At 36.4% G+C, this 66937-nt stretch overlaps 3 protein-coding genes across 6 annotated transcripts; all 3 read left to right on the forward strand.

Moving 5' to 3' along the window:
• The first annotated feature begins 10076 nt into the window (after positions 1-10076).
• On the forward strand, positions 10077-18396 carry LOC102389452 (natural killer cells antigen CD94). 3 transcript variants are annotated; one of them, XM_025283221.3, is made up of 6 exons: positions 10077-10295; positions 11709-11801; positions 12146-12196; positions 15267-15418; positions 17459-17562; positions 17661-18396. In XM_025283221.3, the coding sequence occupies exons 1-6, from the start codon at positions 10289-10291 to the stop codon at positions 17779-17781; spliced, it is 528 nt and encodes a 175-aa protein (XP_025139006.2). In that variant the 5' UTR covers positions 10077-10288; the 3' UTR covers positions 17782-18396. The 3 variants fall into 3 exon arrangements, with proteins under 3 accessions (XP_025139006.2, XP_044797048.2, XP_044797049.2); XM_044941113.2 differs by having other exon boundaries at positions 11709-11773; XM_044941114.2 differs by lacking the exon at positions 11709-11801.
• A 12553-nt stretch (positions 18397-30949) lies between these two features.
• LOC102411392 (natural killer cells antigen CD94) lies at positions 30950-37086 on the forward strand. Of its 2 annotated transcripts, XM_006059803.4 has the most exons (7): positions 30952-31184; positions 32063-32155; positions 32303-32353; positions 33830-33874; positions 34028-34179; positions 34934-35037; positions 35818-37086. In XM_006059803.4, the coding sequence occupies exons 1-7, from the start codon at positions 31178-31180 to the stop codon at positions 35936-35938; spliced, it is 573 nt and encodes a 190-aa protein (XP_006059865.2). In that variant the 5' UTR covers positions 30952-31177; the 3' UTR covers positions 35939-37086. The 2 variants fall into 2 exon arrangements, with proteins under 2 accessions (XP_025139009.2, XP_006059865.2); XM_025283224.3 differs by lacking the exon at positions 32063-32155 and having other exon boundaries at positions 30950-31184.
• A 14897-nt stretch (positions 37087-51983) lies between these two features.
• LOC102411732 (natural killer cells antigen CD94) lies at positions 51984-59267 on the forward strand. Its single transcript, XM_045165511.1, has 7 exons — positions 51984-52250; positions 53847-53942; positions 55078-55119; positions 56520-56618; positions 57410-57481; positions 58080-58231; positions 59136-59267. The coding sequence occupies exons 2-7, from the start codon at positions 53849-53851 to the stop codon at positions 59265-59267; spliced, it is 591 nt and encodes a 196-aa protein (XP_045021446.1). The 5' UTR covers positions 51984-52250; positions 53847-53848.
• The last annotated feature ends 7670 nt before the right edge of the window (positions 59268-66937 follow it).

Below are 66937 nucleotides of genomic sequence, written 5' to 3' on the forward strand. Positions count from 1 at the left end.
TGCTGTCATCCAGGCTTTGCTGTCCCACTTATAAAGCACAGGCAGAGTAGAATCAGCATAATTCTAAAGGGCCTTAGAAATTTCAGAATGATAGATTAGCACTGGCTTCTACTTCAAGTCATCAGCTTGCATTAGCCCCTAACAAGAGAGTTAGCCTATCCTTTGAAACTTTGAAACCAGGCATTGACTTCTCTCCAGCTATAAATGACACCTTTCCCAATATAAGTTTGCTTCATCTAGTTTGAAAATCTGGTTTTTAATGTAGTCACCTTATTAATCATCTTAGCTAGATCTTCTGAAAAACTTGCCTCGTTTCTACATCAGCACTTGTTGCTTCACTTGGCTGTGAAGAAAGGGAAAGTGAAAGTTGCTCGGTCAGTGTCCGATTCTTTGCAACCCCATGGTCTGTAGCCTGCCAGACTCTTCTGGCCATGGAAATCTCCAGGCAAGAATCCTGGAGTGGATTGCCATTCTCTTCTCCAGGGGATCTTCCCAACCTAGGAACTGAACCAGGTCTCCCTCATTGCAGATGGATTTTTTACTGTCTGAGCCACTAGGGAAGCCCTGCTTCACTTGGCACTCATGTGTTATAGAGAGAGCTTCTTTCCTTAAACCTCAATTAATCCTCTATAAGTGGGACAACAAAGCCTGGATGACAGCATATCTGTTTACAACATGGTTTCTTTTAAGCCCACTTTTGAGACTACTGCTCAAACCTCAACCTAAATTAATCTCTACTAGTTTAAAATTTTTTTCTGCAACTTCCTCATCCCTTTCAGCTTTCTTGGAATTGAAAGATTTAGAGCCTTGCTCTGGACTAGGCTTTGACTTAAGGGAATATTGTGGTTGGTCTGTAACAAAACAAAACAAAGCAAAAAACCAAAAATCCCACAATATCTGTGAAGTGCAATGAAGCAAAATGAAACTATAGGAGGTATATGTGTAAATAGAACACAGGCCATTTCTGTTCCTTTTTTTTTTAGTTTTCAATTCTCTGAAGGAGTCTATAACCAAGAAAAAATCATATTAAATAAGTACATTATAGAACTTTATATATTTGATATGAATTTTTTGACTATCCTAAGGGAACAGGATACAAATTCCTTAATATAATAAAGTTTTTCTCAATGAAGTCATAAGTCATATTTTCTACTTTATGTCATGAAGCAGACTTATAGTACTTAATTCTTATATTTACCTTTCTGATGTTGTTGATAAAATGTGCTATAATTCTCTAACCTTTCTAGTAAACAAAGATCTTAAAATATATATTCACATCATTCTACCCCTAGTGCCTGTTGAAATGCTGTAAACATGACATCCACATGTAGTGAACAGGAAATACTCTGTAACTGCTACAGTCAAATTATAAAGCTTACTTCTATCTTTGCATTTACACCATTTTGGTCAAAGATTTTTCACCTCTCTTACAACATATACACCCACACCCATGCTCATATATAAACACACAAACACACAAATAGTAGAAGGAGGGAACAAGGTAAAATCTCTCTTCCCCCCATGAAATCTAACTTCAAAGAAATACAGATAAATTCTAAAAAGGACCATCCATCTTGGTGCCAATATCCTCTTCAAGTGAATTTATTTTATGTATGAAATTATCATGAAATTCACATATATAGACGGATATTTCTAAAAATTGAATTGTGTTTCCTAAAAGGCAGAAGGCATGAAAATAGAGAAACCAGGAGACAAAGCATATAACTAAAAGCTTCCTGAGACTTTAAAAACTACTCTTAGGTTGTACAAAAATTATGGTAATAGCCTGGTTTAATTATTTGTCCAAATCTGGGTTTTACCTCCATGAGAACAATCAGATATTTCATAGTCAAGGATGCATGTAGTGTATATACTGTATAAGTATGCAAATATAGAATTACAGTGTAATTACTATGTAATATTAATTACTATGTAAGTATTTACATGCTTGCATATGTAGTAGTATCCAAAACATCTGTGGTTATTTATGTATCTAAAATCAAATAAAGACTCAAAATTACCAGGGTAACTGAAGCAAAATAGCATATATTCTCCTATTAGTATGCAAAGTGACTCTCCACATTTTATCTATTATAGATCGACAGAACTTAATGAGACTCAGCTTAGCCATTACTAATTAGTTGACTTGGAGCTTATTTCTTTGATAATACTATGTCTTCAGCTATGAAATTTAAGAAATAATGCTAATAATAACAGGGTAAATGAAGATTATAAAGGTAAATTATGCAAAATACCTCACATGAAGCTGGCATAAATACCAAAATAGCTTACTATTTTACAGATAATTATTAAGTATGTTAACTATAATAAATTATAGACCACCTGTCAACTAAAGAATTAAAGAATAAATTATAAAATTTTAACAATAATCTTTTATGTGAATCTTTTTTTCCCAAGATTCATTTCAGGCTAGTGGAACTTGGTAATGTGTAAATTGATAATCACTGCTGGTTGAGTGCTTTGCATAAAAGTTAAAAGTTGAATTCTTGAAACTGACAGATTTTTATTGATGAATCATCTCATGTTTGGGTACTGATACATCTTATTATTCTTAGAGAATCCTTTTATTTCCCCTTTCTTTTTCTTTATGCCCATTTCATCAACAGATTCTGACTGTAGAGCTTTTCAGTGTAGAAAAGCTTGGCCTAAAGGCCAAGAAAGAGGTTCAATGCCATTTTCATGATACTTAGTAAAAAATACTTGAGCTTTCCATCTCAAAAAGTGACCAGTTTGTTTAGTGAAAACCCAAAGGCTCTCCAACAGCTCACCACAGAGGCACTGTTTCCAGCTGCGTGGGGGGCAACAAGCCACAGCTGCAGCCAAAAAGCAAGCTCTCTGCAGCCCTTTTGTGAAGCTTTTACACTTTGCTTAAGTCTCAGGTGATGGAATTTATCAATTAGAAGAGATAAACATCAAGACGGAGGTCCCCAATCTTTTTGGCACCAGTTACTGGTTTCATGGAAGACAACTTTTCCACGGACTGAGTTGGGGGAGATGGTTTGGGGATGATTCAAGCACATTGCATTCATTGTGCACTTTATCTCTATTATTATTAAATCAGCGCTACCAGGCACTAGATCCTAGAGGCTGGGGATCCCTGCTTTAAGGGCTGATGTTAAATTTTGAAACAAATTGTATGTTCTCATCACTATGGTTTTATAAACCTCTCCTAACTCCACACAATCAGAGAGTGCCAGAGTTTTATCCAAAATATATGTTAGCTGTTAGATCATTATTATTTGAATGCTTTTTTTCTCTGTCGACATCTCACTTTATAAAATGGCTGTCAGGCAGAGTCAAGTGCTGAGAAAGATCTAGATATGTCCAAAATTTTCACATTGTTTTATTTCTTTTTTGAGTCTAAGTTATACCTGAACCAGACGCAGAATTGGCTGCTGCTGTGGTTTTCTTGCTCGTTTGTCTTTTTTATGTCTTTTGATGGGAAGCAGTACTCTTGGTAGGGCTTCCCTGGTGGTGCAGTGGTAAAGAAGCCACCTGTTAATGCAGAAGATGCAAGGGACGTGGGTTCGATCCTTGGGTTGCAAAGGTCACCTGGAGGAGGAAACGGCAGCTCACTGCAGTATTCTTCACGGAAAATTCCATGGACAGAGGAGTGTGGCGGGACACAGTCTATGGAGTCTCAAAGAACTGAACAGGGCTGAGCACCACCAGCACCCCTGCTACTTTTAACTTCATGCAAAAAGGGACATTTGCTTGTGTAATATGTCTGGTCAATATCTATGATTGTATTTGTAACTGTCAGGTAAAATTGCAAATGTAAAATGATACCATACTTGTAAAAACAACTATGCAGTATCCAAAACCAATAATATAAAGATAGTGGGTAACATGTCAGAGATCAAATTAAAATAATATGTTGAATAAAATCTGAAAATCATGTTCTCACCAATACCAAATATTTCTCACTTGATTGAAGCCCCGAGGTGATCATCTCTACTTCTTAGAGAAAGCCAGAGTAAGACCTGTTAAAGAACAACCCCAATTAATTCTTACAAAACTTTCTTCAGTGGAACTGAATGACCAGTAAGAGGCCAGCTACTCAACTTTAAATGATGTCAGGATCTTTAACTGTAATGAAGTCACTCAGTTGTGTCTGACTCTTTGCAACCCCCTGGACTGTAGCCTATCAGACTCTTCCATCCATGGGATTTCTCCAGGCAAGAGTACTGGAGTGGGTTGTCATTTCCTTCTCCAGAGGATCTTCCTGACCCAGGGATTGAACCAGGTCTCCTGCATTGCAGGCAGATGCTTTACCCTCTGAGCCACCAGGGAAGCCCTATTCAGAGGTGCTGCTGCTAAGTTGCTTCAGTCATGTCCGACTCTGTGCGACCCCAGAGACGGCAGCCCACCAGGCTCCCCCGTCCCTGGGATTCTCCAGGCAAGAACACTGGAGTGGGTGGCCATTTCCTTCTCCAATGCATGAAAGTGAAAAGTGAAAGTGAAGTCGCTCAGTTGTATCTGACTCCTAGCGACCCCATGGACTGCAACCCACCAGGCTCCAATGCCCATGGGATTTTCCAGGCAAGAGTACTGGAGTGGGGTGCCATTGCCTTCTCCGATTCAGAGGTGGGAGAAGTTTAAATGATTTTCTATTGCTAGGTATACTTGTGTGATCTTCACCCTAAAGAAGGTATTTCATACAGAATTTCTAGTGTATTAATACATTTCTGCATCAGTAAACTTGTGAAATACCAAAATACTTCCCTAGGATTAAATATAATCTATCTACTTAAGCTATATAAAACATACATACTCAATACTACAGTAAGTATGTTATGTGTGCTCAGTAAGTGTTAACATTCTCCCCTACTAAACCAGTTCATTAAAATGAAAATTGATAAACAAGGTTTCAGTTATTTATCTTGCCTTTAATAATATCACTTCAGAGTAATAAAATAATTGGTGAAAATTATTTTATAGAATACAAAAACAGATTATGTGATGGTGCTTACATGAATTTACATATGTGATAAAATCATATAAAACTATATACACATATGGGGCTTCCCAGGTGGCTCAGTGGTAAAGAATCTGCCTACTGGAGATGCAGGAGATGTGTGTTTGATCCCTGGATGGGAAGATCTCCTGGAGAAGGAAATGGCAACCCACTCCAGTACTCTTGCCAGAAAAATCCCGTGGACAGAGGATCCTGGCGGGCTACAATCCATAGGGTTACAAAGAGTTGGACATGACTTAGTGGCTGAGCACTCACATATATTTGTATATATATGGATATATATATGGATATATATATATACACACACACACACACACATATGCATGTGAAACCTAAATAAGAGCTATCGATTGAACTAATGTTAGTATCTTGGTTTTGATGTTGTTCTCTAGTTATGTAAGTTATTACAAGGGAGATCCCGGTACTGTGTATTTTTCCTGTCAATTTATGTTAATTTCAAAATAATAAGTGAAAACAAAGAGAGTTAACAGAAGTCAGTATGCTTATTCTCTTTGTGTTAACACTAACTATTCTCACTTTCCTGTCCTCCTTATATCTCAGCTACACTACTATTAATAACTCTTTCACTAAAGCAAATTCTGCTATATTCTTAACAAGAGGTTCATTCTACATCAGAAACAGTAAATTCAGAGATGGTGGATGCGCTCAATGTTTAGATCAAAGCTCAGGGAACTCATTGTGCCTCTATTATAAACATTCTTTCTTGCTGAATTTAGACTTGAAGATTTCTAAACACAACCCCCCCTAAATATGTACTTTAGTTGATTACAATAGGTACACAAAAAGATTATTCTCATCTTTTCATTGTGCTTCAAAGTAAACTTGTACATGTAGATCAGTGGAAGATTCATTCAGAAAAAGTAAACTTGAGAAAATAGCAAAACAAAGCGAAGACAAACATGAAACATTATTGATAGGCATCACTACTTTCCTAAAGTTCATTCTAGAAGTTCAGCATTTTAAAATTTCCTATAGATCATCATTGCTAGCCATTTTGTTTTGGGTAGAGTTGACTCCACCTCAGCATCCAAGTGGAGATACAGTATCACATCTGGGCCATCATGGATTTCAGTCAATCCATGTGTCTTATCTGTGGGCCACAGTAGTAATTTGCATCTAGCTTGCAAGCATGAATGCTTAGTAACTTCAGCTGTGTCTGACTCTTAGCGACCCTATGGACTGTAGCTGGCCGGGCTCCTCTGTCCATGGGATTCTCCAAAGAATATGGGAGTGTGTTACCATTCCCTTCTCCAGGGGATCTTCCCTACCCAGGGAGCAAATCTGTGTCTCTTAAGTCTCCTGCATTGGCACACAGGTTCTTTACCACAAGCATCACTTGGGAAGCCCTCACTAACATTGAAGGTGGGAGGAGAAGGGGATGACAGAGGATGAGATAGTTGGATGGCATCACTGACTCAATGGACATGAGTTTGAGTAAACTCTGGGAGTTGGTGATGGACAGGAAGGCCTGGCGTGCTACAGTCCATGGGATTGCAAAGAGTTGGACACGACTGAGTGGCTGAACTGAACTGAACCGAAACATCTAGCTTGTGCTGTGCTATGTTTAATCACTCAGTCATGTCTAACTCTTTGTGACCCCATGGGCTGTAGCCCACCAGGCTCCCCTGTCCATGGGGAGTCTCTAGGCAAGCATACTGGAGTGGGTTGCCATGCCCTCCTCCAAGGGATCTTCCCAACCCAGGAATCAAAACCAGGTCTCCTGCATGCAAGCAGATTCTTCACCCTCTGAGCCACCAGGGAAGTCCGAGAATACTGAAGTGGGTAGCCTATCCCTTCTCCAGAGGATCTTCCCGACCCAGGAATCAAATTGGGGTCTCCTGCATTGCAGGCAGATTCTTTACCAGCATAGCTACCAGAGAAGCCCTGCTGCTGCTGCTGCTAAGTCGCTTCAGTCGTGTCTGACTCTGTGCGACCCCGTAGATGGCAGTCCACCAGGCTCCCCCATCCCTGGGATTCTCCAGGCAAGAATACTGGAGTGGGTTGCCATTTCCTCCTCCAATCCAGAGAAGCCCAAGCATCTAGTTTAGTTAGGGTCAATAAGACAGAGAGGAATTCTTGGATCACTCTCACAAGGATGTGACCAAAATAAACTAGACACCAAAATTTTTATATTATTCTGGTTATACACATTTTAAAAACAAGAAAAACTAAACCACAGTGTTAGAGGTCAAGGTGGTAGAGATATTTGGAAGGAGAAAGGGGGTAGGAATTAGCTAAATGAGCAAAACATTGAACATCCTGGAAATGTTCTATTTCTTGACTGATGTGGTAGTTACAAGGGTGTTACCTCTAATAAGTAATAAACATTATGATTTTATTACTTTTCAGTATGAATATCATCTTTTATTTTAAAAAGATGAGAAAATATGTTGAAATCTTTTCTGTCTTATTGATATGAGGCAGTTCTATTAACTATTTCTCACTTTATAGTAACCACACTTCCACATTTCCAAGTCTATTCTATTTATCCTACAAGACTATACTCAAATTTTAATCTTATTATGATTTCTTTCTTCATTTCCTTCTGACGTTGTCAATTCCTCCTCTGTGAAATAGTTCTGTTCCAGAGTGGATTGGGAAGATTCAGGTGTTATCTTATATGCAGATAGTCAGAATTCCCATGTATTTCAGTTATAAAGTAGATATGAATCAATATTTTCTCAAGGCAGGTATCACATCACTTTCTTTGATAGACATTGAGATATTCTACACAATTAAGTTGAACACTTAATCTGATTGTTAGACATTGAATGGAATTTTAAGCAAATTATCTGGTTATTGCTTATACTCTCAAATATTCATTATAGGAATTTCCCTGGTGGTCCAGTGAGTAAGACTCCAAGTTCCAACACAGAGTGCGCAGGTTCAATACTTGATCAGGGAACTAGATCACATATGCACCAATGAAGATGGAAGACCCCACATACTACAATCTCACAAACTACAACTAAGATCAGTTGCAGCCAAATTAATAGATAAATATTTAAATAACTAAAATGCTCATCATAAAACTGAAATAAGGTGACTTAAAAAACTATACAAATAACATAAAAGCTAAGTTTTCAGAAAAAGTGTATAAAACTCTTAGGACAACATTGTAAAGCAATTATTCTGCAAACAAAAAGAAAAAAGCTCTTAGGAAAATTTACAATGAATAAAACTATCTCACTATGAAACGTTAAAATAAAGACACCCATATATCTGTGAAAATGAAATGATCATAATCATGACTAAAATGTATGTATTTAATATTTTTACCTGGTGATATGTCAAAAACAGATTAGGTTCATGTTTTGCACTTTAGGTGATTAAAGATAAAAGAGGCAATCATACAGATAAAAAAGGCAATCATAATTCTAATGTCTATACAGTCCATGGAATTCTCTAGGCCAGAATACTGGAGTGGGTAGCCTTTCTCTTCCCCAGGGGATCTTCCCAACCCCAGGATTGAACTCAGGTCTCCCACATTGCAGGCAGATTCTTTATCAGTTGAGCCACAAGGGAAGCCCATATCTAGCTTTAATATAGGGTAAAATTTCAATCTTGTTCATTGCTGATTTAACAACTTAAGCTGAATTGTAATAATTTTAACTCTTTTCTATTGTACATTTAAAAATGATATAGTTATTTTCACATCTCTGAAATAACATATAGAATTATCTTAGAGTCAATAATTTTAAGAGCAAAGATCTTTCTATGGGTACATTCAAAACCTGTACTGACTCTTCACTATTGGACTTAGTGCTTTATCCACAAAGTTTCATTGAATTCAGACATCTTGAGATGATACTGATAGTAATTTGAGAAGGAAATGTTGCCTTAAGCATTTATGTTCTGACAGCTCAAGCTCTATGATGAATGCAGTTTGATGGTAATTCAAACTCTATACATGAATAGGCAAAAAACCAGAAAGAGGAGTCATGTGATTATTCTCTTACCATAAAATAAAATTCTTTTGGAGCATGAGGTTGAATGCTGACTCTGACATCATGTATTCAAAATGCAAGGTGCCCAAAGTTGCATAAACAAAAATAAATATATGAATTTTTGTGTCATGGGGCTGCAGGGACTGGGATTCATTTTATGTAATATAGTAATATTATAATGCTTAAAAATAAACTACATAAATTACAAAAAAATTTGAGAATTTATTTTGTATGTGGATGAACAGTCGATTATATTACCAGACACTTAACCGTAGATCAAGGTCTCTGTTATTGGCTCTTAATCTTCCTATCTGCCCCCATCTGAAATTCCTACTATTAAGGTTATGCTTCTGAGCACAAAAATATGGGACTTGAATTATCAGTCTCTTATCTGAATTAGATACACAATAAATGATTATAATAATTAACATATTAGTAAAAATAAAGAGTCCATTATTAAAAGAAATTTTCAAGGCTAGTATCAAGGGAAGTCTTCTGATTCTACCTTTTATATCTTTGCCTTTCATACTTGGGTTAAAGTGGCAGAGATCAAAAACACAGAATGAGAGATGAGAAGTTCTAATCACTCTGTATTAAAAATAATAAATGAAAATCAACACAACTTATAGACCCAGAGAGATAGGCTTGATTTAAAATACAGGTCATGCGTGCTGTAGAGAAAGACTACCAGGGTTTCAAACATAAGTAAACTTGGTTTAGTACTTTAGCTTTACTGTACCTTACTTTTCTCATTGGTAAAACAAGCATATTTATTTATCTTTATTATTAAGTCATATCCAGGGATAAAAATAAGCCAATATATCCCTCTTTATTTAATCTATATTTGACACAAAGCAAATAATAAATATTTCTCCTTATTAAAAAAGGAAAATTCAGTGTCAGTTTTTTTACACTAAGTAAATTTACCTTTGATTTGCCCATATATTCCATTTTCCAAGTAATTTTTTAGATGACTTTGATGTTCAAACATTAGACAAATTTTTTTCCTCTCACTTAATTTGTGATAGTCAAAGGGTCTGCATTATGCAAATTCAGTGAGAATTTCCTGTATTGTGGTTCCTGAAGCATTTTAGAAGACAATGATTTTACTGCCTCTTTTCATACTACACATCCATGTCTCATCGGCAGAAGATGTGAACACACTTTGATACACAGTTGTTGTTTTTTTTTTTTTATTTTAAAGGATTTCTTCATAACTTTCGGGTTCCTTAGCCTCCAGCTTAGCTTCTGGATCTAATCTCATTTCTCGGAATCAGCATCCATTGTGTCTTACCTTCATTGACATTGGACAACATCTCACATGGCAGGTATGTGCATCCCAAGACATAACATGAAAAAAATGAAAACAGCCAGGAAAGATATCTCATGAGCATGGCTGATTTCAGGGAAGGCTTTAATAAAAAGGATGCAGTTTTAGGCTTCCCATGTTTCAGCACTTTTTACTTCAATTTCACTTTTCTGATTCTTCATTCTGTAACTTAGCAATGACTTTGTGAAGTTTTGTCAACAGATTTAAAGAGTCGATTCTGACAAGGATAGCTCTAAATTCTGATTGCGCTCCGAATTTACAAGGAAAAAATGTAAACAGTATAATTCTAGCTTGGACTTAAATAGAAAATGCTAAATGTTAACAACTCAATGCTTGAAAGTGCTTTTTAAAATTTGCCATTTGTGTTATGACACCCCAGAATCATCCAGATTAACATTTTGACACGTTGCACTGTTATTCAAGACACCGCACTTTGGGGTGCACTCATGTTAATACACAACCTCCTGATGCTAGATTATTTTAGGGGGAAGGTCTTGTAAGCAAGCAATTTTTGGCATGAGAAAATGTAGTATATGTGAAAAATGGTTCCTGTAAAAATGAATGCTATGTGTCATAAATTAACGTATTGTGGAAATAAAGTCAAGCGCTCAAGGTATTACCTGTACGTTGATTGTGGAGCCTCTCACCACACCAGGTCCAGAGTACTCCCATATCTTCTCTTCCTAGTACAGCCTCTACAAGGCTATCAGCAGCTTGACATTTCTTAGAGCAGTGAATATGTTGAGATTAGCAGAAGGGCATGCTCCCAAGGGAAGCCTGGCATGCTGCAATCTATGGGGTCTCAAAGACTCAGACACAACCGAGCGACTGAACTGAACTGAACTGAACACTCCCAACTATTGTAATAGTTTTGTGACAATGATAGAATATATTAAATGAGAGACTCTAGGTCAAGAAAAGCTTTTATCTGAATTCTGACTTGGGTACTTAATAGCTTTGAACCTTGAGAAAAATAACCTTGTTAACGGACAGTACGTTTTCTGATCTACTTAATGGGAGTCATACATTCTATCTTGTGATTTTGTTGCTGTTGTTTCTGTGAAAATAAATTCATTATATCAGCCCATTAACCAGAACTTGGTGCCTGTTGATCTCTTGTTACTACAGATCTCTAAGCTTCTTTGCCAAATTAAAAAATTAAAGGTAAATACTGAGATAGGATAAAGAGGAAAATGTATGGATAATCTCACTGAGGAATAAAGTACATTATATAAAAATGTTGGTAACAAGTGGAGTTCTGAATGGAATATCTTCATTTTCCAGCATTTTTTCTGGCAAAATGATTGGGTTATCAAGCCAAAGCACTTTTTGGATCCTCTCACTGGTTTCTGCTTTTAAGAATTCCCGTGTTTGTTCTTTAAATCATTACCCTATCTTTCTTTCTTTACAGGTTTTCGGACCACTCCATGGAGGTTGATTTCTGGGGTTTTAGGAGTAATATGCCTTTTGTTGATGGTAACTTTGGGAGTTTTGTTGAAAAATTGTAAGTTTTTATAGTCAAGGCTATATAAAAAAATCAAAATTGTGATGAAGCTATCTTATAAGAAAAGTTTCATTTTGATAACATGTAAATGATTCTGATGCTGGAAAAGACTGAAGGCAAAAGGACAAGGGGGTTGCAGAGGATGAGACGGTTAGAGAGCATCACTGAATCAGTGAACATGAATTTGAGCAGACTCCCAGAGAGAGTGGAGGACAGAGGAGCCTGGTGTGCTGTAGTCCATGGGGTCGCAAAGAGTCAGACAGGGACTTAGTGACTGAACAACAATATTTTGTTATTTCATAAATGTTTATCTGACAAAGTAAATTTCTTATCATTTCTTACAGCACTTACTAAACAAAGCGTTCAGCTTGGACCCTCCACAGATCTCAGTGAAGGTTGGTTTCACACTTTGGAAAATTTTTGTGTTGGTAGAGAAGGAAATGGAGAAGGCAATGGCACCCCACTCCAGTACTCTTGCCTGGAAAATCCCACGGGCAGAGGAGCCTGGTAGGCTGCAGTCCATGGGGTCGCTAAGAGTCGGACACGACTGAGCGACCTCACTTTCACTTTTCACTTTCATGCATTGGAGAAGGAAATGGCAACCTACTCCAGTGTTCTTGCCTGGAGAACCCCAGGGACGGGGGAGCCTGGTGGGCTGCCGTCTATGGGGTCACACAGAGTCAGACACGACTGAAGTGGCTTAGCAGCAGAGAAGGAAATAAACGGTTTCTTGGTTTTCTCACACAGAAGCTTGATGGAATATTACACAGTCATATTGATTGATATAGTAATTGTAGGATAGTCCCATTTCATTGTTCATTTAAGAATGTATTAAATACATGTATTAAATTTATTTAATAAAAATGTATTATCTACATTATATACTATTTATGTAAGTAAATAATAGGAAAATTATTACACAGTCATACCGATTGATGTGGTATTTGTAGGATAGTCCCATTTCATTGTTCATTTAAGAATGTATTAAATACATGTATTAAATGTATTTAATAAGAATGTATTAAATACATTATATACTATTTATGTAATTAAATAATTACATAAGAAAATTATTATATTGAAATGACATATTTTCCAGTGTGAGTGATCATGTAAAAATAAACACAAAAATTACAGTATATACTATAACAAAAATAAATTGCAAATAAAAAATGGCAAAAAATAAGTTGCAGTAAATATTCTAGCTAATTCTAATTACCTGCTTGTGTTTGTTGATAACCTATACTTCTGTATCTCTTTACCTTTACCTCTGCTTCTTCCATAATTTAGAAAGTAACATGGAGATTAATGCAATTCTAAACCCTACTTAACCAGTGAAAGTCAGCTTAAAGTCCTAGTTTTTTTTTTTTTTTTGGAACTAGAAGATCTTTTATTTACTCTTCAACACATTGTACTCTGGTTTCTCACCCTATCACCCAACAAAAGTCCTAGTTTCTAAATGTAATTTTATACTCAAATGCTCTCCAAGTTGTCTTCTGTGTTCATATATCTCTTCACTTGTATCATTTTTTCCCCTGAGCATTTTTCCAACTTTATTGAGATACAATTGATAAAGGACATTGCATAAATTTAATGTCCCATGGCTCAGCGGTAAAGAATTCCCCCTGCAATGTTGGAGACATGGGTTCAATCCCTGGGTGGGGAAGATGTCCTGGAGAAGGAAATGGCAACCCACTCCAGTATTCTTGCCTGGGAAATCCAGTGGTCAGAGGAACCTGGTCACTACACTCCATGGGGTCACAAAAGAGTCAGACACAACTTAGCAATACGTTTTGTGTACAATGTGCTGATTTGGTACACTTATTATTACAATATTATTATCCCAAAGCATTCACTAACAGCACCATTATGTCACACAACTATCATTGCTATTCATGGTGAGAACATTCAAGAACTGCTTCTGTGGCAACTCGCAAGTAAGTAATACGGTATTGTTAACCTTAGTTACAATGGTGCATAGCAGATTTCCAGAACTTATTAATTTTCTAACTGGAGAAGTATATACCTTTTTTCTTTTTTTTGGTATTGGCCACAAAAGGTGGCTTGTGGGATCATAGTTTCTTGACCAGGAATTGAACCAGAGTCCAGACAGAGAAAGTTTGGAATCTTAACCACTGGATCACCAAGGAATTCCCATGAACCTTTCAACAAATCCATTTGTGCCACATCCCATCCCCTGGTAATCACCATTCTACTCTAAAATTTCAGCACCATTCATTTGACAAAGATTTGAGTGTTGTTGAAGACATTATCACTAGTAAACTGAATGGTCCAATATCAAGCTAATTATTCTTTTACTTTCATTTTGAAAATAAAGTATCCAGAATTCTTTTTTTTTTTTTTAAATCTTCTGACTGCATCATGTGGCATATGGCATCATAGTTTCCCATCCAGCCATCAGAAACTTTGCATTTAAAACACAAAGTCTTAAACACTATACCACCAAGGAAGTCCTCAGAATTCTTTTGTGACTCAGGAAATGTGCTAAAATTATTTCCTTCTTTACATATCTTTTTCATCTAATTTACTTTCTCTCTCTCTCTCTCTTTTTTTTTTTAACCAAAAATTTGCTTTCATTTTGCTGTGATTTATGTAAATGTTGCCTTTGATCAAAAGCAATACTCACCCCGAGGCATAAGAGCAGTCACAATTTTAGCAAAGATGCAAAAGACAAATGGACAAAGAAAATGACAAAACAGAATGCCAGCATAGTCTACTTTTAATTACACAGCAGAGATCAACTTTGGGTCGCTTTCTCTAAAAAGGTTCTTATCACTGCCCCCCATCCTACCACCTGCTACACTGTATTTGAACATACTGAATTTCTTTGTATACTTACCCAAATTATCACTATAGTTCATAAATGAAGGCAACTTATATAATTCTACCCCTATCTCTAGAATATAATTTCTATGAGGAAAAAGGGTCATGTCATGTCTGAGTTGTTCAAATTAATATTCCTTGAACTGTGGTGTATGCAGTAAATTCTCAAAGAATATTTATAGAAAAGATTAATAAGTAACAAATTATTTTTTTTGGTTGCTGATTTATTTTAAAATTTTTATTTATTTATATTTTTTGGCCACACCATAAGCGACATGTAGGAACCATTTTTAAAAAAAAAAAAATTTATTTTAATTGGAGGCTAATTACTTTACAATATTGTAGTGTTTTTTTGCCATACATTCACACAAATCAGTCATAAGTGTACATGTGTTCCCCACCCTGAACCCCCCTCCCACCTCCCTCCCCATCCCATCCTTCAGGGTCCTCCTAGTGCACCGGCCCTGAGGGCCCTGTCTCATGCATCCAACCTGGACTGGTGATCTATTTTACATATGGTAATATACATGAATAACAAATGATTTTTGAAAAAGTAAATAACACTGAAAAAAAAAATTGAACCTCCAATGTCATCCAGTCATGTTTTATCATTTCTTTTAGAATCTGGCTGCTATTCTTGCCAAGAAAAATGGATTGGCTACCAATGCAACTGTTATTTCATCTCTAATGCAGTAAAAACATGGAAAGACAGTAGGGATTTTTGTGTTTCTCATAATTCCAGTCTACTTCAGATACAAAACAGAAATGAACTGGCAAGTATTTAATTTTGATTTTCTACATTTTCTTCGATTTAGGAAATATATTATCTAAGTAAGCTGAATACTTTGATTCAAGTCTTTAATCAGATAACAAGTAGATAATTATATTTGAACTAATATCCTATACTTTGAAACCATTACAAAATGAACCCAAAATTTCTCAAAGATTTACATTATAGGAGTGTTGTCAGATAAAGTACAGATAAAGTTTTAAAGATAATTCAAAGTATAAATAAAAATAACCTAATTTAGCTAAAAATAACCTATTTTTAGCTCTTTAATTGAATTTCTAATTTATTTTGTAATTATATAGCTTTTGTTATCACTCTTGGGTGTAATGTGAAATGTATATGTAGAATATTATAAAACAATTAGTTCTTTAGTAAAAGTTCTCTAGCTCCCTGTAGAACCTGTGCTAAGATCTATCCCTCAATGTGCTATTGGGATGAGATTTGACTGATGGTCCCCTATGAAGGAAGTGTTCCATAAAAACTCTAACACCCATTATGACATTTTTCATTCCTTTAAGAAGTGAGACTTTGTGGTATTTTTTCCTCTAGAAATGGGCTTTATGAATGAGAAACAAGAGGCAAATGACTGACTACACTTCCTAAATTAGAAGTTAAAAATGATTTTAGTTTGTATTAGTTTGGTGCAAAAGTAATTGTGGTTTTGCTTGGTTGAAAATTGCTGTTGGATATTGGAAAACATTCTTAAATAAATGTGATTATGTTATATACCGTTTAATATGCATTTCTCACTTTATGTTTTTTTGCTAATGACATCACTTGCTGTTTATTTTATATTTATTTTAGGCTATAGAAACTATGTTAGACAAAAAGCAAATTTAAACAATTTTTAAATTCAAGTTCAAAATGGGTTATAAAGCAGTGGAGACAACTTGCAACGTCAACAATGCATTTGGCCCCGGAACTGTTAACAAAAGTACAGTGCAGTGGTGGTTCAAGAAGTTTTGCAAAGGAGATAAGCACCTTGAAGATGAGGAGTGCAGTGGCCGACCATCAGAAGTTGACAACGACCAATTGAGTGGGTCATCAAAGCTGATCCTCTTACAACCACACAAGGAGTTTTCCAAGAACTCAGCATTAACCATTCTGTGATCATTTGGCATTTGAAGCAAATTAGAAATGTGTAAAAGCTCTAAAAGTGGGTGTCTCATGAACTGACAGCAAATTAAAAAAAAATCATTATTTTGAAGTGTCTTCTTCTCTTATTCTATTCAACAGCAAATCATTTCTCAAGGGGATTGTGATGTGTGATGTAAAGTGGATTTTATACAACTGGCGATGACCAGCTCAGTGGCTGGACCAAGAAGAAGCTCCAAAGCATTTCCCAAAGCCAAACTTGGAACAAAAAAAGGTCATGGTCAGTGTGTGGTGGTTTGCTGCCACTCTGATCCACTACAGCTTTCTGAATCCCAGTGAAACCATTACATCTGAGAAGTCTGCTCAGCAAATCAATAAGATGTGCCAAAAACTGCAATGCCTGCAGCTGACATAGATCAACAGACAGAACCCAATTCTTCTCCATGAAAATGCCTGGCTGCAGGTTGCAAAACAAACACTTCAAAAGTTGAACAAATTGGGCTACAAAGTTTTGCCTCATCTGCCATATTCACTTGATTTCTTGCCAATCAACTACCACTTCTTCAAGCATCTCCATGAGTTTTTGTGGGGAAAATGCTTCCACAAACAACAGGAGGCAGAAAATGCTTTCCAAGAGTTTGTCAAATCCCAAAATATGGATTTTTATGCTACAGGGATAAAAAAAAACTTGATTATGGATGGCAAAAACGTGTTGATTGTCACGGTTCCTATTTTGGTTAAGAAAGATGTGTTTGAGCTTAGTTATAACAATTTAACATTTATGGTCTGAAACCACAATTACTTTTTTGTACCAACCTGATAGAATTGAAAAACTGAATCTGATACTGGAAACTGAGCTTCTTAAAAGTACATGTTTCCTAGAGTAGATTTGAAATAGGTTAATATGTTCGTCTCTGTTTCCAAGCAGGGTTTTATGAAGTTCAGTTCCAGTTTTTACTGGATTGGACTTTCTTACAGTGAAGAACATCATGCCTGGTTGTGGGAGGACAATTCTACTCTCTCCCAAGATCTGTAAGTTTCTGGCATCAAAACCTTTTCTGTTCTTTTTGTTTATCCTTGGATTTGATCATTCCTGTTCCCATATACTAACAATTTCTTCTTCATTACAGACTTCCTTTATTTCACACTGTAAATCCAAAGAACTGCGTAATATATAACCCAAGCAGCGGTGCATTGAATGAAGACTGTAAAAGTACAAATAGTTACATCTGTAAGCAACAGTTTATTTAGATGTTTCTTGGGGCAGAAGTATTCTGCAATGAAGATTTAGACTTACTTAGAATGCCAATGTATTATTACTATCTATTTCTGGGATCTGTAAAATGTTTCAAACTGTGTCTTATCAACCATGTAATTTTCATATATTTGAAACATATGCTTCAATTTTTTATCAATACATAATTGATATATAAATTATATTGGTTTTAGATATACAACATAGCAATAACTAGACAGTAAGTCTAATTAACATTCATCATTGTTATAGAAACATTTTTTTAGTTATAATTTTTATTTTGTGATGTTTTAAAATTGATGAAACTTGTATACCTACACTGAAATTATAGAGTCAAGATAAATAATTTCATGAATATTTAATGTATACGGTCAATAGTGAATTTCATAATTTATACATCTATTCTTAGAAATTCTCTCTGCTAAAATTTAAATAAAACCTAGTTCCTACCAAATAATATATATCAAAATCATATCTGTCCTTTGAATGGCATCAGTTCAATTCAGCTCTGTTGCTCAGTCATGTTCGACTCTTTGTGACCCGATGAATTGCAGCACACCAGGCCTCCCTGTCCATCACCAACTCCCGGAGTTCACTCAAACTCATATCCATCGAGCCAGTGATGCCATCCAGCCATCTCATCCTCTGTTATCCCCTTATCCTCCTGCCCCCAACCCCTCCCAGCATCAGAGTCTTTTCCAATGAGTCAACTCTTCGCATGAGGTGGCCAAAGTACTGGAGTTTCAGCTTTAGCATTAGTCCTTCCAATGAACATCCAGGACTGATCTACTTTAGGATGGACTGGTTGGTTCTCCTTGCAGTCCAAGGGACTCTCAAGAGTCTTCTCCAAAACCACAGTTCAAAAGCATCAATTCTTCGGCACTCAGCTTTCTTCACAGTCCAACTCTCACATCCATACATGACCACTGGAAAAACCATAGCCTTGACTAGACGTACCTTTGTTGGCAAAGTAATGTCTCTGCTTTTCAATATGCTACCTAAGTTGGTCATAACTTTCCTTCCAAGGAGTAAGCATCTTTTAATTTCATGGCTGCAGTCACCATCTGCAGTGATTTTGGAGCCCCCAAAAATAAAGTCTGACACTGTTTCCACTGTTTCCCCATCTATTTCCCATAAAGTGGTGGGACCAGATGCCATGATCTTCGTTTTCTGAATGTTGAGCTTTAAGTCAACTTTTTCACTCTCCACTTTCACTTTCATCAAGAGGCTTTTGAGTTCCTCTTCACTTTCTGCCATAAGGGCGGTGTCATCTGCATATCTGAGGTTACTGATATTTCTCCCGGCAATCTTGATTCCCGCTTGTGCTTCTTCCAGCCCAGCATTTCTCATGATGTACTCTGCATATAAGTTAAATAAGCACGGTGACAATATACAGCCTTGACATACTCCTTTTCCTATTTGGAACCAGTCTGATGTTCCATGTCCAGTTCTAACTGTTTCTTCCTGACCTGCATACAGATTTCTCAAGAGGCAGGTCAGCTGGTCTGGTATTCCCATCTCTTTCAGAACTTTCCACAGTTTATGATGATCCACACAGTCAAAGGCTTTGGCATAGTCAATAAAGCAGAAATCGATGTTTTTCTGGAACACTCTTGCTTTTTCAATGATTCAGCGGATGTTGGCAATTTGATCTCTGGTTCCTCTGCCTTTTCTAAAACCAGCTTGAACGTTTGGAAGTTCACGGTTCACGTATGCTGAAGCCTGGCTTGGAGAATTTTGAGCATTACTTTACTAGTATGTGAGATGAGTGCAATTGTGCAGTAGTTTGAGCATTCTTTGGCATTGCCTTTCTTTGGGATTGGAATGAAAATGGACCTTTTCCAGTCCTGTGGCCACTGCTGAGTTTTCCAAATGTGCTGGCATATTGAGTGCAGCACTTTCACAGCATCATCTTTTAGGATTTGAAATAGCTCAACTGGACTAGGTTGAAAATTCCCATCCTGATCTCTTTTTTCTGAAAGCAAAAATAGCTTTATTGCTGTTTATAAATTCTTTCTGGATACCTATGCATTATATCTTCTAATTTAGACCTGCAGGTGCCATATAATACTTCATGTTCATCACAGAATTCAGAGGGTTTCACATTTGTGTGTCTTCTCTGGATGCTACAGAGTTCTGCGTAAGAATTGCAAGTCTTTGCCCAAGTATGTAGTCTCACAGATTACTTTCATATTTTGGAAAAGGAAAGGTAATCTAAGCCCTGATTGCATAAATATACAGTCTTATTTTATTTTACTCCATAGATCTTTCTCGCCTCATGCTTATCTATCAGTTAAAAAAAACCCAAAAAAGCCATTCTTACATGTGCTTTGAAGTTTTTAATCTCTCATCAATCCCAAAAATCTTTTCCTAAAAATTACGTAATAAATACTGAACAATTACACTTTTGAGGGGTACAGGGAGCAGTTCGTTTTATTGAGGGGTGTTCGAATAGGTCAAAGAAGGATTGAGATCATAATGAGTTCTGATGCCTGTGACCTGAATGGGATTTTCCTAATCTCAGAGATATCAAAACCCAAGTCTCCCCCTTTTTTATAACTGTTGCATATAATTGACCCAGTTTCAAACCCTGGATTGGGAAGACCCCTTGGAAAAGGGAATGGCTACCCACTGCAGTACTCTTGCCTGGAGAATTTCATGGACATCAGGCTCTTGCCTGATGGACTACAGTCCATGGAGGGTCACAAAGAGTCAGATAGGACTGAGCAACTAACACTTTCACTTTTATACATCTTAAGAAATTTGTTTTGACATCTCTATTTGCTTTGTGATTTTATACTTTAATTAAGTGGTAATAATTAAGAACACAAAGTTGATTTTAAAATTACTGAGTCAAGATGAGGAAAAAACCTCTTATGTTTTATTTCTCAAAATGTAATAGTACTACAAGTTGAACTCTTCACATTTTTGTATGAAGGTTGACTTAGGAAAACTGCACTTGTTATATTATGAAAGATACAAGAGACACGTGTACCCAATGTTCATCGCAGCACTGTTTATAATAGCCAGGACATGGAAGCAACCTAGATGTCCATCAGCAGATGAATGGATAAGAAAGCTGTGGTACATATACACAATGGAGTATTACTCAGCCATTAAAAAGAATACATTTGAATCAGTTCTAATGAGGTGGATGAAACTGGAGCCTATTATACAGAGTGAAGTAAGCCAGAAAGAAAAACACCAATACAGTATACTAATGCATATATATGGAATTTAGAAAAATGGTAACAATATCCCTGTGTACGAGATAGCAAAAGAGACACTGATATATAGAACAGTCTTATGGACTCTGTGAGAGAGGGAGAGGGTGGGAAGATTTGGGAGAATGGCATTGAAACATGTAAAATATCATGTATGAAATGAGTTGCCAGTCCAGGTTTGATGCACAATACTGGATGCTTGGGGCTGGTGCACTGGGATGACCCAGAGGGATGGAATGGGGAGGGAGGAGGGAGGAGGGTTCAGGATGGGGAACACATGTATACCTGTGGTGGATTCATTTTGATATTTGGCAAAACTCATACAATTATGTAAAGTTTAAAAATAAAATAAAATTAAAAAAAAAAAAGATAGACTATAGCATCCTTCAAATGCTTAACATGGACTAAGCAAACATGCATTGCACTTTATAGATACTTGAAGTGTTTTGCCTTTGCTGCCAGTGTGATTTTCTTAACAATAATTTAGTTTTAATTGAATATAAAATGAAAATTATAAACAAAGTTACACACACACACACCATCTTTTTTTTTTTTTATCACTTCCAGAATGCAGGAAAAAGAAAATTTTAAAAAATCAGAACTATCATATTTGTAACAAACAGCTTATTTAGCTGTTTTCTTAGAAAAAAATTCAAATCTCATCTGACTAAATATGGAACCTCCTTTATTTTAATAAATCATGCTCATTTCTCTATCTCTAGACTACTAAATGTATCCATGTCTATTTTATCTCTTTTAATAAATATTCATTAATTGTGTCAAACTCTTGTGTCCCCATGACTGTAGCCCACAAACCCAGGCTGCTCTGTCTATGGGATGTCCTATGCAAAAATACTGGAGTGGTAGCCATTTATTTCTACAGGGGATCTTCCTGACCCAGGGATAAAACCTGGGTCTCTTGCATTGCAGGCAGATCTGAGTGTGCATCTGAGCCATCAGGGAAGCTTCAATATATACTACACAAAAACATTTGAAACCACTTATATTGTTGTTGATAAAATGTATGTGTTTTTACTTAAAATATAATTATTAAGAAAATTATTTTTAAATTTCCTAATTTTATTGTGTTTTGTTAAACTTAATTTGAGTCTCCTGCTTTGAAGCCCTGGTTCATGTGATTGCCTCCCAATTTTTCTCAAAATAAAAATAATTTATGTTCTGGTCTCTTAAAATTCAGCAATTTTTGTTTTTCTTCAGTGCTTTTGTTCATCCTTCTCAATAGAGGAATCATTCACATCTCTTTCTTCCCATGATCATTCCGTTAAACTATTTCCCTAAGTATCAAATATCATATACTGTAAAACTCACTTTCGTGATAATGTTACACATATATCTTTCGAAACCTGCATTGATATTCTTCAGTTCAGTTCAGTCGCACAGTTGTGTCTGACTCTTTGTGACCTCATGAACCGCAGCACGCCAGGCCTCCCTGTCCATCAAAAACTCCCGGAGTTTACCCAAACTCACGTGCATTGAGTTGGTGATGCCATCCAACCATCTTATCCTCTGTTGTCCCCTTCTCCTCCTGCCCTCAATCTCTCCCAGCATTAGGGTCTTTTCCAATGAGTCAGCTCTTTGCATCAGGTGGCCAAAGTATTGGAGTTTCATTTTCAACATCAATCCTTCCGATGAACACCCAGGACTGATTTCCTTTAGAATGGACCGGTTGGATCTTGCTGTCCAAGGGACTCTCAAGAGTCTTCTCCAACACCACAGTTCAAAAGCATGAATTCTTCAGCGCTCAGCTTTCTTTATAGTCCAACTCTCACATCCATACATGAATACTGGAAAAACCATAGCCTTGACTAGACGGACCTTTGTTGACAAAGTAATGTCTCTGTTTTCTAATATGCTGTCTAGGTTGGTCATAACTTTCCTTCCAAGGAGTAAGTGTCTTTTAATTTCATGGATGCAGTCACCATCTGCAGTGATCTTGGAGCCCCAAAAATAAAGTCAGCCAGTTTCCACTGTTTCCCGATCTATTTGCCAGGAAGTGATGGGACTGGATGCCATGATCTTAGTTTTCTGAATGTTGAGCTTGAAGCCAAATTTTTCACTCTCCTCTTTCACTTTTATCAAGAGGCTCTTTAGTTCTTCACTTTCTGCCATAAGGGTGGTGTCATCTGCATATCTGAGGTTATTGATATTTCTCCTGGCAATCTTGATTCCAGCTTATGCTTCTTCCAGCCCAGTGTTTTTCATGATGTACTCTGCATATGTTAAAAAAAAAAATAAGCAGGATGACAATATATAGCCTTGATGTACTCCTTTTCCTATTTGGAACCAGTCTGTTGTTCCATGGCCAGTTCTAACTGTTGCTTCCTGACCTCCATACAGGTTTCTCAAGAGTCAGGTCAGGTGGTCTGGTATTCCCATCTCTTTCAGAATTTTGCACAGTTTGTGGTGATCCACATGGTCAAAGGCTTTGGCATAGTCAATAAAGCAGAAATAGATGTTTTTCTGGAACTCTCTTGCTTTTTCTATGATCCAGAAGATGTTGGCAATTTGATCTCTGGTTCCTCTGCCTTTTCTAAAACCAGCTTGAACATCTGGAAGTTCACAGTTCAAGTATTGCTGAAGCCTGGCTTGGAGAATTTTGAGCATTACTTTACTAGCGTGTGAGATGAGTGCAATTGTGCAGTAGTTTGAGCATTCTTTGGCATTGCCTTTCTTTGGGATTGGAATGAAAACTGACCTTTTCCAGTCCTGTGGCCACTGCTGAGTTTTCCAAATTTGCAGGCATATTGAGTGCAGCACTTTCACAGCATCATCTTTTAGGATTTGAAATAGCTCAACTGGAATTCCATCACCTGCACTAGCTTTGTTCATAGTGATGCTTCCCAAGGCCCACTTGTCTTCACATTCCAGATGTCCGGCTCTAGGTGAGTAATCACACCATCGTGATTATCCGGGACATGAACATCTCTTTTTATACAGTTCTTCTGCGTATTACAGCCACCTCTTTTTATTTTTTAATTATAAATCTATTTATTTTAACCACCACCTCTTTTTAATACCTTCTGCTTCTGTTAGGTCCATACCATTTCTGTCCTTTATTGAGCCCATCTTTGCATGAAATGTTCCCTTGGTATCTCTGATTTTCTTGAAGAGAGCTCTAGTTTTTCCCTTTCTATTGATATTCTTAGGTTGTTGCCAGGGTCCAGCCCCGGTGGATCCAGGGAATTCAAAGCAGGGACGGTGTAGGCGAGGATCAGGAAACAATTGCTTAATTAAATGCTAATTAAGGATATAAAGAGTGGTGAAATAAGGATAGCTCAGTGAGAAAATTTAGTGGAGAAAAGAGGCTGAATAATTCAGCCAGAAGGTAAGAGAAAGAACGACATGGGGAGACCAAGTTTTGGTGAACAAGGCCCGCACTTTATTTTCCAAAGTAGTTTTTATGCCTTAGGTTATGCATAGAGGATAAAAGGGAAAGGGGTAGAGTCATGCAGTAAGCCAGGCTTTCTTCCTGCAGACTTATCATATGCAAAAGTTTAGGTGATTTGCATCATCTTCTGGCCCAGAGGCCTGTTAACATTTTAAGACCCTTTCTTCAGAAAACTTATTTTTCTCTAAAGGGACTAGTCAGGCACCACCCTCCAAAAGCATTAAAGTTGCATTCCTATAGGGCAAAGGTGTGGTGGGCTACAACAAGAAAAAGAATTAACTCAAGGGTCCAAGGTTACAAACATTAAAACTACTACTTACACCAGTCATATTAATCAATACACTGCCAGGGACACAGCAGGTAAGGGATATAGAAACTTAGCAGCAAACATTGGCCCAACAAGTGAAAAACCCTTCACCAATACAATTTCTAATCCATCTTTTAACTACTCAAAGGAATCTGTGTTCAGACAGTTTAGAACATCTCCTGCCTCTCACAGTTGGGAGGCTCTGAACAATCACATGTGGCCGGAAAAACCTATTCAGGCAGGCTAGAGGATTTCCAAAGGAGTTTGTAGGTTGAAACACTGTCACACCCAGGAATTATTAACTGGAGCTGTAAGCTAACTCTTTTTTCAGAGAGAGGTAGTTGGGGACAGCCCCCTGTAAAGTGAGAGGTGTAGGTGAAAGCACAAAGCAGAAAGTAGGCAGACTCTGGTTTGGGGGGTAGATGCTCGAGAATTTCCAGGGGAACTCCTGAGGCTGAATCCCGTCTTTGCGTATGCCGAGCCTCCTTCCTCTTGACCTTTGTCATGGGCGGAGTTCCTCACGCTGGCTCCCGGCGGTGATAGAATTCCAGTTGAGCTATTCCAGATCCTGAAAGATGATGCTGTGGAAAGTGCTGCACTCAATATGCAATATGCACTCAATATGCAATATGCCGGCTCCTGGCAGGTTGTATCTAATTGTATATTTCAAGCACTAATAACACAGTTGAGAGTATATGATTTAATTCCACCATTTCATCATACAGTATGCCAATGTAAAGAAACCTTTTCATTTATTTCTTGTTAGACAATGTGACTATCACACCAAAGCCATTTTTACTCTTGAATAAAGTGAGAATTAGAAGAAATAAACTTCAGTCATACTATGATAGATGCAGGCTTCCCCGGTGGCTCATACAGTAAAGAATCTGCCTGCGATGAGGGAGACCTTGGTTCGATCCCTAGGTTGGGAAGATGCCCTGGAGGAGGGCATGACGTCGCACTCCAGAATTCTTGCCTGGAGAATCCCCGTGGAAGGAGGAGCCTGGCTGACTACAGTCCATGGGGTCACAAAGAGTCAGACATGACTGAGTAACTAAGCACACATGATAGATATATATTAATAAGTGCCATCTTTCAAAACATTTGAAACCTAAAGTTAGGAATCGTTTCTTGGAGACTTAAATTTTTTTCTTTTGTGTATTATTTTGCAGAAGCAGAGCATGGACATGCTTTAAAATTCCATAGTACAGAAGAGTGTATTAGGAAAGTCAGTAATTCTTTTCCCTATTTGTCATTACACTGGTCCTGCTCCAGGGGCAAACTAATTATTATTCTGTTTTTTCTACTTTTATTAGCTTTCTGTATAAAAGGAGGGAGAAGTATTTTTTACATTTATAGCCCAGGATGAATCTTGGAATCTAGCAAAATCAAGGTTTGAAATATTTTTTAATTGACCATTAGGAGAGTCCATTCTGTTTTATTATTGTTGTTGTTTTTGTTGAGGGCTTATGAGACTTATTGGATGTTACAAGAAATAAGGGTGTTAAATAGGATGGATCCTATCTCTTTCAAAGGCAAATTATCTCCAGATAATAATAAGATGAATAGTTAGAATATGGCTTAGGAGGAGGAAATGCACAATACCCTCCCATACAGAGTGACTCATCATCAGGAGTTTCCTCATTTTCTATAATGATTCAAGAAATTGATGAAAAGTGCTGACTCAGGTGGCAAATGAGTATCATGACCAGTGCATCCTCTCTACTCCCAGCACACTCTTTCCCACAAGTAGTACTCAGTCTTGCCCCTCTGACCTTTTTTTATCTTCCTTCAATCCCCACTGCATCATTAGCTTATTCTCCTTTTCCTCTGGTCAGGAGAAAGTGGAGTCATGGGATTATTCTCTTATTATAAGAAAAAATAACTTTGGACCATGAGATTGAATGACTGATTGTGACATCGCTTTATTAAAATGTAAGGTGCTCAGAATTGCAAAAGTAAATACACAATTTTTTTTTGGTCCCTGGAGGCACAGGGACTGGGAGTCATATTATGTGTTTGACTGTTTCCAACTGCAGCTTTTCTGAACTCCATACCTTTTTCCTGGCTCAGATGCTCAACAAGCTCCTGCTTGTGGGAAGGTGGCTCTTCTCTTTGCTACGTGTTGCAAAACCTGGATCACTATTCTTATTTTTCTCTAAGTGTATATTTCAGTTTGTTATGTGTCTGGTAGTTCTGGTGCTATTCTGCTTCTTTTGTTAAGTCTGCCTTAAGATCTGACCAAGATAATTCATATTTCATAGAACTGCACTGAAGGCAACGTCTCAAGGTGTGAAATTTGAGACAAGAAAAGAAGAAAAACAGGATAATAATCCATCTCTACCTAGTTTACCCAGAAAGTTCAAACAATGTTGCTGTGCCCATACATATTTTAGATTCATATTCATTTTTTGTATGCTAGTATGTGCCTTCATACAAACACACACATACCATCTCTTTTTAATCATCCTCTAGAGTGTAGGGAGAAGGAAATTTTTAAAAAATGAAACTTTTGTATTTGTAAGAAACAGCTTATTTAACTGTTTTCATAGCAAGAATTCAAATTTCATGTGATTAAAAATGGAACCTCTTATATTTTAATAAATCATGGACATTTCTCTGCCTCTAGAAGACAGTGAAATGTATTCATCTCTATTTTATCTTCTTGTAATAAAGATTATATAAATACATTTGAAACCACTTATACTGTTGTTGATAAAAATTTGTGTCTCTACTTAATAAAGATTAAGAAAAATTATTTTTTAAATGTCCCAATCCTATTGCGTTTTGTTAATTTGAGCCTCCTGTTTTGAAGACATGGTTTACACAGTGATTGCCTCTCAATTTTTCTCAAAATAAAATTAATTTACCTTCTGGTCACTTTAATTCAGCACTTTTTACATTTCTTTGCTGTTTTTATGTTTATCCTTCTTCAGTAAAGGAGTTCTTCACTTCTCCTTTTCTTCTCTGATCAATCCAGTAAAAACTTTCCCAAAGTATCATGTCATACACTGTAAAACTCACTTTTATAATAATGTTACATATATATCTTTAGAAACCTGGATCACTATTCTTATTTTGCTCGAAGTGTATATTTCAAGCACTGATAACACAATTGGGGAGTATATGATTTGATTTCACCATTTCACCATACAATGTGCCAATGCAAAGATTAGTTCAGAATCTTTCTTTTTTTCTTTTCCCAGGGAATTCTTCCTCTCCCTGAAAAAGAAAATAATTTACAACTTGATGCTAGCAAATTTCTTTCCACCCAGAGAATGCACCCATTTTCGAAGTGGTGAGGTCAAAACAAATTTCTCATTTGGGACCCTTGAAATATATCAGATCAGATCAGATCAGATCAGTCGCTCAGTCGTGTCCGACTCTTTGCAACCCCAGAAATCGCAGCCCACCAGACCTCCCTGTCCATCACCAACTCCCGGAGTTCACTCCGACTCAAGTCCATTGAGTCAGTGATGCCATGTAGCCATCTCATCCTCTGTTGTCCCCTTCTCCTCCTGACCCCAATCCCTCCCAGCATCAGAGTCGTTTCCAATGAGTCAACTCTTCGCATGAGGTGGCTGGCCAAAGTACTGGAGTTTCAGCTTTAGTATCATTCCTTCCAAAGAAATCCCAGGGCTGATCTCCTTCAGAATGGACTGGTTGGATCTCCTTGCAGTCTAAGGGACTCTCAAGAGTCTTCTCCAACACCACAGTTCAAAAGCATCAATTCTTCGGCACTCAGCCTTCTTCACAGTCCAACTCTCACATCCATACATCACCACAGGAAAAACCATAGCCTTGACTAGACGAACCTTTGTTGGCAAAGTAATGTCTCTGCTTTTGAATATGCTATCTAGGTTGGTCATAACTTTCCTTCCAAGGAGTAAGCGTCTTTTAATTTCATGGCTGCAGTCACCATCTGCAGTGATTTTGGGGCCCAGAAAAATAAAGTCTGACACTGTTTCCACTGTTTCCCCATCTATTTCCCATGAAGTGGTGGGACCAGATGCCATGATCTTCGTTTTCTGAATGTTGAGCTTTAAGCCAACTTTTTCACTCTCCACTTTCACTTTCATCAAGAGGCTTTTGAGTTCCTCTTCACTTTGGGGCATAAGGGTGGTGTCATCTGCATATCTGAGGTGATTGATATTTCTCCCGGCAATCTTGATTCCAGCTTGTGTTTCTTCCAGTCCAGCGTTTCTCATGATGTACTCTGCATATAGGTTAAATAAATAGGGTGACAATATACAGCCTTGATGTACTCCTTTTCCTATTTGGAACAAGTCTGTTGTTCCATGTCCAGTTCTAACTGTTGCTTCCTATATTCTGGAACATTGATAGGCAAGGAAGAGACTTCATAATTAAGTGGACATTCATTAATTTTCTCCAACTCTTGGTTCAGGTTTGAATGGTCTTTTAGTTACTGAAGTCAACATGGGCACTGATCAAGGGCATGAGTAAACTACAGGGAAGAAAATTTGTAGTTCTTTCAGTTAAGAATCTCCTCCCTACTTGAGGAGAGGAGATTCTGCTGAGAGACCTGCGTTTTCTGCAAGGAGAAGCAAACACATAAGTGAAGCTGACATTTCAGTGGAGCTTCAGTTTGGGTTCTTTCTGGATCAGACCCCTCCTGATAAAAGTTTGAATGAAAAGCATATTTGGAATGTGTGTGGATAAAGGAGGGAGTGTTAATACAGGAAAGAGAATGTAGAACACAATAAAGGTCACTCTCTTAATCCAGATACTAGAGGAGGAGACTGGAGACTAGCACTATTGAGTGAATCTGGTGAATGGGGAAAAATATAATGTTCAAAACTGCCTCACATTCAAGTCACAGTTGCTGGATTAGAGCAAATACTGAGACTCATTGGTTAGGGCCATCCCGGTGAGAATTCCTCAGCACTTCTGGACTGTCAGGCGAGAGCAGCAAAATGTTCAGCAGTTCTAGGAGGGAAAATTTGCACTTGGTGATTTACCATAGTTTACAAATATTCTAAGGGATATGGGAGGGGGGAAGTGATAACATTTGCTTCAAGTGGAGATGAACGGTAGAGAAATTGGTACAAAAACAATTCAACTGCCCTTGTGCAAAAAGGGATCAATCAACCAGTGCTGACAGCACAGAGAAAATTAGAGGATTTTATACTTATATATAATCTACACATATATGCATATAAAGTCCTCTTTAATCACCTGACTTCCCTGGTGGCTCAGCAGTAAAGAATCCATCTACAGTGTGGCAGATGCTGGAGACATGAGTTCAATCCCATGGAGTGCAACCCACTCCAGTATTCTTGCCTAGAGAATTTCAGGGCAGACGAGTCTGGCGGGCTACAGTCCATGGGGTCACACAGGGTTAGATACAAATGAGCAACTGAGTACACATACGTATATAAAATATACACATATATGTATACACATGTACATATGTCTACCTATCTGTATCCATCTTCTACTCTATCCATCTATCTGTCTATCTATCTATATCTTTTGTGTGTATATGCATGAGTGCATTAAGTTATCTTATCTGTGACTTGACATTTACATTGTTGGGCTGAACCAATCTTTTAATGGATTTTTACCACCAAGTTAGAGAATTAAATAAGGGAGAGAGAAAGAGTGAGAGAAGAAGAAGGAGATGAGGAGAGAAGTCCCTCTGATTCTAACCATTTTTATTTTGCCTTCCATACTTGGGCTAATAAGGCAAGAATGAGAAGTACAGCATGAGAGCTGGAAAGTTCCAACCACTCTGTACTAAAGGAAATAAATGAAAATTAACAAAACATAGACAGAGAGAGAGGCTTAATTTGAAATGCATCTCATGTGTGCTCTAGAGAAAGACTACCAGGGTGTCAGACATGTGACCTAGCTTTACTATACCTTACTTTTCTCATTGGTAAAATAAGCATATTTATCTATCTTTATTGTTAAGTCACATTCAGGGGAAAAATAAGCTAATATATGTCATGTGCTTCACGTTTGACACGAGGTAAATAACAAATATTTTTCATGATTAAAAACGGAAAATTCTGTGCAAATTTTTTTTTTTGTACTAAGTAAATTTTCCTTTGGTTTGCCCATATATTCCGTTTTCCAAGTAACTTTTTAGATGACTTTGATGTTTGAACATTAAAAAAAAACTTTCCTCTCACCTTATTTTGTGATAGTCAAATGGTCTGCATTATGAGGTTCAGTGAGAATTTCCTGTATTGCGGTTCCAGAAGCATTTTAGAAGATAGCGATTTTACTGCTTCTTGTTCATACTACACATCCTTGTCTCATCAGCAGAAGATACAAGCACATGTTGATTCACAGTTTTTCTTTTTTAAAATTTCTTCACAACTTTTGGGATTTTGGTAGCCTCCAGCTTAGCTCCATGGACTAACCTCACTATCCTTGAACAAGCATCCACAGTGCCTTATCTGCATCGACATTAGACAACATCTCACATGGCAGGTATGTGCAGCCCAAATCATAAAGTGAAAAAATAAAAATAACCAAAAATGTATCTCATGGGTATGGCTAATTTTGGGCAACATGTTAAGAAAAAATGTGTACAGTTTTAGGTTTCTCATATATTAGCACTTTTTAATTTCATTTTTCTGATTCTTCACTCTGTCACTTAGAGATGATTTTGTGAAGTATTCTCAAAACAGATTTAAAGAGTGTATTTTGACCAGGATAGCTCTAAATTCTGATTGAGATATAAATTTACCAGGAAAATTATCCTAGGTTTTCTTACCTACCTAATGGGAGTCATGTGCTCCACCTTGTGATGCTTATGTTGTTGTTACCAAAATAAGTTTGTTATCAATATATCAGGGTTATCCTGGTGGCTCAGACAGTAAAGAGTCTGCCTACAATGAGGGAAACCCATGTTCAATCCCTGGGTTGGGAAGATCGCCTGGAAAAGGGAATGGCACCCACTCCAGTGTTCTTACCTGGATAATTCCATGGACTGAGGATACAAGTGAGCCACAGTCCGTGGGGTCGCAAAGAGTTGAGTCCATAAAATGGAACTTAGTGCCTGCTTGTCTCTTTTTACTACAGATCTCTAAGCTTCTTTTCAAATTAAAAAGTAAATGGTAAATACATTGTACTGAGACAGAACTGATAAAGAAGAAAAGGTACTGAAAATTTCAATGAAGAACAAAGTACATCATATTGAAATATTGGTATTGGATAGAGTTCTCAATGGACTGTCTTCATTTTCAAACATTTTACTGGCAAAATGGGTTATCAAACCAAAGAACTTTTTGGATTCTCTCACTGGTTTCTGCCTTTAAGAACTCCTGTACTTGATCTTTAAATCATTATCCCATCTTTCTTTATAGCTTTTCAGACCACCGCATGGAGGTTGATCTCTGGGGTCTTAGGAGTAATATGCCTTGTGTTGATGGCTGCTTTGGGAGTTCTGTTAAAAAATTGTAAGTTTTTCTAGTCAAGCCTATATAAAAAGATCAAAATTGTGATAAAACTATCTTACAATAAAAGTTTGATTTTTCTAATGTGGAGTATTTTGTTATTTCATAAAACAGTGTCTAATAAAGTAAATTTCTAATCATTTCTTCCAGCACCTACTAAACAAAGTGTTCAGCCTGGACCCTCCTCAGATCTTCAGGAAGGTAAAGTTCCTACTTTGGAAATCTTTCTTGTTGATAAAGAATAAAATAAGCAGTTTCCTGTTTTTCTCACACAGAAGCTTGATGGAATATTATAGTCATCAAAACTTGCCTGCTTGTTGTAGGATAGTCTTCTTTCATTGTTTACATAAGAATTTATTAAATTTCATCAAATAAATATTATTTGTATATTTAAATAATAAGGAAAATATTACCCTGAAAAAAATTTTCCAAGGTTAAGTGTTCATGTTTAAGTAGCAAATAAAAAATACATTATATTTTTATATTTATATTATATATATACATGATACTTACATTAAAGTAAATACTATAGCCAATCCTAATTACCTCATTGTGTTTGTTTATAACCCTCTATACCTTTACCTCTGCTTCTTCTATAACTCAGAAAACAGCATGGAGATTTTTGCAGTTCTAAACCCTACTTAACACTTAACCTGTGAAAGTCAGCTCCAAGACCTAGCTGTTGTTTTTTTTTTTTTTCTCAAACACTCTCCAAGTTGTTTTACTATCTTCTTTGTTCATATAGCATCTTCATTCATATCTTTTTTTTCCTGAACATTTTCCTGGCTTTATTGAGATACAGTTGACAAATGATGTTGTATAAGTTTAATGTCTGCAATGTGTTGATTTGATATACTTATTACTATAATATTATTACCACTGTAGCACTAGCTAGTACCTCCATCATGTCACACAACTATCATTTCTGTTTGTGGTAAAAACATTTAAGAACTACTCCTGCAGCAAGTCATGAGTATTTATACCACAATACTGTTAGCTCTAGTTATAATGGTGTGCAGTAGATTCCCAGAATGAATTCATCTTCTAACTGAAAGCTTCTATTTTTTTTTGTTTTTGTTTTTGGCCTCACCTCACAGCTTTTGGGATTTTAGTTCCACTATCACAGATTGGATCCAGGTACTCAGCAGTGAAAGCATTGAGTTTTAACCACTGGACCACCAGGAAATTTCCAAGTACATTTTGACCAACATCTCCCTATTTTCCCCATATCTCAGCCCTTGTTAACCACCATTCTACTCTACACCTTCAAAATTATTTATTTGACAAAGATTTGAGTGCCTGCCATGTCATAGAACTTTTATCACCGAGGATGGTCAATACTGAAGACACGATCACTAATATATTGGGTGGTCAGACTTCTGGCTAATCATTTTATTTATCATCATTTTGAAAATAAAATATGCAGAATTTTTCTCTCAGAAAATATGCTATAATTCTTTCTTCCTTTTAATACTTCTTTCATCTAGTTTACTTTTAATTACATAGAAAAAATCAGCTTTGGATCACTGCCTTAAAAAGGGTTCTTCTAATCACCTCACATCCTACAATCTGCTATACTGTTTATTTGAACACAGTGAATTTATTGTGTATACTTACCCAGATTAGCATTAAAAATAGTTCATAAAGACTAAAATGTATGCAATTCTCTATCTCTAGAATATAATCTCCATGAAGAAGAAGAGTCATGTCTGGGTTGTTCAGGTAAATATCTGCTGATGTGTAGTGTATGCAGTAAATTCTCAAAGAATATTTGTAGACACAATTAATAAAAAACAAATGCTTTTTGAATGAGAAAGCACTGAAAAGAAACTGGATCTCCAATGTCATCAAGTCATATTTTATTTTTTCTCTTAGGATCTGGCTGCTATTCTTGCCAAGAAAAGTGGATTGGCTACCAATGCAACTGTTATTTCGTTTCTAATGAATTGAAAACATGGAAAGACAGTAGGGATTTTTGTGTTTCTCATAATTCCAGTCTACTTCAGATACAAATCAGAAATGAACTGGTAAGTATTTAATTCTTATTTTCTACATTTTATTTGACCCAGAAAAATATATTATCTATACTTTGATTCAAGTCTTTAATCAGATAGTAAATGTATGATTATATTTGAACTAATTTCCTATACTTTGAAACCACCATAAAATTGAGCCAAACTTTCTCTAAGGTTTACATTATAGGAGTGCTGACAAGTAAAATATAAGAAACTGTTTAGAGAGTATTCAAAGAAGAAATAATAGGTCATTAGTTTTATTCCAAAAACTTTAAACTTTTAGTTCTTTAAGTGAATTTATAACTGATTTTGTAATTATACAACATTTGCTATCACTCGGGTATAATGTGAAATGAATATGTAGAATATTATAAAATAATAACCCAACTCAATAAAAAGTTCTGTAGCTTCCTGGAGAAACTGTGGTAAAGATTTATCCCTCCAGATGCGGTTTATTTGGGATCAGATTTGATTATTGATCCCATCTGAAGGAAGTGTTCCATGAAACCTCTCACACCCTTTATGACATCTTTCATTCCTTCAAGAAGTGAGATTTTTGTGGGTTTTTTTTTCCTCCATAAATGAATGGGCTTGATGAATGAGAAATAGTAGGCATGTGACTGACTCTTTTTCCCAAATTAAAAGTTAAAAATGATTTTAGTGGGTATAATTGAAAAACTGATGTGGACACTGGCCCCCTTAAACGTACATGATTCCTAGAGTAGATTCAAAATAGATTAATATGTTGGTCTCTGTTTCCATGCAGGCTTTTATGAAGTTCAGTACCAGTTTTTACTGGATTGGGCTTTCTTACGATGAAGAACATCATGCCTGGTTGTGGGAGGACAATTCTACTCTCTCCTGGGATCTGTAAGTTTCTGGTACCAAAACCTTTTTCCCTGTTCTTTTTGAGTTTATCCTTAGATCTGATCAGAGAATTGAATATCCAGGACCATTATAAGGGTATCCTATTTTGGGCATGAAACTATAAAAAAGAGAATAGATACAACATAATAAAATTTTTAACCACATCCACAACATCCAAGTGTTTGCTCAAAAGCTTTCGACATATGTTTTGTTTCCTGCCTTGGTACAAGCACTTGGATATGTATGCATATGTACAGATTCTCACATGTATGAAAGCAGTCCGGAGAAAACAGTATGTCCATTATTTTTCTTATTCTGGTGGAGATTGATATTCTCAGCATTGACCCATGTTTCAAATATTCTGGGTTTATTTCCTGTATATTTATAAGCTTCAAATCTCATTTTCATTCTTAAATATGAGATTTAACAGCATCATACATTGAGAAATTTTATAATCTGATTTTTTCTTGGACTAGACTTAGTTAATACATCTTTAATTAACATAGAAGCAAAGAATAACACATATCAAAATCTTTTAAAACAACAACAAAACCCCAAAATCCCCAATCTCAATGCTATTGATTATTGAGCATACTGTGTTTTGGTAACATTGTACTCTGAAATTGTGAAAAATGGCTTGAATGAAGAAGATAATGACTCAAGATGTAGTATCTCATTCAAATGCTTTTAAATGTTCCCTAATTCTATCATTTAGCAAGAACAGCATCCTTGAATGTTTTCATTTCCTGTTCTTATATATTAAAATTTTCTTCTTCATTGCAGACTTCCTTTCCCTAAATCTGTAAATCCAAAGAACTGCATTATGTATAGCCCAAGAGGAAGGATTTTGGATGGACACTGTGAAAAGAAGTCTCGTTATATCTGTAAACAACAGCTTATTTAGATGTTTCTTGGGGCACAAGTGTTGTGCAATGGAGATTCAGTATTACTTAGAATGGTTACAAATTATATTACCTACCTCTGGGATCTTTAAAATTTCCCAAATTGTGTTTTATCAATCATATACTTTTCATGTATTTGAAAATATATATTTAAATTTTTTATCATTATGCAATTGGTATATAACATTATGTTAGTTTTAGGTATACAACATAACAATAACTAAAACAATATGCCTAATTCATCAACATATATAGTTACAATTTAAAATTTTGCCCTGTGTTTTTAAGTTGATGAAATTTGTGTACCTACACCTGAAATTATAGAGTCAAGATAAATAATTTAATGAATGTTCAATGTATATGGTATGGATTTAACAATTTATGCATCTATTTTTGGAAATTCTCTCTGCTGAAATTTAAATAAAACTTAATTCAGGCCAAACAATATATATTAACATCATATTAGTTCTTTGTATGGTATGCTAAATTGAAAAGTCCCATCCTCATCTTTTTTCCCTCTGAAAGTAAAAATAATTTCAGTGTTTGTTTTAAGTTTTTGGTGTATATCTATTCATCTATATGTTCTAATTTAGACCTGAAAGTGCTATATAATAATTCCTTCATATGTATCACAAGGGTTAAGTAACACATTTGTGTGTCTTATCTTGATGCTACCAAGTTCTGCAGAACAATTGGAAAGTTATATCCAAGTATGTGATCTTACAAGATTGCCTTCACATTTTCCAAGGGGAAGGGAAACCCAAGATCTGATCACATGAATATACAGTCTTTTGTTTTGTTTTGTTTTGTTTTTTCAAGTATCTTTCTTGCCTTATGCTTATCTGACAGTAAAAAAAGCCACTCTTACATGGGCATTTAAGATTTCAATTTCTGATCAATCCCCAAAATCTTTTCCTAAATGGCATGTGATAAAATACTGGACATTTAGTATTTAAGAGGACAGGGAGCAAGCAGGCTTTTTTATTGAAGGGTTTCTGAGTGGGTCAGTGAAGGGAAGGGCACATGATGAGTCATGATGCTTGTGACCTGAATAGATTTTTTCCCACCTCAGAAATATCAAAACCCAATTCCCTCTTTTAAAAAATAACTGTTGAATATACATCTAAAGAAATTTGTACTGACATCTCTATTTGTTCTCTTCTTTTGTATTTCAATTAAATGATTATAATTAAGAGCTCAAGGTTGATTTTCAAAATACAAAGAGTCAGGAAGAGATAAGAACCTCTCATGTTTTATTTCTCAAAATACAAATATAATAGTAATACAACTTGAAATCTTTATTCTTGTATGAAGATTGACTTAGGAAAAATGTACTTAGGTTATACTATGAAAAACACAGGAATACCTGTAACATCTTTCATGTATTTAACTTGGACATGCATTGCACTTTCTACATATTTAAAATGTTTTGCCTTTGCTGTCTGTGTCATTTTTGTAACAATATAGTTTTTAAATTGCATTTATAAAGATCAGTATAGACAAGCTTATTAAGAAAACAGTTTTCTGTTCCAACTGTCCAATCAATCTCTCCTCTTCCCACACAAAAAAATTTCCTCTGAGTATTTTGCTTGTTTGTTTGTTTTTCCTAAGGAGAAAAAATGTAGGAAATATACTTCTAAATAGGATATGTATAGATCTCTGTTTATTTTCTATGCAGGAAATAATAGAATTTTCATAATTTTTGTCAAGGATGAATATCAACTGTGTTCTTGTAGCCACATTCAGGCATAGGTTGAAACTGCTATTCTAACATCATACTCTATGAATTTTACATAGTTCAATCTTTTTGTTTGTTTGTTTTTACTGAGAACTCATGAAAATTTATTACAATATCGCAAGAGCAATGAGGAAACAGAAGGTGTTAAATGTTACAGATTATATCTAATTTCAAAGAATAATTTATTTCAAAGTTGTCTTCACTGAGGAAGGAAAATTCCTGTTGCCTTCTAAAGATAGCTGAGAGGTTTTCTTCAGCTCCCATATCATATCCATATCATCCCATATCATATCCATATCATCAGCTCCTATATCCCATATCATTTCAGCTCCCATATCATTTCAGACTGGGAGCTAACTGAGGTTCAGATAATGAACTACTTATTGCAAAATTCAGACTTAAATTGAAAAAAAGTAGGGAAAACCACTAAACCATTAAGGCATGACCTAAATCAAATCCCTTACAATTATACAGTGGAAGTTAGAAATAGATTCAAGGGATTAGATCTGATAGAAAGAGTGCCTGAAGAACTATGGATGGAGGTTCGTGATATTGTATAGGAGGCAGTGATCAAGACCATCCACAAGAAAAAGAAATGCAAAAAAGCAAAATGGCTGTCTGAGGAGGCCTTAAAAAGAACTGTGGAGGGAAGAAAAACTAAAGGCAAAAGAGAAAATGGAAGATATACCCATTTGAATGCAGATTTTCAAAGGATGGAGAGATAAGAAAACCTTCTTCAGTGATCAGTGCAAAGAAATAGAGCAAAACAATAGAATGGGAAAGATGAGAGATTGCTTCAAGAAAATTAGAGATACTAAGGGAATATTTTGTGCTTAGATGGGCTCAATAAAGGACAGAAATTGAATGGACCTAACAGAAGCAGAAGATATTAAGAAGAGGTGGCAAGAATACACAGATGAACTGTACAAAAAAGATCGTCATGAGCCAGATAATCACGATGGTGTGATCACTCACCTAGAGCCAGACATCCTGGAATGCAAAGTCAATTTGGCCTTAGGAAGCATCACTACGAACAAAGCTAGTGCAGGTGATGGAATTCCAGTTGAGCTATTTCAAATCCTAAAAGACGATGTTGTGAAAGTGCTGCACTCAAATGCCAGCAAACTTGGAAAACTCAGCAGTGGCCACAGGACTGGAAAAGGTTAGTTTTCATTTCAATCCCAAAGAAAGGCAATGCCAAATAATGTTCAAACCACCACACGATTGCACTCATCTCACATGCTAGCAAAGTAATGCTCAAAATGCTCCGAGCCAGACTTTAACAGTACATGAACCATGAACTTCCAGATGTTCAAACTGGATTTAGAAAGGCAGAGGAACCAGAGATCAAATTGCCAACATCCGTTGGACCATCGGTAAAGCACAAGAGTTCCAGAAAAACATTTAATTCTGTTTTACTGACTGTGCCAAAGCCTTTGACTGTGTAGATCACAACAAACTATGGAAAATTCTTAAAGAGATGGGAATACCAGACCATCTGACCTGCCTCCTGAGAAACCTGTATGCGGGTCAAGAAGCAACAGTTAGAACGGAACATGAAACAACAGACTGGTTTCAAATTGGGAAAGGAGTATGTCAGGCTGTATATTGTCACCCTAATTATTTAACTTATAAGCAAGGTACATCATGAGAAATGCTGGACTGGATGAAGCACAAGCTGGAAACAAGATTTCTGGGAGAAATATCAATAACCTCAGATATGCAGAAGACACCATGCTTATGGCAGAAAGTGAAGAACTAAAGAGCCTCTTGATGAAAGTGAAAGAAGGGAGTGAAAAAGCTGACTTAAAACTCAGCTTTTTCAGAAAACTAAGATCATGGCATCCAGTCCCATCATTTCATGGCAAATAGATAAAGAAACAATGGAAACAGTGACAGACTTCATTTTGGGGGCTCCAAAATCACTGCAGATGGTGACTGCAGCCATAAAATTAAAAGATGCTTGCTCCTTGAAAGAAAAGCTATGACCAGCCTAGACAGCATATTAAAAAGCAGAGACATTACTTTGCCAACAAAGGTCTGTCTAGTCAAAGCTATGGTTTTTCCAGTAGTCATGTATGGATGTGAGAGATGGACTATAAAGAAAGCTGAGTGCCGAAGAATTGATGCTTTTGAACTGTGGTGTGGAGAAGACTCTTGAGAGTCCCTTGGACTGCAAGGAGATCTAACCAGCCCATCCTAAAGGAAATCAGTCCTGAATATTCATTGGAAGGACTGATGCTAAAGCTGAAACTCCAATACTTTGGTCACCTGATACGAAGAGATGACTCATTGAAAATGACCCTGATGCTGGAAAAGGTGGAAGGAGAAGGGGACAACAGAGGATGAGATGGTTGAATGGCATCACCGACTCGATGGACATGAGTTTGAGCAAACTCCAGGAGTTGGTGATGGACGGGAGGCCTGGCTGCTGCAACCTCTGCGGTCACAAAGAGTCAGACATGACTGAATGACTGAACTGAACCGAACTGATAATTTCAGGGCATTATCATGTAAAGTGCTAGCTTAAAGAAATGTTACTAGTCATCCATGGCAAAGTGTCCTTCTTACTATTGGCCTCATCATATTAATTACATTCAATCCAGGACCATCTGACTCATTTCATTTTTATTAATTTTTTCTCCCACTCTTACCTGAATTATGCTTCCTTCATCCTGAAAATCTCTTTGTACTACTTGGGATGGGAACAATTCCTTTTATAGAAAGGTTTTGCACAAAAATTTTGTTTCTTTCTGATATGATGTTTCCGATATATTCTCTGTAGGAGTCACTTACTTTTATTTTGATTTCTGCTTTTTGCTCTGAAATGGGCTGATTTGGAAGGATCTAGGTGAATGACTCAGTTTGGATATAAAGCAAAGGTAAGAGGGTAAGGAAATGTGTGAAAAACACATACTATAACAAAACTGTATTTCCATAAGTCAGTTCAGTCTTTCTTCATTTAATTCTGTTACTCTGAATGTGTTACTCATTACCCTGAATGCATGCAATATGGGTTATGTATTGATGGCTAACAAATTATATTTAGAAACCTAAAACCACACATGTTTATTATCTCTCACTATCTGTGGATCTGGAACTGGACACAGCTTAACTATAGTCTTTGTTCAGGGTCTCACTAGATTGAAACCAAGTTCTTGGCCAGGTGGTATTCTCACCTAAAACTCAAGAGTCCTCAAAGCTCAATCAAGCTTTTGAAAAAAATTTGTTCTTTATGTTTGTAAGACTAATACCCATAGCTTACAAAGGACTCCTCTCTGCATAGATAGTCACACCAGGGTTACTTTCTTCTTCAGGACAAGGAATAGTACCCCTGACTCCTCTCTTTATCATGTCTATGTCTCTTTTGGGCTTCCCTGGAGGCTCAGATGGTAAAGAATCTGCCTGCAATGCGGGATACCTGGGTTGGATCCCTGGGTTGGGAAGATCCCCTGTAGGAGGGCATGGCAACCCACTCCAGTATTCTTGCCTGGGGAATCCCCACAGACAGAGATGCCTGGTGGGCTATAGCCCATGGAGTCGCGAAGAGTTGGACACGACTAAGTGACTAAGCACAGCACTCTTTTAATAGTTTCCCTTATGAGGTCAGGTCTCCCCATAATAATCTGTCTTTTGGTTACCTGAGAATTGACTAATTTGGAACTTTAATTACATCTGAAAAACAGCTTTATTTTGGCCATTTAATGGAATCTAATTACAGCAGCATCCCATTATATTCACAAATCCCCCCTGTAATTTAGTTGGAAGGGATTATATAGGTGCACACCAGGGAGTGAATATTCTGAGGGTCATTTTAGAGCTCTGCTACCACAACAATTTATCCCCCAAAACTATGCTGTAACTGCTACTCCATTGTTTATTGAATTTATATACTGCCCTTTGATTCCTCATAAATAAGAATTTAGTTCACATGTGTCATGATAAGTAATCTTTTCAATTGCAATATATTACCTCTAAGTTCTTCTATTGTTGTTGTTGAGTCCCTAAATCGTCTGACTCTTTTTCAACCCCATAGACTAGACTGTAGCCAGTCAGGCTCCTTTGTTCATGGGATTTCCCAGGTAAGAATACTGGAGTGGGTTGCCATTTCCTTCTCCAAGGGATCTTCCCAATGTAGGGATTGAACCCACATCTCTTACATTGGCAGATCAATTCTTTACCACTGAGCTGCCATGGAAGTGACATCTAAATCTGCTTAATGAAAATAGAGTTATTTTACAGCTGGACTCTTTGCTTACCTCCAGAGAGACTTGAGAATTGTTTTTTGGCTGTTGGCCATGATAAGGGCAATTAGTTAACCAACCAAGTAACTAATTAACTCATGACTAATGATGAATTTTTTAAAGCTCAGAATTCCTGAGTGGAATGTATGACCAATTTGTTTATTGATAACGTAAGCTTGAAGTACGGAGAAGGCAATGGCACCCCACTCCAGTACTCTTGCCTGGAAAATCCATGGACGGAGGAGCCTGGTAGGCTACAGTCCATGGAGTCGCTAAGAGTCGGACACAACTGAGCGACTTCACTTTCACTTTTCACTTTCATGCATTGGAGAAGGAAATGGCAACCCACTCCAGTGTTTTTGCCTGGAGGATCCCAGGGATGGCGGAGCCTGGTGGGCTGCCGTCTATGAGGTCACACGGAGTCGGACACGACTGAAGCGACTTAGCAGTTTAGCAAGCTGGAAGTAATAAGTTAGATATTTAATCTTCACCATGTGAACAGTCTCAGCAGAAAACTTCTGCCTGAGCTGTCCTGTAACCAAGTTTCCACACACATCCATCAGCACAAATACTAGCAGTTTCATCCACAGAGATGATGAATCATATCTTCAGATAAATAAGAACATTGGGTAGCTTGTTTCTGGATGTTTCTTTGAATTATCTTTCTCCTGTTGTCTTATATTCACTGCCTTTATTAAAAGCTTTACATGAGTATTCTCATTGGAGCCTTCAATTTGTTTCAATTATCTAAACCTGGAAATCTTTGGAACATTTAAACCAACTTTTTCATTTCCATAATTTTGGAACTTTTGAAACATCTTTTATCCTAGTGTAGGGGTTGGAAAACTTTCCCTAAAGAATTGGATAGTAAATATTTTCAACATTGTAAGTTAGTCTCTGTTGAAACTTCTCAACTCTGTGATTTGTAGTGCAAAAGAATACATAAATTAATAGTTTGACTGCATTACAAAAGCCCTTTATTTTCAAAGACAAATGGTTGGACAAATGTTCACCAACCCCTGTCAAAACGTGTAAAAGGAGACTATATGGACATCAGCGCTACTCTGCACTTCACTTCATCCTTTTCCTGGTTGTATCTTACCAGTTGTAAATGTACTTACAAATTTTGCTGTATAAAATCAGTTGTATCTTATTAATATCAGTTTGTACTACCTATTAGAAAACCTGCATTATAAATCCAATGTGACAATCTTCCTCTGTATGTTTTTACTTTATTGAGCACAATAAAATGGTTAGACTTGCATTTTTTCCAGCCATCAAAAGCTCCTTTTGTTTGTTAAAACACTAAACAATAACACAGTGAGGCTATAAGAAAGCAAATGCATATATGGAGAACATAGCCACCTCAGGTTGTCATGTTAGAATGCTCATTCACTGCGAACTCATGAATCTTCCATACAGGCTTTTAGAGGTTATGAGTGTGGAATAGATTTGAAGTAAAGATCTGAAAGAAAGAGTACTGTAGTAAGTACTACCAAATCCTCAGTTTTATATAGCAAAGATGGTTGCTTGATTCCAAATATCCCTCAAACTTCCCTCTCATTTGTAAAAGCAATAAAGGAAACAAATAAAATGATAAAAGATCCATGTTCTTTCATCATCTTCATAGACAGAGCACCACAACCAACAAATTATCTCTAGGTAGAAATACAACAATATTGAAGAGTTCTTGCTCCAGTCTACCACTGAATGCTTATGGTGCTGGTTAGGGAAATTAGTCCTTAAAATTGTCTATGAGAAAGTGAAAATAGAGAACATAGCTTAAGTGTAGACACAATGAACCTATAAAGATAAACCTGCAACAATAAGTTCCAAAATACTTAACAAAGGTTGAGACTCGGCAGTTTATAAAACTGGAAAAAGGTTTGAAATGGAAGACAAGAAGTGAGAAATTTGGGAAAGCATTTTTTTTTCCTTAGTATTTTTTTTTTTTCCTATTATCTGAGAAACAGGTAATACACATAGGGTGATATCTCGTAGAGCTGTGAGTACAAAAGCAAAGATTTAATTTGGAGGATTTAAGAATACTGAGGAAATGAAAGACAATAAAGACATCCCTTTGGCCTCCCTACTTCTATCGCAATATACCATCCAGGAAGGAAACTGTCAAGAATAGGGCAGAACTGACAGAAGAGGGAGCTCTCTAACTAGAAACCTTAACCATTAAATAAATGCACTTGTGCTCAGTCTCTCAGCATTGCCCTACTCTTTGCAAGCCCAAGAACAGTAGCCCTCCAGACTCCTCAGTCCATGAAATTTTCTAGGCAAGAATACTGAGGCGGGTAGCCAATTCCCTATTCCAGGGGATCTTCCCAATTCAGGGATCCAGCCTGCATCTCTTGAGTCTCCTGTATTGGCAGGCAGATTCTTTATCACTGTTGCCACTTGGGAAGTTCTATTAGATGAATAGGAGTAGAAAAAACAGATTTCACCTATATAAGCCACTTTAAAAATTCAAGAATGTGAAATATAATATTTTTACCTACAAAAAGTCATCCACCTAAAAAAAGGAAACAACCATAAGGCTAAAGAAGACTATATATGTCCCGCAAATTAAATTAGATATTTTCATACAGTCATGAAAAAAAATGCACACACAAAAAATATTGAAATAAAGCAGAAGTTAATGATGCTCAGAAAAGCAACAGAAAGCTAAAAGCAAAGAGATGAATTAAGATTTATAAGGTAAAAGGAAGCAAAAAGAAAGCAATGGTTGAAATCCTGATACTATGTACCTTTGAGAATTAAATGACAAAGAAAGCCATTTTATAATGATAAAAACCAAATGCTACCGTGAAGATAAAATAATTCTGAATTCATCTAGGAAATAACAATGACTATATAATATAAAAATTCTAGGAAATGAAGGAAGAAATACATAGTAATGTGTTCACAAAAAGTGACTTAACAGGTCACTCTGAATATAAAACAGAAAGTTTGGACAAAAAATAAGCTATATTACAGATGATCTAAATGATGTAGTAAATGTGGTAGATATTCTGGAGACAAATTGACCACTATACACTGATAATATAAAATATACCTTCCTTCTAAATGTACCTGAAACATCTGCAAAAATTGAATATATAGAACTCTTGAAAAAGTAAAAAGGTATAGATACTTCCTTAACTCGATAAAGTACATATACACACTTGTGTGTGTGTAGGTAAATGTGTGTATGTGTGTCTGTGTATTCTAAAGTTAGAATTTTACTTGTAGAAATCTAATGAAAAAAGTGTAAAAATTTCCTGAAACACAAAAAAATAGGCTTCAAAAATATAAAGCTATTTTCTGGTTTAGGTTAAGACCTTTTATTAAGTTAATTTATAAATTTGAAGTGATACCAATAAAAATCCAATGACAGATGGATCAAGTTGACACTGAAGTTGACACTGAAGTTCATACGGGAAACTTAGCACATAAAATGTATATACAGTCAATATGACTGTAAAAGTATAGTTATGAGGAAGTACTAAACCTACTAATTATTAAAACATACCTCAAAAGCCTCCAGGTAAAACAGCGTCCTTGGTAATGACACACAAATAGGCAGACCAAAGGAATAGAACAGAAAGGCCAGAAAGAGTCTCAATTTATCAATACATATAGAAATTTAGATTGCAATAAAGGTGGTGTCCTCAAATCATAGACTTTTAAATAGATACTATTATTTGGAAAACTAGGTAGGCATTTGTAGAAGGTTAAAATTAGATATATGTGCAGCTAGAATTACTCAGAGTACAACCTTCAATTACATTAAGAGAAAGATAACTTTCCAAAAAGGATTTTGTTAAGTAACAGTGATAAAGTAATGGAGGTTTAAAGTCTCTAGAGGTTTAGACAAAGTTTAATTTGAATTCTCAGTTAAATTCTGACTATATTTGAAGTTTCAAGCAAATTATTTTATTATCAGAGCCTCAATTTTTAATGTACATAGTGGGACTATCTACCTGTGGATTTGCTGAGAAATTTAAAAAAAAAAAAAGCACCTTAAAAGTAAGCGTACAAAACAGAAGTGAGAACATAGTTGATGCTCAGTTAAGATCCGCTGGAGGAGGAAATGGCAACCCTCTCCAGTATTCTTGCCTGAAACATTCCATGGACAGAGGCACCTGGTGGGCTACAGTCCATGGGGTCGTAAAGAGTTGAACACAACTGAGTGATGAGCAACTATGCACACAGCTGTTTTCTTGCTCTGGATTTTCTAGGCTCCTTTCCGATGTTGCTTAGAGGTGCTAACAGAGATAGAGAAGAAAATGTAAGAATAATCTCACTGAAGAATAAAGTACTCCACTTAAAAATCATGGAGTTAGGGGCTTGAAAAGAACATCTTCCTTTTCCAATGTTTTGTTGCACAAACGACTACATACAAATAAATGACCTAAAGGTTAAGAGATACATTTAAATATTTACTACAAGGATCCTTTTGAATCCTCCCTTGCTAGTTTCCACTTTTAAGATCTCCCTCCCTTGACTTTGTGGATCACAACAAACAATGGAAAATTGCTAAAGAGATGGGAATACCAGACCACTGACCTGCCTCCTGAGAAATCTGTATGCGGGTCAAGAAGCAACAGTTAGAACCAGACATGGAACAACAGACTGGTTCAAAATCGGGAAAGGACTATGTCAAGGCTGTATATTGTCACCCTGCTTATTTAACTTATATGCAGAATACATCATGAGAAATGCTGGAATGGATGAAGCACAAGCTGCAATCAAGATTGCCAGGAGAAATATCAATAACCTCAGATATGCAGAAGACACCCCACTTATGGCAGAAAGTGAAGAACTAAAGAGCCTCTTGATGAAAGTCAAAGAGGAGAGTGAAAAAGCTGGCTTAAAACTAAACATTCAGAAAACTAAGATCATGGCATCTGGTCCTATCACTTTATTGCAAATAGATGGGGAAACAATGGAAACAGTGGGAGACATTTTTTTGGGTTCCAAAATCACTGCAGATGGTGACTGCAGCCATGAAATTAAAAGACGCTCACTCCAGAAGAAAAGCTATGGCCAAGCTAGACAGCATATTAAAAAACAGAGACATTACTTTGCCAACAAAGGTCTGTCTAGTCAAGGCTATGGTTTTTCCAGAGTCATGTAGGGATGTGAGAATTGGACTATAAAGAAAGCTGAGGGCCAAAGAATTGATGCTTTTGAATTGTGATGTTGGAGAAGACTCTTGAGAGCCCCTTGGATTGCAAGAAGATCCAGCCAGCCCATCCTAAAGGAAATAAGTCCTGAATATTCATTAGAAGGACTGATGCTGAAGCTGAAACTCCAATATTTTGGCCACCTGATGCAAAGAACTGACACATTGGAAAAGACTCTGATGCTGGGAAAGATTGAAGGCAGGAGAAGAAGGGGACAACAGAGGATGAGATGGTTGGATGGCATCACCGACTCGATGGACATGAGTTTGAGTGAACTCCGGGAGATGGTGATGGACAGGGAGGCCTGGTGTGCTGCAGTCCATGGGGTCACAAAGAGTCAGACATGACTGAGCAACTGAACTGAACTGAGCTCCCTTGACTCTTCTCTCCATTGCTTCCTCTGCATCTTTTCAGCCTTCTCCATTAAGGCTTATTCCCAAGACTTTAGAAGTCTTGCACCTTGCATTGAATTATGGTGTGATACCTGTGGTGGATTCATTTTGATATTTGGCAAAACTAATACAATTATGTAAAGTTTAAAAATAAAATAAAAAAAAATAAAATGACTAAGTATTTCTAATGAAGTTTTTATGAGACTCCAAGCTTTTCAGAAGTATTTTCACTATAAATATTTTATTTCACCAATACATAACATTTTTAAACATTTCATGTACTTCCTGAGACCTGAACCTAATCTCATAAATATCTAATGCCTTCTTACAACATTTTTCTAAACACAGTTTTCAGGTAAATTCTCTCCAGAAACCACCATAATCTTGCAGGTTCTAATATCTGTAAATATCTGTGACCCAACCCCAGTGGCTGGTTTAATCTGAAAATAGAGGATTTCAATATTTCCCCATTCACGAGTATGAGAGAATGCAACAGTAAGAGTCTCTCCCTTTCTCCATTGTAGGAGGGTCCAATTCCAATGTTCACTGATGTAAGGATGATAGTAAATGTTTAACATCTCTGTGTTAATGAATAATGGAAATATGAGCTTGATATGCAAGCTTGTTTCCTCTCTGAGTACATATGATTACATAACAGATTACAAACAAATCACAGTGAACTCTGATTACCTGCCTGGGATTGCTCAGAGCCCTTGCTGTGTTTCTCTTTTCCTTTGCTCCTTTGCTCCTGCTGTTAACTACATGACTCAGGAAATAATTCAAAATTGAAGCATTTCTAACTCCTTCTTCTCCTGTATTCATCTCAAAATCCAATTGCCAATGTGAATTCCTTCTTTTTGGAGTGATTCCTGAAACTTTTTATCACTTTTCTGTGATCATGTAGCCTTTCTTTCATGACTCACTTCCACAATTTCAGTGTTGTGCATGTGGCAACATTTGAATTATTACCATAAACTGTGATTTGTGAGTATTAATGAGAGAAAAGTAAATAAGACATTATCGCTAGGATAGCATGTAACCAGATTTTCAGCTAATATTTTTTAAGTTTAGCAACCTTTGGAGAAAAATAAAAACACTTCCTGAACATCTATCGAAATTCCACAACTAAACTACCTAATTAAGGTGCAAATACTTTTTTTTCCCAATGTACTTTTGGCTAAAAAAAATTAGTCAATATACAAGGTTCTTTCCTGGCCCAGTAAATGTGAAAATTCTATTAATAAGTTATTGTTAATATTAATTATAATAACATAATTAATAAGAATAACTTATTGTTCAACTTATTGAACAACTTGTAATTAATAAATTATTGTAATTAATTGTAATTAATAAATAACCCTTTATAATATGGTGTAAAGGATTGTTTCTGACTTATTTAGTCATAACCCTGTGCACTTCACACTTCAGTGAATATAGTAGTTTCTTAATTAATTTTGACTCATCAGTTTAGTTCAGTTCAGTTGCTCAGTCGTGTCTGACTCTTTGCAACCCCATGCATCACAGCACGCCAGGCCTCCCTATCCATCACCAACTCCCGGAGTCCACCCAAACCCATGTCCATAGAGTCGGTGATGCCATCCAGCCATCTCATCCTCTGTTGTCCCCTTCTTCTCCTGCCCCCAATCCTTCCCAGCATCAGGGTCTTTTCCACTGAGTCAGTTCTTCACATCAGGTCGCCAAAGTACTGGAGTTTCAGCTTTATCATCAGTCTTTCCAATGGATATTCAGGACTGATTTCTTTTTGTATGGACCTGTTAGATCTCCTTGCTGTCCAAGGGACTCTCAAGAGTCTTCTCCAACACCACAATTCAAAAGCATCAATTCTTCAGTGCTCAGCTTTCTTCATAGTCCAACTCTCACATTTATACATGACTACTGGAAAAACTATAGCCTTGACTAGATGGATCTTTGTTGGCAAAGTAATGTCTCCACTTTTTAGTATGCTGTCTAGCTTGGTCATAGCTTTTCTTCTGGAGTGAGCGTCTTTTAATTTCATGGCTGCAGTCACCATCTGCAGTGATTTTGGAGCCTCCCAAAATAAAGTCTGACACTGTTTCCACTGTTTCCCCATCTATTTCCCATGAAGTGATGGGACCAGATGCCATGATCTTAGTTTTATGAATGTTGAACTTTAAGGCAACTTTTTCACTCTTCTCCTTCACTTTCATCAAGAGTCTTTTTAGTTCCTCTTCACTTTCTGCCATAATGGTGGTGTTGTCTGGATATCTGAGGTTATTGATACTTCCCCCAGCAATTTTGATTCCAGCTTGTTTGCTCATAGAAATGAAAAAAAAAAAAAACAAACAGATGTTTTTTGATTGAATAAATACTAGTAAAAAATGTTGAAAATTCAAACATTAATTATGTTTTATATTCCACCCTTAGACTCTGGCTTCTGTGCTTGTCCAGAAAATAGATTGAATACAGATGTAACTGTTAGTTCTTTCAGTCAGTTCAGTCCCTCAGTCGTGTCCAACTCTTTGCGACCCCATGAATTGCAGCACGCCAGGCCTCCCTGTCCATCACCAACTCCCGGAGTTCACTCAAACTCATGTCCATCGCATTGGTGATGCCATCCAGCCATCTAATCCTCTGTCGTCCCCTTCTCCTCCTGCCCCCAATCCCTCCCAGAATCAGAGTGTTTTCCAAAGAGTCAATTCTTCGCATGAGGTGGCCAAAGTACTGGAGTTTCAGCTTTAGCATCACTCCAAAGAACACCCAGGATTGATCTGATTTCAGCTTGTGCTTCTTCCAGCACAGCGTTTCTCATGATGTACTCTGCATATAAGTTAAATAAGCAGGGTGACAATATACAAGATTGCTGGGAGAAATATCAATAACCTCAGATATGCAGATGACACCACCTTTATGGCAGAAAGTGAAGAGGAACTAAAAAGCCTCATGATGAAAGTGAAAGTGGAGAGTGAAAAAGTTGGCTTAAAGCTCAACATTCATAAAACTAAGATCATGGCATCTGGTCCCATCACTTCATGGTAAATAGGTTGGGAAACAGTGGAAACAGTGTCAGACTTTATTTTTTTTGCGCTCCAAAATCACTGCAGATGGTGACTGCAGCCATGAAATTAAAAGACACTTACTCCTTGGAAGGAAAGTTATGGCCAATCTAGATAGCATATTGAAAAGCAAAGACATTACTTTGCCAACAAAGGTACATCTAGTCAAGGCTATGGTTTTTCCAGTGGTCATGTATGGATATGAGAGTTGGACTGTGAAGAAGGCTGAGCGCCGAAGAATTGATGCTTTTGAACTGTGGTGTTGGAGAAGACTCTTCAGAGTCCCTTGGACTGTAAGAAGATCCAACCAGTCCATTCTGTTTTTTTCTTTTTTTTTTTGATTTTGTACTAGATACTTTTTTGCATCTTTTTATTTCTTTTTTTTTTAAATTTTATTTTATTTTTAAATTTTACATAATTGTATTAGTTTTGCCAAATATCAAAATGAATCCACCACAGGTATACATGTGTTCCCCATCCTGAACCCTCCTCCCTCCTCCCTCCCCTTACCATCCCTCTGGGTCGTCCCAGTGCACCAGCCCCAAGCATCCAGTATTGTGCATCGAACCTGGACTGGCAACTCGTTTCATACATGATATTTTACATGTTTCAATGCCACCAGTCCATTCTGAAGGAGATCAGCCCTGGGATTTCTTTGGAAGGAATGATGATAAAGTTGAAACTCCAGTACTTTGACCACCTCATGTGAAGAGTTGACTCATTGGAAAAGACTCTGATGCTGGGAGGGATTGGGGTCAGGAAGAGAAGGGGATGACAGAGGATGAGATGGCTGGATGGCATCACTGACTCGATGGACATGAGTTTGAATGAACTCTGGGAGTTGGTGATGGACAGGGAGGCTTGGCGTGCTGCTATTCATGGGGTCACAAAGAGTCGGACATGACTTAGTGACTGAACTGAATTGAAGCTAAAATAATGCTAGAATTGTCAAAATGTTTTAAGTGTTTTCTATTCCACCAAGAGTTAAATTATTTTGGGAAAATGAATTTTATTTAAATGTGAATAATTCATTGACTAGTATTTGTAGTTTTGTTTTTTAGTGACTATAGCCGATTTAAATTATTTGGGAATTAATTACCCACTAATAATAAATGCTGAGAACTGTGAAAATTTGCATGCACCATCTAGTGATGAAAAATAGTACTTACCTTAGAACAGAAAGAGTTCATAAAGAGACATCACAAGTGTCTATAAATAATAGTTCCAAAATAGCATGTAAAATGTAAATATAAAATGAATGTAAAATGTAATAAAGTCCACTGGAAATAATTAAAAGCACTTGAAGCTACCTTTTTTAAAAAAAAACAATACATGATGTATTCAAGTATGTCTGTGACAAAGCAAGGGTTGAGTAAAACTGGTCTTTAGTGAAAATATGTTAGGTATCTTATGTAATTCAAGGTAAGATTGATGACATGCCCAATCTAGAGATGATACAGAGCTAAACTGAGCAGCAGTAAAACAGTTTCCTGTGTGGCTACATCCAGAGCACTCTTATTCTTGAATTCTGCTCTCACCTGTCAGAGTCTCTCATATGACAGGCAAAGGCATTATTAGCCTGTGTATTTCTTTTCTTGGCTTACTTTCTGGGCTCTTGATGATCAAAATTCTTAAATTCAAACTGCTGTGATAAAAGATAAGATCGCTTCTTCCGAGGATATAGACACAAACTCTGCAAAAGTTCAGACGCTGTCTTCTAAAAATCAGGTATTTGTTAATTTCCCAGATTTCTATTGTTTCTCAACATGTATTTTTTGAATTTTGAGTGAATTTGGATCAAATAAACTGAAGTTATAGATGCAAAGACAAACTTGTATATCAATATGTAGATATGTTTTAAAAATAATAATATAATTTTATATGATTATATATAATTTTCAATCATATATATATACATTTATATATCTCTATAAATATCACTTGAGAGAAAAGGAAATAAAAGTATTATTATCACTGATACTATTTAATTTGACATTTTATGATACCTTGACATTATTAACTGGAATAAATTTGAGGTTTAAAGAAAATAAATGAGGAAATATAAAATTCCAAAAGGGTAAAGCATAATTAGACATAATTAAACTATGCATAAATTGGATATATTATCCTTTAGGTTTAAAGAAAATAAATGAGGAAATATAAAATTCCAAAAGGGTAAAGCATAATTAGACATAATTAAACTATGCATAAATTGGATATATTATCCTTTAGTAAGGGCATAAAAATTTTTCACACAGATTCCTATCAAATTTTCTAAAATGTTTAATCATGAAAAATATTTTTCAAATTATTTCAAATTAAAGTTTAATACACAAACTGTTACTTTTTATACTTCATATAGAAAGCAATAAGATGTATTAAGAAATTCACAATACATTGGGGAGACATTAATGAAAGATAAGGTAAAAGGAGATAACTAATTGGATGGTGATAAACGAAAAATAATGAGAAAAATTGGAAAAAGAGATTAATTTTTATTGGAGCATCTGGAAATTGTATTAAAGGTGGTAGAATTTGATCTACAGATTCATTATGAGCAAATAGAGGCGGAAAATGTACTTGAGAAGGAAGAATTTGAGCAAAACACTGAAATTGGAGAAGTGCTTGTGGTATGTTGAGAAAGAACAAGTGTGTCAGTGGAATTATGGGGAAAATGAAAATAAATTGACTTGAAAGATAAGACTAGAAAGAAAGCAGTAACAGGTGAAATTGTGAAAGAATGGAAGTGCCAAGCTATAAGAATAAATTTCAGTCAAAAGAATTCAGTAAAGCCATCAGATCATCTTTTGCGTTTTTACTTATAAATAAATGATATTAACAGATTTGCAATTGTGAGTAGATAATATTTAAAAGGCCAAAAGTAATATACCATAGCAACTACTTTGCATGTGTGCTCAGTCGCTCAGCTGTGTCCATCTCTTTGTGACCCCATGGACTACAGCCCCCTAGGATCCTCTGTCCAGGGAATTTTCCCCCATGAATACTGTAGTGGGTTGCCATTTCATCCTCCAAAGGATCTTCCTGACCCAGGGATTAGACCTGCTTCTCCTGCATTGGCAGGTGGATTCTTTACCACTGAGCCACTTGAGAAGTCCTACCAACTCATTAAGTAACAGTTAAAAATTAATATTTCTTCATTTTTAAAATATTTTCACATTTGTAATTGTATTCTAATCAATCACTAGTTATTCAAATTCATTCCCAATATTATTTTATTCAATACCAATTTTTCTTATGGATTTCACAATTTACATGAATTTAAAATGAATTTTTTGTTCATTTTCTTGTATCTCTGCCTTTCAGTAATGAGTAAAGAAGTTGTAACTTACTCCAATGTGCTATTTCAACCATCATCTAAGCCACAGAGGAGGCAAAGACTTGAAACTACCAAGAGAAAAGGTCTTTCATGTTTTCTACTTAAAAAATATACAGAATTATTCATTATCAGGCTCATATGCACACACACATGATCTAAAATTTTTTTCTCTTACTAAACAAGGAAAATAAGTGCTCTTGAGGGAAGATTATATTTTCCCCCATGAGAGTCATCACTGTAACTACGTTGTAAACATAATATCAGCATTTTTAGACTGAATGAAATGTTTGAGGATCGAGATATGTTGCTTATCATTTTCTATCATTTGAGATATCAACACTATATAGTAGGATATTTGGAAAATAGAGAAGTGAGAAAATGAAGAGATAATTTCATTATTCTAACGCAGTTGCTGTGAATTAGGGACTATTTTTCTTGTTTTCCTGGTTTGTGTATTTGCTGGCATAGTGTGTTCAAAGTATACTTTTTCAAGTGCCGTGCTTCTTGATACACAAACGCCGATGTTACTACTTTACTGGTGCATATGATTATATGGAGTTCAATGATATATCTTCCTATCATTTAAAATTTGCTTTCATTTGTAGTTTTCCTGTTGCTAATTTGCAGTCCTCATATGTTTTAAATCAATATGTAGAATGATTAGAAGTGAGCTGTGTATCAGTGTCCTAGTTCTATTTTGTCTTACATCAAATGGATAGTCAATACTTTGGCTAAGATGTATTATTTTAATGGGAACCTCAATTGATTACTTTCCAATTTTTTAGATTGTTAATTATTACAATACAGTTTATGATATACAGATTCACCATGAGGTTTATGAAGAAGTATTTTAAAATTTTGCTTAATATATTGTTAACAAATTTTTAAAGACCCTTTAATACCTAATACACTCTGCTTGTTATAGATTCAGAAATTGTTTTCTTTTTAAAATTCTGATGAACAGTTCATCTTACCAGTGTCTGTACTTCTCATCAATGCAGTTACTAATAGATTTGTATGGGAAAAGCTACTGGTTTGGGAAAACTTTATTAATGATATTATTAATTGTATGTATGTGCATAAGTATGTATAAAATGACATACTTCACCAGAGTTCATATTTTACCATGGATCAAACAGAATAACTTAGAGTCATTATCCTGTCTTTTAAGTTTATTTTTACCTAACAAAGCTTCTTAGATTTTCACTGTCTATAAAGTTCTTTCACAGATGGAAATCAATTACCAAAAAACCCCACAAGGTAAGTTTCATGCTTATACCCAATATAAAAATATAAACAGAGACATGATAGTTAAATGTTCTAGAGATTAGAGTATGTAATTGATGGAAATCAATTTTTAGCTGAAAAGACCCAAACTATTTCTTCTTCTGATGACAACAGGTGGATTTTCTGTCCCTTCCTTTGTGGCATGTATCCTGTATTGTTGGATTTTGTGTATGAGGAAGTTTCTTCTCTCTGCCGCAGCTAAGGTCCCCTGCTTTGTACAATTTCAGGATATTGGGAAGAAGCTGGTTTTCTGTATCTTCTCTAGAAGCAGATGGCTTTTGCCTACTGTCAATGCAGGGTACAGGGTGGGCTTGTTGTTGTTTTTTAGTCACTAAATTGTGTCTGATCCTTCATGACCCCATGGGCTGCAGCTCTTCTGGCTTCCCTGTGCTTCACTACCTTCTGGAGCTTGCTCAGACTCATGTCTATTGAGTTGGTGATGCCATCCAACCATCTCATTCTCTGTCGTACCCTTCTCCTCCTGCCTTTAGTCTTTCCCAGCATCAGGGTCTTTTCCAATGTGTCTGCTGTTTGCATCAGGTGGCCAAAGAATTGAAACTTCAGGTTTCATCATCAGTACTTCCAATGAATATTCAGTGTTGATTTCCTTTAGAATTGATTGGTTTGATTGCCTTGCTGTCCAAGGGACTCTCAAAAGTCTTCTCTATCACCACAATTTGAAAGCATCAATTCTTTGTCCTTCAGCTTTCTTTGTGGTCCAACTCACATATCCATACATTACTACTGGAAAAACCATAGCTTTGACTAGATGGACCTTTGTGGGCAAAGTAATGCCTCTGCTTTTTAATACACTGTCTAGGTTTGTCATAGCTTTACAGGTTTCTCAGGAGGTTGGGAAGGTGACCTGGTATTCCTATCTCTTTAAGAATTTTCTACAGTTTGTTTTGATTCACATAGTCAAAGGCTTCAATGTAGTCAATGAAGCAGAAGTAAATGTTTTTCTGGAACACCTTTGCTTCTTCTGTGATACAACAGATATTGGCAGTTTGATCTCTGATACCTCTGCCTTGAAGTCTGCTTTTAGCCTTGAAGATTTGTTGAAATACTTTACTCTCATATGGCTTCCACTTTTCCTCCTATGCTTTGCCAAAGGTGAAGTAGAGTTTGCTTGCTGTCTTTCCATAGAGTTGGGGCTTTATCTCTTTAGAATTCAGATCACCTGTTTACTTTATCTGAAATTCAACTGTCTCATTCCCTCAATATGTTATGATTTTGTAGATTGCCTTCCTTTTCTCTGTTTTTAGGATGTGAGCTACATTGCCGTAGAGTTTACTGCATCTAAAACAGAAGCAGAACTCTGAATAAACATTTAGAGTTGATGTTACAAGATGTATTCATCTCTCTATATATAGATCACCCTACTCCACTTTCTTCATGGAAATATGTTGCTGTGTTTCTGTTGATCATTTGCCTGGGGCTTCTTCTGTCTGTTGGATACTTGGTCATGGAGTGTAAGTCAAAATATGAAACAGAAGTTTACCTTTCCATTATTCACGTAGTGAAATGTGTTGAAGATAATACATCATTTTGATCAGTTCTATTTTTAAAAAAAGTAAATATTCTCTGCACAAAACTTAATTTCTTAGAGACATACAAAAATGTTGTCCATTTTTAAGCATATCAAGAATATTACATACTGCCTTACTATTTGTTCTCATGTTTCCTTTACCAGAAATACCTTAAAAATTTTTTTCTCTGTAATGGACTCTGTAGGACGGGGGTGGGGATGATTTGGGAGAATGGCATTAAAACATGTATAATATCATATAAGAAATGAATCGCCAGTCCAGGTTCGATGCAGGATACAGGAAGCTTGGGGCTGGTGCACTGGGATGACCCAGAGGGATGGTATGGGGAGGTAGGTGGGAGGGGGGTTCAGAATGGGGAACATGTGTACACCCATGGCAGATGCATGTTGATGTATGGCAAAACCAATACAATATTGTAAAGTAAAAAAAAAAAATAATAAAAAAAATAATAAAATTTTAAAAAAAGAAAAAGCTTTCTTACACTGTTATCAGAACAATATTTCTTTCTTCTTTGATTTACGGCTGTGTAAACTTGTATATGTACTATAATTTGATTTTTATGATTATGACTTTATTACATTTAAGTTCTTTGAAGTAAATGTTGCTTCATTCATCATTTTTGTAGCTCTAAATTCAGCACAATGTTTTACCTATAGAAATGTGTCATATTTTTCTTTTTGAGTTTAAAACTGACCTTTCTGAGTTCTCTTCAGTGAATAAAAAGCCATTTCAACCAGAAGGATGTCCAGGAAATAGCTCCTCCTACAAGGAAGCAAATAAAACAGGTAATTTTGGATGAGTCCCTGAGTCATAATTTTATTTGCAGGAGATAATAGACAATTAACTGTTTTGTTTAATGCATGCAACTGGATATGTGTAAATATATATATGTCAAATCTATTAAGACTCAAATGATGATGGCACTATTAAATGACAACCTGAAGTTAAATAAAATATTTCCACAAGGCATCATAATTTTGGGGCTTATCTATATGATTTCATTTATGTATTTCTTATTGTCTTATTTTTGAAACTTACAGCTTTTTAAAGATAATTATATACATATTTTATTTTCATGTGAAAACAAAGAAAGAATATTATGTTTATAATTTTAACAGTCATATACACTGAATAGTTTTCCTGACACATTTCTAACTTTGTCGTTAAAAATTATTTCCTAATATACAGCTTATGAATCTAAGTGTTTTCAATGAATTGAGTTATTAACTTAAGACAAATTTAACACTGAATTTAAGTGCACACAGCCTATAATGTAAAAATAAAAAAGTGTTTTTGTTTGTAGATGGTAGATTTGCTCTGTCAACTTACAGATGTAATTTGCACTGATGGAAATCATTCAGTTATACTTTAAATTTTTAACAGTTTGGAAATACCCTACTTGTTCAAACAACTGGCATCAGTATGGAGAAAACTGCTATTATTTTTCAAGAAACAGTTTTCCTTGGAAGGAATGTCGCCATTATTGCACCAATTTACATTCTGAATTTCTTAAGTTGAATACTGAAGAAGAGATGGTAAGGACGAGATTTTGTTTTATAAATTTTGGTATCAGAAAATTTTAGGATGACAGCAATCACTCAGGTTTTGTATTCTTCTGAATTACTTTCCATAGTGTAGTCACCAAAATCTCTGCAATTTGTAATTTTGAATGTGTACTTCGATAAAACCTGAGTGGTTTTCCTCTAGCACTTGGGGTAAAGTCTAAGTAAAATGTAGATAAGATCACTTGTAGTCTGATTTCTGCCTATTTCTCTATCTTCTTCTGTTGTTAGGGACTCTCCATCACACTGTTCTGAGGAAAGTGTGCCATGGTCTCCAACTGTATTGAAGTTATTTAAATTGATCATGGTCCCCTTATGCTCTTTTATGTCCTTGTTCCCGTTACCTGTGACAAATTTTATTTCTTCTACCTCCTATCCCAAACTATCATCTCTCAGTTAATACATCTTGTTTTAAGATTTTAGCTTACTAGACGATCCACTTGGAAAACATGCGTAGTCCACTAAAGTCTGTTAAAATTCTCTGTTAATTATTGCTCTCCTTCAATCCTGTATTTCTGTTCTTGTACCATGTGTCACTACTACTTATTACATAAGTCAATGAATACTATCCATTTTTTTAGTGCCTAATTTGAGCAACTACAGTTTTAAGATTTTATGCTTCCTTTTACAACCCATAACTTAAGAAAATGACTAGAATTGAATATGCACCAAAAAAAACTACTCAGTGGATAAATGAGTTATTAGCTCTGAGCATCCAGCCTATGGCTGAAGAATTTAGGGTTAATCCCTCCAGATTCTTTCAATATAAAGGATAGAGAATCCAAAGAGAAGTAAAATATGCATATTTAAACTATTATATTCCTCTTTTGCAAGAAAAGTTTCACTTTTTGATTTACTTTCCTCTTCCTCTCTGCAGAACTTTATAATAAAATTGTCAAAAATGCAATGTGGTTTGCAAAAAGAAAAGTTTTCAATTAGTTTATACTACAGCAATAAACAACTGAACTGGGTTTGGCTAGATGATACAAAACTTACCCTGGACAAGTAAGTCTCTTGCTGTTTTAAAATTTCAGTGCAGAACAATATTATTTTCTTCCATATAGAAATATTTAATGTGGATCTGGGTAGCATTTATAATAGATGCACCTGTAAGAAATCAATAAGTAAAAGATAGGAAAGATGGAAAGAAAGGAATAAAATACTTAGTAACATACCAAATACTATATTAAGTTAAATATGTTCCTTTCAAAGCTCATTGAAATTGCTTATGAAGTATAATTATTTTGCATTTTAGTAAAAGGTAATTGAATAAATAAACTTGCATAAGATTACAAAGTGAGTAAGCTTCAGTTTGTCATTTTAATTTCAGTGTAGTTTGTCTGACTGCAAGACATGTGCATGTATTGAAATTTTCTTAAAATGTGCTCTCTAACTCTCCAGGACTCACCTAGTGTACTTTGTATAGTTTGCTGTCATAAAAAAAATCACTACAAACTGGGCGGCTTAACACAACAGAAATGTATTCTCTCAAGCAGAGGGAACAGAGGTTTGAAATCAAGATCTTGGTAGAGTTGGTTCTTTACTGGGAAGATCCTTTGTCTGAAGGAGCTTGCTAAACTTTTCCAGAGAGAAAGCTAACTGTTGTTGATGATGAAAAACAATTTTTTTGTTCTGTAAATATTGTGGAACTTGTTTATAAAAATGTTACTGTATAAAGGAAATATAGTAAACTTCCATGAAAATACAAAATATTCTGCCAATCCTTGGCACCATTTAAAGACAAGTCAGTCCTCTGTATTTGCAGGTTCTGAATTCTCAAGTTCAACCAACCATGTAGACACAGAGGACTGCCTGGGATTTGAGCATCTGTGGGCTATGTTATCTTGGGGATCCTAGAAGAATCTCCCCACTCCCCACATCCTGGGCACAAAGAGACAACTGTCTATACCTCCAACTTCCTTTGCTCCTTCTCTGCATCTCTCTGTGTATGTTGCTCTCCCATAAGGATATTCTTACTGGATTTAGGGTATAATCCAATATGGTTTCATCATGATAGTAGTCTTTTTTTTTCAATTTTCAATTTATTTATTTATTAAAATTTTGTTTATTTTTAATTGAAGGATAATTGCTTTACAGAATTTTTCTGTTTTCTGTCAAACCTCAACATGAATCAGCCATAAATATACATATATCCCCTACCTCTTGAAGCTTCCTCCCATCACCCTGCCCATCCCACCACTCTAGGTTGATACAGAGACCCTGTTTGAGTTCCCTGAGACATACAGCAAATTCCCATGGGCTATCTGTTTTCCATACGGTAATGTAAGTTTCCATGCTACTCTTTCCATACATATCACCCTCTCCTCCACTCTCCCCATGTCCATAAGTCTGTTCTTTATGTCTGTTTCTCCATTGCTGCCCTGCAAATAAATTCTTCAGTACTATCTTTCCAGATTCTGTATATATGTGTTAGTATAAAATATTTATCTTTCTCTTTCTGGCTTACTACACTCTGTATAATAGGCTCTAGGTTTGTCCACCTCATTAGAATGGACTCAAATGCAATTCTTTATGGCTGAGTAATATTCCATTGTGTATATATACCACTATTTCTTTATCCATTCATCTGTTGATGGACGTCTAGGTTGCTTCCATGTTCTAGCTATTGTAAATAGTGCTGCAGTGGACATTGGGGTACATGTGTCTTTTTCAATTTTGGTTTCCTCAGGGTATATGCCTAGAAGTGGGAAGGCAGGGTCATATGGTGGTTTTATATCTAGTTTTTAAAGCATTCTCCATACCACCTTCCATAATGGCTGTATGAATTTACATTCCCACCAACAGGGCAAGAGCTTTCCTTTTCTTCACACCCTCTCCAACATTTATTGTTTGTAGACTTTTTGATGATGGCCATTCTGACCAGTGTGAGGTGGTATCTCATTGTAGTTTTGATTTATATTTCTCTAATAATAAGTGATGTTGAGCATCTTTTCATGTGTTTGTTAGCCATCTCTATGTCTTCTTTGGAGAAATGTCTATTTAGGTCTTTTCCCACTTTTTGATTGGGCTGTTTGTTTTTCTGGTATTGAGTTGTAGGCATTGCTTGTGTACTTTGGAAATTAATCATTTGTCAATTGTTCCATTTGCTATTATTTTCTCCCATTTTGAGGGTTATCTTTTCACCTTGTGTACAATTTCCTTTTGCTGTGAAAATCTTTTAAGTTTAATCAGGTTCCACTTGTTTACTTTTGTTTTTGTTTCCATTACTCTAGAAGGTGAGTCATAGAGGATTTTGCTTTGATTTATGTCATTGAGTGTTCTGCCTATGTTTTCGTCTAACAGTTTTATAGTTTCAGGTCTTACATTTAGTCCTTTAATCCATTTTTAAGATGCAAAAATCATCAACAAAATTCTAGCAAACAGAATCCAAAACACATTAAAAAGATCATACACTGTGAGCAAGTTGGGTTTATTTCAGGGAGGCAAGGATTCTTCAATATACACAAATTAATCAATGTGATACACCATACTGACAAATTGAAAAATAAAAACCATATAATAATCTCAATCAGTTCAGTTCAGTCACTCAGGCGTGTCTGACTCTTTGCAACCCCATGAATCGCAGCACGCCAGGCCTCCTTGTCCATCACCAACTCCTGGAGTTCACTCAAACTCACGTCCATTGAGTCGGTGATGACACCCAGCTATCTCATCCTCTGTCGTCCCCTTTTCTTCTGCCCCAAATCCCTCCCAGCATCAGAGTCTTTTCCAATGAGTCAACTCTTTGCATGTGGTGGCCAATAATCTCAATAGATGCAGAAAAAGGCTTTGACAAAATTCAACACCCATTTATGATTAAAATTCTTCAAAATATGGGTGTAGAAGGAACCTACCTCAATGTAGTAAAGACCATATATGATAAGCTCACAGAAAACATAACTCTCAATGGTGAAAAACTGTAAGCATTTCCCCTAAGATCAGGAATAAGACAAGGATGTCCACTCTCACCACTATTATTCAACTTAGTTTTGGAAGTCCTAGCTATAGCAATCAGAGAAGAAAAAGAAATAAAAGGAATCCAGATCAGAAAAGAAGAAGCAAAGCTCTCACTGTTTGCAGATGACATAATACTATACATAGAAAGCCCTAAAGATACTATCAGAAAATTACTAGAGCTAATCAGTGAATTTAGAAAAGTCACAGGATACAAAATCAATACACAGAAATCACTTGCATTCCTATATACTAACAATAAAAGTCAGAAAAAGAAATTAAGGAATCTATTCCATTCACCATTGCAACAAAAAGAATTAAATATCTAGGAATAAACCTACCCAAGGATGGACAGGGAGGCCTGGCGTGCTGTGGATCATGTCAGACAAAGAGTCGGACAGGACCGAGCAACTGAACTGAACTGACTGAAGGAGACAAAAGAACTGTATAGAGAAAATTATAAGACACTGATGAGTTAAAACAAAGATGACATAAATAGATGGAGATATATTCCATGTTCCTGGGTAGGAAGAATCAATATTGTGAAAATGAATATACTGCCAAATGCAATATACAGATTCAGTGTGATCTCTATAAAATTACCAATGGTATTTTTCACAGAACTAGAACAAAAAATTTCACAATTCATACAGAAACACAAAAGACCCCAAATAGCCAAAGCAGTCTTGAGAAAGAAGAATGAAGCTGGAAGAATCAACCTTCCTGACTTCAGAATATACTACAAAGCTACAGTCATCAAGACAGTATAATACTGGCACAAAACCAGAAACATAGGCCAATGGAAAAAGATAGAAAGCCCAGAAATAAATCCATGCACCTATGGGTACCTTATTTTTGACAAAGGAGGCAAAAATATACAATAGGGCAAAGATGGCCTTTTCAATAAGTGACGCTGGGAAAACTGGATAGCTACATGTAAAAGAATGAAATTATAGTACTTCCTAACACCATACACAGTAACCCCAGATGTGCAGATGACACCACCCTTATGGCAGAAAGTGAAGAGGAACTAAAAAGCATCTTGATGAAAGTGAAAGAAGAGAGTGAAAAAGTTGGCTTCAAGCTCAACATTCAGAAAACTAAGATCATGGCATCTGGTCCCATCACCTCATGGGAAATAGATGGGGAAGCAATGGAAACAGTGTCAGACTTTGTTTTTTTGGGCTCCAAAATCACTGCAGATGGTGACTGCAGCCATGAAATTAAAAGATGCTTACTCCTTGGAAGGAAAGCTATGACCAACCTAGATAGCATATTCAAAAGCAGAGACATAACTTTGCCAACAAAGGTTCGTCTAGTCAAGGCTATGGTTTTTCCAGTAGTCATGTATGGATGTGAGAGTTGGACTGTGAAGAAAGCTGAGCGCTGAAGAATTGATGCTTTTGAACCATGGTGCTGGAGAAGACTCTTGAGAGTCCCTTGGACTGCAAGGAGATCCAACCAGTCCATTATAAAGGAGATCAACCCTGGGTTTCCTTTGGAAGGAATGATGCTAAAGCTGAAACCCCGATACTTTGGCCACCTCATGCAAAGAGTTGACTCATTGGAAAAGACTCTGATGCTGGGAGGGATTGGGGGCAAGAGGAAAGGGGGATGACAGAGGATGAGATGTCTGGATGGCATCACCGACTTGATGGACGTGAGTCTGAGTGAACTCCAGGAGCTGGTGATGGACAGGGAGGCCTGGCGTGCTGCAGTTCATGGGGTCGCAAAGAGTTGGACACGACTGAGCAACTAAACTGAACTGAACACCATACACAAAGATAAACTCAAAATGGATTAAAGACCTACATGTTCAGTTCAGTTCAGTTCAGTTGCTCAGCTGTGTCCGACTTTTTGCAACCCCATAAACAGCAGCATGCCAGCCTCCCTGTCCATCACCAACTCCTGGAGTCCACCCAAACCCATGTTCATCGAGTCAGTGATGCCATCCAACCATCTCATCCTGTGTCATCCCCTTCTCTTCCTGCCCTCAATCTTTCCCAGCATCAGGGTCTTTTCCAATGAGTCAGCTCTTCAAGGAGATCAGTCCACTAGAAAAACCATAGCCTTGACTAAACGGACCTTTCTTGGCAAAGTAATGTCTCTGCTTTTTAATATGCTATCTAGGTTGGTCATAACTTTCCTTCCAAGGAGTAAGCATCCTTTAATTTCATGGCTGCAACCACCATCTGCAGTGATTTTGGAGCCCAGAAATATAAAGTCAGCCACTGTTTCCACTGTTTCCCCATCTATTTCCCATGAAGTGATGGGACCAGATGCCATGATCTTAGTTTGCTGAATGTTGAGCTTGAAGCCAATTTTTTCAGTCTCCTGTTTCACTTTCATCAAGAGGCTCTTAACTTCTTCATTTTCTGCCATAAGGGTGGTGTCATCTGCATATCTGAGGTTATTGATATTTCTCCTGGCAATCTCGATTCCAGCTGTGCTTTCTCCATCTCAGCATTTCTCATGATGTACTCTGCATATAAGTTAAATAAGTAGGGTGACAATGTACAGCCTTGACGTACTCCTTTTCCTATTTGGAACCAGTCCGTTTTTCCATGTCCAGTTCTAACTGTTGTTTCCTGACCTGCATACAGCTTTCTCAGGAGGCAGGTCAGGTGGTCTCGTATCCCCATCTCTTGAAGAATTTTCCACAGTTTATTGTGGTTAACACATTCAAAGGCTTTGGCATAGTCATTGAAGCAGAAATAGCTGTTTTTTTTCTGGAACTCTCTTGATTTTTTGATGATCCAGCACATATTGGCAATTTGATCTCTGGTTCCTCTGCCTTTTCTAAAACCAGCTTGAACATCTGGAAGTTCATGGTTCATGTATTGCTGAAGCCTGGCTTGCAGAATGTTGAGCATTACTTTGCTAGCGTGTGAGATGAGTGCAATTGTGTGGTAGTTTGAGCATTCTTTGGCATTGCCTTTCTTTGGGATTGGAATGAAAATGGACCTTTTCTAGTCCTGTGGCCACTGCTGAATTTTCCAAGTTTGCTGGCATATTGAGTGTAGCACTTTCACAGCATCATCTTTCAGGGTTTGAAATGGCTCAACTGGAATTCCATCACCTCCACTAGCTTTGTTCATAGTGATGCTTTCTAAGGCCCACTTGACTTCACATTCCAGGATGTCTGGCTCTAGATGAGTGATCTCGCCGTCATGATTATCTGGTTTGTGAAGGTCTTTTTTTTACAGTTCTTCTGTGTATTCTTGCCACATCTTCTTAATATCTTCTGCTTCTGTTAGGTCCCTACCATTTCTATCCTTTATCGAGCCCATCTTTGAATGAAATGTTCCCTTGGTATCTCTAATTATCTTGAAGAAATCTCTAGTCTTTCCCATTCTGTTTTTCCCATCCTCTATTTCTTTGCATTGATCCCTGAGGAAGGCTTTCTTATCTCTTCTTGCTATTCTTTGGAACTCTGCATTCAAATGGGTATATCTTTCCTTTTCCCCTTTGCTTTTCACTTCTTTTCTTTCACAGCTATTTGTAAGGCCTCCTAAGACAGCCCTTTTGCTTTTTTGCATTTCTTTCTCTTTGGGATGTTCTTGATTCCTGTCTCCTGTACAATGTCATGAATAGTTACATGTAAAATAATGAAATTAGAACACTTCCTAACACCATACACAAAGATAAACTCAAAATGGGTTAAAGACTTACATGTAGATGTATTTATTTTTTAATTGAAGGGGATTTGCTTTACAGAATTGTGTTGGTTTCTGCCAAACATCAACATGAATCAGTCATAGGTATACAAATGTCCCCTCCTTTTTAAACCTCCCTTCCATCTCCCTCTCCATTCCATACCTCTATATATTTACAGAACCCCAGTTTGAGTTCCCTGAGTCATATTGCAAATTCCCATTGGCTATCTATTTTAAATATGGTAGTGTAAGTTTCCATGTTATTCTCTCCATACATCCTACTCTCTCCTTTTTCCCTGTCTCCCCATGTCCATAAGTCTGTTCTCTATGTCTGTGACCTCATGACATTAATCTCAATTGCATCTACAAAGAAACTATTTCCAATTAAGGACACATTTTGAAGTTCTGGGTGGGCTTGAATTTTATTCATGAATTCTATTCAACCTTTGACTTGGATGATGGTTCAGATGGTAAAGAATCTTCCTGCAATGCAGAAGACCTGGATTCAATTCCTGGATCTGGGAGATCGCCTGGAGAAGGGAATGGCAAATCACTCCAGTATTCTTGCTTGGAGAATCCCATGGCCAGGGTAGCCTGGAAGGCTACAGTCAATGGGGTCACAAAGAGTCAGACATGACTGAATGACTAATATTTATTCAACCTACTTCCTACATTCAAAAAAGAATTTATAGGCCTCAATTCCCATGATTTTATTAGGGTATCTGGGAGTGGAGGTATAAAATATATACTAGTGCACATACACAATTATGTAAAAGCCAGTTTAGCAAGACCATGGGAAATACTGAACTGCCAATACTCTTATTCCCCAGTTTTAAGCTCCACAGTTTAAAATATAGTAAGTAATTGACAGCGCAGGCTCTTAAGTGTCTTGGATTTATGTCTTGGCTCTGCCATTAGGATCATAGTCTTTTATCCAAACATTCTGTTTTGGTTTCTATTCCATTTTCTATAAGATGTGATGAATAATAGAACCCACTTCATAGCGTAGTTGTGAAAATACAGTAATTGATAAATTAAGCATGTGAAAAATGTATGGATCTTTAAGAAA

Source organism: Bubalus bubalis, chromosome 4 (genome assembly GCF_019923935.1).
Source record: "Bubalus bubalis isolate 160015118507 breed Murrah chromosome 4, NDDB_SH_1, whole genome shotgun sequence".
Taxonomy (NCBI): Eukaryota; Metazoa; Chordata; class Mammalia; order Artiodactyla; family Bovidae; genus Bubalus; species Bubalus bubalis.

Bases quoted from the DNA above. Each gene is read 5' to 3' on its own strand.
- LOC102411732 (XM_045165511.1), top strand. From the start codon at position 53,849: ATGAGTAAAGAAGTTGTAACTTACTCCAATGTGCTATTTCAACCATCA. The intron at 55,120-56,519 runs GTAAGTTTCATG...CTCTATATATAG, and splicing joins TTACCAAAAAACCCCACAAG to ATCACCCTACTCCACTTTCT. The intron at 56,619-57,409 runs GTAAGTCAAAAT...AGTTCTCTTCAG, and splicing joins TGGATACTTGGTCATGGAGT to TGAATAAAAAGCCATTTCAA.
- LOC102411392 (XM_006059803.4), top strand. The intron at 32,354-33,829 runs GTAAAGTTCCTA...CTCTATCTCTAG, and splicing joins CTCCTCAGATCTTCAGGAAG to AATATAATCTCCATGAAGAA. The intron at 35,038-35,817 runs GTAAGTTTCTGG...TCTTCATTGCAG, and splicing joins TCTACTCTCTCCTGGGATCT to ACTTCCTTTCCCTAAATCTG.
- LOC102389452 (XM_025283221.3), top strand. The intron at 12,197-15,266 runs GTTGGTTTCACA...CATTTCTTTTAG, and splicing joins CTCCACAGATCTCAGTGAAG to AATCTGGCTGCTATTCTTGC. The intron at 17,563-17,660 runs GTAAGTTTCTGG...TCTTCATTACAG, and splicing joins TCTACTCTCTCCCAAGATCT to ACTTCCTTTATTTCACACTG.